General features: G+C 51.5%; 4 protein-coding genes across 7 annotated transcripts in view; all 4 read left to right on the forward strand.

The window, feature by feature from the left end:
- The window catches only part of LOC112545284 (DELTA-actitoxin-Aas1a-like), a 9,516-nt gene extending 1,946 nt beyond the window's left edge, over positions 1-7,570 (forward strand). The window contains exon 2 of the mRNA XM_025183097.2: positions 3,656-7,570. Coding sequence (XP_025038882.2) covers positions 3,656-4,121 — 466 coding nt within the window. The 3' untranslated portion in view covers positions 4,122-7,570. The remainder of the gene's footprint in view (positions 1-3,655) is intronic.
- Positions 7,571-13,172: 5,602 nt separating this feature from the next.
- LOC106731774 (cytolysin tenebrosin-B-like) lies at positions 13,173-46,935 on the forward strand. 3 transcript variants are annotated; one of them, XM_075914241.1, is made up of 4 exons: positions 13,173-18,460; positions 38,586-38,775; positions 39,780-39,925; positions 45,026-46,935. In XM_075914241.1, the coding sequence occupies exons 3-4, from the start codon at positions 39,825-39,827 to the stop codon at positions 45,447-45,449; spliced, it is 525 nt and encodes a 174-aa protein (XP_075770356.1). In that variant the 5' UTR covers positions 13,173-18,460; positions 38,586-38,775; positions 39,780-39,824; the 3' UTR covers positions 45,450-46,935. The 3 variants fall into 3 exon arrangements, with proteins under 3 accessions (XP_075770356.1, XP_075770354.1, XP_075770355.1); XM_075914240.1 differs by lacking the exon at positions 13,173-18,460 and adding an exon at positions 35,881-37,548; XM_075914239.1 differs by lacking the exons at positions 38,586-38,775; positions 39,780-39,925; positions 45,026-46,935 and adding exons at positions 19,570-19,715; positions 31,115-33,155 and having other exon boundaries at positions 16,228-18,460.
- An 8,486-nt stretch (positions 46,936-55,421) lies between these two features.
- On the forward strand, positions 55,422-58,936 carry LOC142823320 (DELTA-thalatoxin-Avl1a-like). Its single transcript, XM_075914242.1, has 2 exons — positions 55,422-55,741; positions 56,929-58,936. Exons 1-2 carry the CDS (start codon positions 55,641-55,643, stop codon positions 57,365-57,367), a joined length of 540 nt encoding a protein of 179 aa, XP_075770357.1. The 5' UTR covers positions 55,422-55,640; the 3' UTR covers positions 57,368-58,936.
- A 4,884-nt stretch (positions 58,937-63,820) lies between these two features.
- The window catches only part of LOC102443812 (DELTA-thalatoxin-Avl1a-like), a 13,154-nt gene continuing 6,774 nt past the window's right edge, over positions 63,821-70,200 (forward strand). For both annotated transcript variants that reach the window (XM_006120076.4, XM_075914238.1), the window contains exon 1: positions 63,821-64,357. Coding sequence is in view for 1 of the 2 variants with exons in the window: in XM_075914238.1 (XP_075770353.1) it covers positions 64,338-64,357 (20 nt within the window). In the remaining variant the exon portion in view is untranslated. The remainder of the gene's footprint in view (positions 64,358-70,200) is intronic.

Here is a 70,200-nt window from a genome sequence, read left to right on the forward strand (position 1 = left end):
AAGACCCTGAACCCTGAGCTTCCCCATCCCCTTCTTCCCCTGGCTTCCCCCTTCCAGCTCCCTCCTCCCAGGTTTCTCCCTCCCCTCTTCCACCCTCTCTCTTCCCCTCTCCCACCTCCTTTTCCCAGTCTCCCCAGAGGTTCATCCCCTCCCCAGTTTTGTTCTATAAACCCTGTTTTTATTTTTGAACATACGTGTCTTTTATTTGACAACAGGAAGAGTAAGTGGAAGGATGTGAGGGAGGAATGGGGCACAAGCCCCCGGTGGGGAGGACCAGGGAGGCTCCTAGGGGTGGACGGTCTCCCTCAGGGCCTCCTGGATCCTGACAGCCCCCCGATGGACCCCTGGATGGAAGCCTGCAGCAAGTGCAGCTGGTCTGATGGCAACGACCCCCGAGATGCACCGGTGTGCCCAGGGGCAGCTCTGGCTCCATGTGGCTTAGTGCTGTGGTGTCCCGAGTGCGGGCACTCAGGGCACTCCAAGACAGGACTGCTTTGCTGTCCCTCATCGAGGTAGACAAGCAAGCGGGGAACCCTGAGAACTGTCTGTCCGGGGTGGGGGTAGGATCCCTTTAAGCACGGAGTTCAGTTAGCCTCAGGCAGCAGCCCCACACACTATGTCCTAACCTGATGCCCTGCCGGCACTGGTTCCGGCCAGCCTTATCTTCAGTTCAGGGTCCACTCAGTGTGGATGCACTATTTCGAAATAGCACAACGCTATTTTGAAATAGTTTTTGTGTATAGATACGTTATTTCGAATTAGTTTAATCCGAATTAACTATTTTGTTAATTCGAAATAGTGCTGTAGTGTAGACATACCCTTAAACAGGAGACAAATATACCAGAACAGGGTAAAACACTAATTTTAGGTTCACCGGTTCCCAGCAACTGTAAGATTAGTGTCCCAGTGGTACGTGTATTTGTGGGGGCCGTTGATGACTTATGACCACAAAATTCTTCTCTGCAGCGGTTTAGCAGTGGGGCTGTCTGGGTCCAGTACAGCCCAAAGGACTCACAAGCGGGAGAAGGTGATAAATCCCTCCACAGGTTTAATATGCAGCAGGTTATAAAATCCCCAAACAAATTCCCTGCCTGACTAACTAAAAATTGGTGCACTCTCACACTCCATGAATAAGCCTCAGGTTCAGAGATGACTCAGTCACTGCAGAGGGGCTGGTCTCTGCTGGCAGGGATCCTCCTCAGGCAGGAATCAGGCTGCTTTGGTCCCAGAATTTCCCCTCACCACAAAGGGGTGCAGGGCTCAAGGTGCAGGCCACACAACTGCACTAACATTCAAACTGTAATCTCCTAGCCCAGCATTCGGACACACACACAGCTGGCAGCAGCCCTGAACTCTCAGGCTATGTCTATATTGGCAAGATTTTGCACAAATACTCTTTAACGCAAGAGTTTTTGCATTAGAGTATTTGAGTAAGAGAGCGTCTACACTGGCATGTGCTTTTGCGCAAGAGCATCCGTGCCAGTGTAGATGCTCTCTTGTGCAAGAAAGCTCGGATGGTCATTTTAACCATCGGGCTTTCTTGCGCAAGACATTCATGTTGCTTGTCTACACTGGCCTCTTGCACAAGAACAGTTGCACAAGAGGGCTTATCCCTGAGCGGGAGCGTCAGAGTATTTGCGCAAGAAGCACTGATTTCACACATTAGAACATCAGTGTTCTTGTGCAAGTACTCGCAGCCAGTGTAGACAGGTGGCAAGATTTTGCGCAAAAGCTTGCCAATGTAGACATAGCCTCAGACAGAGCAGAGCTGATCGTGTGGTGACTGGTCTCACCTAGGGAGCTGGAGAGCCAACTCAGCCTGGCTGGGGAAGTTTCCCAGCAAACTCTACAACCTGGGACTCAACAGTGGAGAAATAAAACCCAGCGGAGGGATCCTGCCTTCAGGTCCCTAGAGGCCAGTTCTCAGGGGGAACCCTGCATGCAGGCCTGGGGCTTACTAGCTCCCCCACAGCCAGTCCTCCCCTTGCCCTGGCTGGCACCAGACTTCCTCAAACAATGGCTCTCCCCCCTCCTGAACTCCCTGGGAGGGGCCTCTCACTCCCTATGGGTTGCCTGGCAGACTCTGCCCCTGGTAGGGAGGGGGAGCTAAGGCATACTCAGAGCCTTTCCCTGAGCTGCCAGCAGACAGAGCCCCAGGAATCTAGGGAAACTCCTTGGGGGTTACATAATGTTGCCAGATTTCTCCTGAATTAACAGCCCAAAGTCACTTAAATGGTAGCTCTGATCTATTTACTGAAAGTAAGAGGTTTATTTATTACCCCATCGGGGTGTATAACAAACAACAAATGACGCTTTAGGTACCTAGCTCAATTTGGCTTTGTTTGTTTAAAGCTATAAGCCCTTGTTAAAGCTCCACATTAACAACAAGGCAGAGAAAGATCGAATTCAAATCAGCCCCCTTGGGGGAATGTTGACAGGAAAGTGTCACTCCACCAACCTCCCCCCAGCCATATTACATTCCCCTCGCTGGGTAGATCACTACACATCCAGCCCGGCCCTAAAGAACCTGTGATCCCCCCCCCCACTAAAATCCTTCCCCCCCAGGGTCCCTACGCTCTAGGGAAACCAGCACCCCAATGTAAGCTCTGCCACCCTGATACCCCCTTTCTATCCTCCCAAATAAACATCCTGCAGCCGAGACTCCCCTGCCGCCCCTTGGACCACCTAGAGATCCCCCTTGTGCAGCCCTGTCAGGTGCAGCCTCAGCAGGGCAGATGTGCCTGCTCCCTGCCTTAGATCCAGCCTGGCTGCTGCTGCTTCACAGGCCGAGGTCTCCTCCTTGCCCATCATGGAACCTACTGGGCTCCACCCTCTTAGCCCAGGCTCTGCAGCCAGCACCCCGCCCCGAGCAGGCTGGTGCTGTGTGAGCGGGGGCAGTGGGGCAGGCAGAGCCCAGCCTGGGCCCTGCCCCGCTAACCTTCCCTTGTGCCTTGGTCATGGAGGAGAGACCCCTGGCCTAGGGGCTGGCCCAGGTAGAGCAGTGCTCCCTTGTCCAGTGACTGTCCCCTCTGCAGTGACCCCCCCCCAACCCCCAGGTCAGGTTTCTGCCGTTATCAGGACGCTGTTTTACATTATTGCCAGGTGTAAATTATTTACCCAGATGTAGAATTTGTATCCAGAAATTTGGGGCACCCCTGGGTCTTACTGTCCACCCTCCCGTCTCTTCCTCTCCCTGCTCTGCGGCCCTGCTTCCTCCGGAGAGGATCCAGCTCACTGAACTGTGACAAAGCCTGCCAGGCCTGTTAGCAGAGCTGGAGAGAGAGCCATGCGAGCGGTAATGAAGCCATGTCACAGGGGTTTGCCAAGCCCCGCTCTGGACTGTCAGTCAAAGTGGGCCGTGCCCACGCAAGCTCATGATCCCATCTACATGTTTTGTTCGTCTATAAAGTGCTACCAGAACATTTGTTCTTTTTAAAGTTTATTCTGAATTTACTGTCAGTCAACAGGACCTGGCTTTAAAACTATTTCATTAGCGCGTGGCTGAAGATTATAAAATCACAATTCTGAAAATCCCCTCTCCCCGCTGCCATTGGGGGACCAGTTTACAGCACTGCATAGGGCCCCATAACCCCTAAGGATGCCCTGTTGTCAGGGATGCCGTATAATAAAGGAATCCTGTGTGGTTTTCCTCCAGGACACACTGTTTCAGTGGCCATGATCTGGTTAAGCCAGAGAACTCCATCCCCCCTGGCAAATCGGGGAGCTGCGTGTTTGTGAAAACGAGCTACTCGGCCCGCGGGAGCGTGGGGGTGCTGAGCTACGAGTCCGATGCCTTCACTCTGGCCATCATGTTCTCCAACCCCTTCGACCGCGTCCTCTACAACTCGGAGTTTGCCATCGAGCTCTTCGCGGGCAGGAAGCACTTTGAGAGCATGGAGCGTCTCTACCAGTATATGTACAACCATGGCCCACCCTATAAGTGCGAGTCCTTTGAGAGAGTGGAGCTTGAGATGCTGGATGGCGAGCTAGTGGTGACCAACCAGGGGATCCAGGCAACAGCCACCGTGTCCAACAAGGATAAGGCCACCATTAAAGTGGAGATTAAGGGAAAAGATGATCACACAGACAGCCCAAGCAACCCAGGGAAATGGCCCATGTGACAGACCAGCGTGGCAACTAGTGACTCCCAGCCTGAGCAGACAGTGATGTGCTAACTCTGCTCAAGTGAGTGCACTAAAAACAGCCAGAGCCATGTGGGTGCACATGCCACGGTGCTGTTTGTAGTGCACTGGTGCATGTCTGTCTACCCATGTTCCCTCTATTTTTTAACATCCATGTGAGGAATAAAAGTGGTTGGTATGCACCGAGGCATGTGCACATGTGCACCCTCAGTAGAAATGGAAGCCAAGCTGTGGGTGCTCTGCTAATCAGCTGGGTGGCTCCTGAATCTCTCCGGGGCAACCCCTCAGTGCACAGCTTCCAGGAATCTGCTGTCTACCCAGGCTGGGAAGTCTCCAGGCATCCAGAGGTTGCCATCATTTTATAAAGGAGGTTTTTTTCTTGCTTTTGCTATAACTTCAGATATAATAGGCATATGGAAACCCGAAGCTTCAGCATTGGTCATGGCTATAAGGCCCTGTAAAGCTTTGCAAAAAGGAATGTGATGAACAGTTCCATTGAATTATTTGCAAATGGGAGCTGAGCTGCTTGCTAAGTGCAAACACGTCTAAGAGTGTGACCTTGTGGTATGGCCGCGTAGGTTGTTTTAGTTACATACATGCTTGCCTAAGGAACGTAAATAGCCGGTTACAGATTGCAATGGAAATTACCAGAAAGGCTAAGTACATGAGATCAGATCCTAAGAATGAAAGAATGACCCTACTAGGTTGGCCCAATGGTCTGCCTAGTGCAGTGCCACATGCGTGAGAGGGAATGAACCGAACAGGCAGCTTCGAGTGAGCCGTCTCCTGTTGTCTAGTCCAGCGCTGGTCAATAATTTTTGATGGGGACCCACTCCAAGAATTTGGTCAGTGGTGGAGGGTATAATATTCTTCCATGGTATTAGTGGAGGAGGTGCAGGGTCTGGGATGGAGGCTGGGTGCGTAAGGGAGCTTAGGGGAAGGGATTGGCGTGCAGGAGGGGATGTGGGATCTGGGAGGGAGTTTGGGTGAAGGAGGTGGTTGTGATCGGGGCAGGGGAGGAGATGCAGGGGTTTGTGTTATGACCTTGGGCAGGAGGGGCCTGTGTCCTGGGGCCAGGGGATTGGGGTGCAGGGTCTGGGAAGGGGGTATGAGTGCAGGAGGGAGGCACAGGATTTGGCTTATGTGGGGTTGGGAGACAGGAGTGGTGGGTCAGAGGGGAAGAGGGAGGGGCTTGGGTGCCAGAGTCCAGCACTGGCTGGGAGAATTCCCTGGGCGATTCCTGGCCAACAGCCCAGCAGGTTCCCTGCCCTCCATGTCCCGGCAGGCTGCTCAGAGCCTGAGGGGAGATGGGGAGGGGCACTTTGTGCACTGCCTGTTCTTCAAATAGGCAGCTCCCACAGGAGCTGCAAGATTGTTTTGGGGGTGGGGCAGTGTGCAAAACCTCTCCCACCCCTCCTCCGGGCTTGCAGCTGTTCACAGACAAACCAGCCTGCAGTCAACTTTTCTGAGCAGCCTTTGGGGGTCAGGCAGGCAAGGAGCCTGGCTGAAGCTCCCTCTGCTACACCCATGGGCTGCATCCAGCAGTGTGGCAGTCTGGATCTAGCCCACAGGCCTTATTTTGCCGGACCCTGGTCTAGTTCCACCTTCTAGCAGTCAGAGGCTTAGGGACACCAGGAGAATGGGATGTCCCTGATGATCTTGGCTAGTAGCCATTGATGGAGCTGTCCTTCAAGATCTTATCTGAGTCTTTCTTGAACCCAATTGTAATTTTGGCCTTGACAACATCCCCGGCAAAGAGTTTTACAGGTTGACTGCATATTGCGTGAAGAAGAGCTTCCTTTTGTTTGTTTTAAGCCTGCTGCCAATTCATTTCATTGGGTGACTGCGTGTTCTTGTGTCAGGAAAAGTTAACACTTCCCTATTTGCATTCTCTGCACCATTCAAGATTGTACAGACCTCTGTCATACTCTGATGGTGCTCTGTACCCCTCCAGTCATCCCTTTCATGCTTTTGTAATAATTTATGTCAAATTTGAAAACTTACAACTCTCTGAAGAATATTCTCCTGAGAAAATAATAAAATAATAAAATCCTAGGGGTGGAAGAGACTTCAGGAGGTCATCAAGTCTGAACCCCTTCCCAAAGCAGGACCAACCCCAACTAAATCATCCCAGCTTAGGCTTTGTCAAGCTGGGACTGAAAAACCTCTAGGGATGGAGATTCCACCAACTCCCTAGGGAACCCATCCCAGTGCTTCCCCACCTACCTAGGGAAACCGTTTTTCCTAATATCCAATCTAGACCTCCCCCACTGTAACTTGAGATCATTGCTCCTTGTTCTGCCATCTGACGCCTCTCCCATCCTCTTTGGAACCCCCTTCAGGTAGTTAAAGGCTGCTATCAAATCCCCCCTCACTCTTCTCTTTTGCAGACTAAATAAGACCAAATCCCTCAGCCTTTCCTCGTAGGTCATGTTGTCCTCTTCTGGATGCTCTCCAATGTGTCCACATCCTTTCTGAAATGGGAGGCCCAGAACTGGACACAATACTCCAGAAATATGTGTAGCAACACTGGAGTCCTTTGCAGGGTGTTCATAAGACATACATGAAGTCTGGGAAGTGACCACAAAAATCTACATCTGACAAAGGCTGGCATTCCCACTCCCACTGACTTTTTGTTTCCTGAACCTCCCCTGAGATGGTTCTCAAAGAAGGGAAAGGACAATAAGAAGGAAGGGCAGATGCCGCAAATAATTTCTCCCCTTCTCTCTGCCAATGGCACCCACAACACCCGGAGAACATAGAAGGCACCATTGGACCAGGGAGGGATCCTGGCTGCGATAAGAGAGGCCTTGCTTTGATTTCATCAGCTTGTGATAAGTTTGCTGTTAGCTGCATTTTACTTTTATTTTTCTTGTAACCAATTCTGATTTGTATGTCTCATTATTTGTACTCGCTTTAAGTCCATTCTTTTGTAGTTAATAAACTTGTTTTATTGTTTTATCTAAATCAGTGGATTTGAATGTTTGGGGGAAACTCCGTTTGGGGTGCCAGGATTCTATGCCTGCCATTTTCTATTAATAAATGCTGGAATTCATCGGAGCTTGTCTTGTCCGGGAGAGAGCTTGGCAGAACAAGAACCTCCTCTCAGGGGAAAGTCTGGTGTCCCTCTGCAGTGTAATTCAAGAGTGGCTGTTGGCAGCACTCATACGTGGGCAGTGTAATAGGACCCCCAGATTAGAGAGCCGAGGGGACACGGCTGTTCATCTGTCCAGATCCTGGATGTGTCACAATCTCCCCTTAATTGTATCTTTTCTAAGACGAACGGCCACATCTCCTTCATGTTTCCTACTAGGAAACTGTTCCATAAGCCTGATCATGTTCATTGCCTTTCTTTGCCCCTTTCCCAATTCTAATGTATCTTTTTTGAGATGGGGCTACCAGAGCGGCCCACAGTATTCGGTGGGGGGGGGGGGCGTACCATGGGAATACACAGTGGCATTATGATATTTTTCTGTTTTCTGAGCTATCCTTTTCTGTTAGCTTTATTCTGCTGCACGTTGAGCAGAGATTTTCAGAGAACTATCCAAGAAGTCTCCAAGATCTCTTTGCTGAGTGGCAGAAGGTAATTCAGACTCCTCTATTTTATACAGATAGATGGGGTTATGCTTTGCAATGTGCATTACTTTGCATTTACCAACACAGAATTAGTTTGCCATGTTTTGCGAGATTCCCTTGTATCTCTTCGTAGTCCACTTTGGACTTAACTGCCTTGAGTCATTAGTATCATCTGCAAACGTTACCATCTCCTTACTACCTCTTTGCCTGGATCAGGGGTTCTCATACTTCTTTGCACCATGACCTCCTGCTGCCAACAAATATGACTGCATGACCCCCAGGTGGGGGACTGTAGCCTGGACCCATTCCGAGTGGGTTGGGGCAAAGTCTAAGCCTCACTGTGAAAAGTGGAAGGGACCCAAGGTCTGAGCCCATTGTCTCATGTCTAGGTAGTTGAACTCAGGCTTGAGCATCGGTCCCAAGTTCCTAGTGACTCCATAGAAACAGGGACGTGATCCACTTTGTGGTCCCGGCCTGCACTTTGAGAATCACTGTTCTAGACAGTTTATGAATATATTGAACATCAGTGGTACTGACCCTGGGTATTTAACTCGCTTCTACATGAAAGCTGACCATTTATTCCTGCCCGTTGTTTTGTATCTTTTAACCAGTTACTGACCCACAAGAGGGCATGTCCAGTGCTTTGCTTAAGAGCTCCTTTTGAGGGACCTTGTCCAAGGCTTTCTGAGAGGCCAAGTGCAGTATGTCCATTGCATTGCCCTGGTCTACATGTCTCTTGGCCCCCTCAATAAATTCTAACTGAGTGGTGAGGTATGATTGCTCTTCAGAAAGTTGTGTTGATTCGCTCCCTCATATTGGCTGTGTCTAGACTGGCCACTTTTTCGGGAAAAGCAGTTGCTTTTCCGGAAAAACTTGCCAGCTGTCCACACTGGCCGCTTGAATTTCTGGAAAAGCACTGACGATCTCATGTAAGATTGTCAGTGCTTTTGCAGAAATACTATGCTGCTCCTGTTCGGGCAAAAGTCTTTTTCCGAAAAACTTTTGCGCAAAAGGGCCAGTGTAGACAGCAGAGATTTGTTTTCTGCAAAAAAGCCCCGATCATGAAAATGGCGATCGGGGCTTTTTTGCGGAAAAGCGTGTCTAGATTGGCCACGGACACTTTTCTGCAAAAAGTGCTTTTGCGGAAAAGCGTCCTGTCAATCTAGATGTGCTTTTCCGAAAATGCTTTTCACGGAAAACTTTTCCGTTAAAAGCATTTCCGGAAAATCACGCCAGTGTAGACGTAGCCATTGTGTTTGTCTCTGTGTCTGACACTTTTGCTCTTTACTGTACTTTCCCAACCACACTGCCTGGCAGTCACGTTAGGCTTACTGACCTGCAAGTGCCAGGATCACCCCAGCACCATCTTAAGAGACAGGTGTTACACTAGTTCCCCTCGAGTCAGCTGGCCAGAGGCTGATTTAAGTGATAGATTACCTCACAAGAACATAAGAGCAGCCAGACTGGGTCAGACCAAAGGTCTGCCGACAGTGCAGGGGAAACTGAGGCAGTCCATGGTATTTTACTAAGACCCTCTATTCAATCTATCTATCCTTAATTTGAAACAGAGTTGGGAGCAGCACAGCACAGGCCGTAGTATGACCCTGGTTACCTTGGCAAGCACATTCCAAGGGGCCGTAGTTATATAAGGCACTGGCCGGTATCACAATAAATTTGTTTAAGTTAATGAGTGGAAGTTGAACTTACTGTCTTCCCTTTGATCCTAGACCCCAGATGGGAACACGCCAATACGAGGCATATCATCCCGTAGTGGACACATCATACTTTTAATTGTTAAAGCTACCATTAAATGTCCAATGTTTATGTTGGCTTATTTAGCTTGTTAGTGATGTTTAATTGGCAATGGGCAGAGATGCTATGTAATCTCTTGTAGTTTATTGGCTTATGCGCTTATTTCCATCTTGCTGCTAGACCTATCAAATCACTTCCCCTCCGTCCATCTGCCACCTATATAATCTATTGTAATGATTTGACTAACGAGTGTTCACCAGGTTAACTGCTGGTTGGCACTCCGCCAGCGCTGGTGTACAATAAATCCTCTACTTGTTTTCATCTGCACCCAGAGTGTCCGGAATTATTCCCTACAGACAGTGGCCAATGATAGGTGCCCCAGAGGGAGTGAACAAAACAGGAAATCATCAAGCGATCCTTCCCCTGTTGCTCATTCCCAGCTTTTAGCAAACAGTTGCCGGGGACACCATCCCTGCCCGTCCTAGCTAGTAGCACAGTTAGTATTTCTGGAATTTCACATCTGAATTCCTTCAGCAGTCTGGGTAACTTCCTGAGATCTGTCACAAAAACAACCAGCCAACCAACCTACCCCCCCCCTCCGCCCCCCAAAAAAACCCCAGATAAAAAAGCAAAACAGCACAGAATCCTGAGAGCCGGGCCTAGTGGCTGTAAACAACATTTATGGGACCACAGAAAACTTGGCGCCACCCATGATAAGTGGACATCCAGCTAACTAAAATCATGCTGGACCACGGCTGTTGCTGCACCAGAGAATGCCAGACTGTAGAGAGACTCAACCTGTACAAACACGTATCATATTTGTCCATATTTAGCTGTCTGCTCTCATGGGAAGTGACTGGACGATGCTCTTTTCATTTGATTGCTTTTCCTCAGTTTCTATCTGGACTTTAACAACTTCCATTTTCTTCCCTTTAATAAATCCCCCCAAGAGAGGTTTCTGTCCAAACCATGTGCTGCTCTGCTGCTGTTGGCTTTCCCTGGGGCTACATCTACACTGGCACGTGCATTTGTGCAAGAGATGTGCTTTTGCGCAAGAGCATCCATGCCAGTGTAGACGCTCTGTTGCTCAAGAAAGCTCTAATGGCCATTTTAGCCATAGGGCTTTCTTGCGCAAGAAATTCATGTTGCCTGTCTACACTGGCCTCTTGCGCAAGAACAGTTGCGCAAAAGGGCTAATTCTTGAGTGGGAGCATCCTAGTTCTTGCGCAAGAAGCCCTGATTTCATACATTAGAGCGTCAGTGTTCTTGTGCAGAACTCGCAGCCAGTGTAGACAGGCAGCAAGATCGCGCCGATGTAGACACAGCCTTAGTGTAAAAGCTGTTTCCTTTAGTGTAAAAGGTCCTTTTAAATCTTACATGTCGAGAGTTTGCTCCATTTCAGTTTAGGCTTAGGTGGAGCCCAGCCTTCCTGTAGAGGCTCTTCCTCTTCTGAAAGGCTCCCTAGTTCCTGATAAAGCTGAATTGCTCCTTCCTGTGCCATTGTCTCATCCACGCCTGGTGACCCTGCAGATTTGCCTGTCTAAGGGTATGTCTACACTACAGCACTAATTCAAACTAACTTAATTCAAATTAGTCAATTCGAACTAAGCTAATTTGAATTAGCGCATCTTGACCCAAAAACTAATTTGAATTAGTGTTTTGCTAATTCGAACTAGCGCGTCCACACTGATTGGATGCTGGGTCACATTTAAGGGCAGCTGAAACTGGTTCCAGCAGGGCATCAGGTCAGTAGTTGCTTTGTGTGGCTGCTGTCTGAGGCTATCTGAGGCTCGTGCTTAAAGGGACCCCCCTGGACAGCTGGTTCTCAGCTTTTCCGCTTGCTTGCCAACCTCGCCGAGGGACAGCAAAGCGTCGGTCTCTGTGCCCGTCTGTGTCAGTGGTTCCCTTTGGGGACACCGCCACAGTTGGCACCATGGAGGCAGAGCTCGCCCTGGACATGCTGCTCCAGTTTTTGGACTTGCTGCTGCAAGCCAGCCAGCAATGGCTCGAGGCTGCCTTGCACCACCTGGTGCACGTCAGCCCCCTGCCTCGCCCCCTGGCCTCCCTGGGCATTGTGGAGGAGCCGCAGCAGTGCCCGGATGCTAGCATGCCCCGCCGCATCTGGCGTCTGGACACCAGCAGCGACTGGTGGGACCGCATCGTCCTGGAGCGCTGGGGAGACAGACAGTGGACTCAGAACTTCAGGATGAAGAGGGACCCTTCTTGGAGCTCTGCGAGTGGCTCGCCCCTGCTCTGCGGCAACGGGACACTTGCATGAGGCCCGCCATCCCCCTCCAGAAGCGTGTGTCCATCGCCCTGTGGGAGCTCTCCACGCCGGACAGCTAACGATCTGTTGGGAACCAGTTCGGCATGCGAAGATCTACCGGCGGAGCGGTGCTCATGCAGGTACGGCACCCACTGGCCATTGGGCCGAGTGGGAGGGGAGCTGCAAGGAGGGAATGGGCCGCCCCAGGGAAAATGGGGGTGGGGGAGGAGGCGACAGTGCCCCGCACGGGAGGGTTCAGTCTGTCCCAGCCGTACTGCATGCTGCCCGCAGCGGCCAGGATCACAGCAGGGGCTGCTTCTGGGAGTGGAGCCCGGGCCAGTTCTAAGGAACGAACACTCCCAGCCACCTGGGCGCCCCAGTGATTCGTGGTTTGCTGTGTCTCTCTGCAGGTGGTCAAGGCCATCAACCGGGTGCTGCTCCGCAGGGTGGTCCACCTCGCCAACCCGGACGCCATCATCCAGGGGTTCGGCTCCCTCGGCTTCCCCAACTGTGGGGGGGCCATCGACGGGACGCACATCTCCATCCGTGCCCTGGAACATCAGGCCTCCCTGTCCATCAACCGCAAGGTGTACTTCTCCATGCTCCTGCAGGCCGTGTGTCACCAACAGGTCCAGTTCACGGACATTAATGTGGGCTGGTCTGGCAAGGCACATGATGCAGGGGTGTTCCTCAACTCCTCCACGTGCCAGAGGGTTCATGTCGGGACCTTCTTCCCCGACCGCCACATCAGGGTCGGGGACGTGGACATGCCCGTGTGCCTGGTGGAGGATGCGGCCTACCCCCTGCAACTCTGGTTCATGAAGCCCTACACGGGGCACCTCAACCCCTCCCGCCAGGCCTTCAATGCCAGGCTCACCAGGGTCCGCATTGTGGTCGAGGGGGCCTTCGGGCGACTGAAAGCCAGATTTAGGTGCCTCCTCACCCGCCTCGACCTTGCTGAGCACAACATCCCTCCCGTGGTATCATGTTGAGAGAGCAGAAGGGGGAGGCTTTCCTGCCAGCCTGAATGGCTGAGGCTGAGCGCATGGCTGGCCAGTAGGTGCAGCCCTGCAGAGCAGCCATCCGGGAAGCCCAGCGGGGGGCCGTCTGGATCCGGGAGGAAGCCCTGCGGGAGAGCTTCCAGGTGGAGGAGGAGGACTGAACTCTCCCTGCATGCCCCACTGGGGCCTTCTTCCACCCTCCCTCCCTTCCCCTTTTCCCTTCCTAACTCCCCTTCCTAATGTCAAATAAAGACACCTGTTTTGCCAACAAAAATCTCTTTTTATTTTACATAACTGGGATGTGGGGAGGAAGGAGTGAAGGTGGGAGAGGGGAGGGGGAAACCTGGGAGGAGGGATCTGGAAGGGGGTGGAAGGGAGGAAGGGAAGGGAAAGCTCAGGGTTGGGGGTCCTGCTGGCTCTCCCGTCTCACAGCTGTGCGGGTGCCGGGGCGTTGGTGGGGAGTGAGTGTGGAGGGTGGGGCAGGAGGGAGGGGGGTGCGGAGGAAGTGGGAGGGGGAGCAGGGGTGGGAGGGGGAGCAAGAGCTGGGGCGGCCGCAGGGGCTGGAGCAGGAGGAGGCAGGAACCTGTCCACCAGGGTCTGGAGGTGGCCTCTGAGGGCACGGCCCTGCTTCTCCAGCGCCTCCAAGCTCCACTGCCGCAGCTGCAGGTCCTCCCGGACCCAGTGCTCCTGGATGCGGATCTGGTGCTCCAGTAGCCACAGACGCCACCGGTGGTAGTCCTCCAGGTTCCTGGTGCGCCTGCTGGCCCGGGTGCGGGTGGCTGTTGCAGGCGGGGTGGTGCGCCCGGCAGTCCCAGGCGCTGCGGCTGTGGTGAAACAAGAGCAGTGGTCAGTTCTCCTTGGGGACACAGTGGGTGAAACCCAGCCCCCCTCTGCAAGGCCAGGGCCCCTGCATGACACCCAGCTGCTGCTCCATGGTGGGCAAGGCCCAGGCGCATGGTCCCTGGGCTCCCTCTCCCCCCACCCTTCCGTACACATAAGGGGACTATGATGGCACTCACATGTGGAGCCCTCCCCGGCCTCGGATGACACAGGTGATGTGCTCTGTGGGGTGACTCGGGGGTCCTGGGTCTCCTCCGGTGGCCAGGCTGTCAGCCATGCGGCTGTAGACAGCTGCGTTCCTGTGGTTAGTGCGGAGATCGTGGACGTTGGAGGCCTCCCCCCAAACCTCGATGAGGTCCACGATCTCCTCACTAGACCAGGTGGGCGCCCACCTCTTACAGCCCAGGGCAGGCTCCTGGGAGCCGCCAGCCTGGTCCTGGGAAGAGGCAGAGGGCTGGGTGGCAGCGGGTGGCTGGCTCATCCCATGCTAGGTGGAGGGTCTGTTGGCTGGGTGCTGGCAGGCTTGCAACTGGCACAAGAACTGTAGCCAGACCGTGCCCCTTTAAGGGCTCCGGGGCCGGGAGGGGGGCAGAAGAGTTTCCCTGGTTGTGCCCAGAGTGGCCACCAGGGCAAGCTGGGGAGGGCTAGCCTCCCACTAGTTCGAATTAAGGGGCTACACAGCCCTTATTTCAAACTACTTAAATTGAACTAGGTGTTAGTCCTCGTGGAATGAGGTTTACCTAGTTCGAATTAAGTGCTCCACTAGTTTGAATTAAGTTCAAACTAGCGGTTTGTATGTGTAGCGCCTATTGAAGTTAATTAGAACTAACAGCTGTTAGTTCAAATTCACTTTGTAGTGTAGACATACCCTGACTGTGTATGGAGTTGGAAGGGTCCTAGACCCGGGGTGGACAAATTCCAGCCGAGAGACCGTGTCCAATTTTTCCTGGTTAGCCCCGGGTGGAGCCCCACTTCCAGATTTCCCTGCACCTCTGCAGATACAGGAGGTCACAGCCCCATTGGGCTGCAGACACCCAATGATGCAGATGTTTGCTTAGGGGTTGGGAAGAGGGGCAGACAGTATCCCAATGCAAGGGCACAGATGTTAGAGGGGAGGGCAGGGCAGGAAGGATCACAGTGCAAGGGCACAGATGTTAGAGAGGAGCTCAGGGCAAGTAGGCTCACAGTACAGGGGTGCAGATCTTAGCAGGGGGAGAATCCCAGCACGAAGATATTGGGGGTGTCAGGGTGAGGACTCAGTTTCATGTCTTTTGTAGGCTGTATCTAGGCTCCAGTTTGCATGTACTATATCGCCAACCCCCAGTGTTCAGAACTGGTGAGTCAGCCCCTCTCTCCTCCCTGCCCCACAGAGCCTGGCTTCTTGGAATCCCAGATACAAATACACTGCGGGATCTTTTCATCTGGCAGCTGGTGGTCGAGGTCTTTGGCTGAACTCGGGGTGTGTTTTCTAGCTGATCTCCACAAACCATGGGACCTAAAAAAAAAGGTGTCCGGGATTCTCTTCTAACCAAGCAAGCCCGATTGACTCAGCCAGCGCGATCCCAGTTGCTAGTCGTCATGCGGCATCAGGCAGTGAAATTCCCAGATCTGGCGTCATTCTAATAATGGGGCAGGGGCTTTCCAGGGGGGAAACGTCCCCAGTTGTCAGGAGCCTACTGAGCAAATCAGGGGAGTTGGCATCACTGAGATCTAGCCAGTGTCACAAAACGAGTGAACAGTTTTGCAGCTTGCACCATGGGTGATGGTGAACGGTGCAGTGCCCGGCTGTGGGGCTCTGCTCAAAGACTGGCTGGAGAGGGGCTGGCTCTGGATGTTGCTGGCACTTTGGGCTGAGCAGCCATAGAGCACCCAGGCTCCAGCTCTGGTGCTTGGGCAGCTGCGCGGTGCAGTGTGGAAAACCCCTGGGATCTGGACGCTGGGCAAGTGCAGCCCCCACCATGTCAGCCAATCAGCTCTTTGTTTGGGTGTGGCCAGGAGCCCGGAGCTGCTGGCCCAGGCCTTCCAGCTGGGTGCAAGTCACTCAACCTGAGCCAGATAGAACCTTTCCTGCTGTCACAGTGCTTGATCCATCAGCCCAGGGTCCTGCTGAGTCGGTCTAGCAGCATCTCCACAGTGACATGACCCTGCAAGGGCCCTGTAGGACCAGGCGTCGCCTCCCCAGCTCAGGCCCAGTGACTCTGAGCCTGGCCATGGAGGAGCTACTGATCCACTGCATGCCCCACTGCATGCCTACTGAGCCACTGCATGCCTCCACTACCCTACTGATCCACTGCATATCTCCACTACCCTACTGAGCCACTGCATGCCCCACTGAACCCCTAATGAGCCACTGCATATCTCCACTACCCTACTGAGCCACTGCATGCCCCACTGAACCCCTAATGAGCCACTGCATGTCTCCACTACCCTATTGAGCCACTCCATGCCCCACTGCCCTCTGCTTAGCCACTGCATGTCCCCCCAGTGCCCCCCTACAAGACTTGGGAGAAGGTGCTGACTTTGGCTGTGCTCTGCAGAGGGAGCAAGGCTCTCTGCTCCATGCTGAAAACCAGCTCTGCTACCTCTTCCAGGACCTTTTCCAGCACCTGGGTTGGCTGGAGGGCCGGATTCACTTCCTAGTGGAGCTAAGGGTGACCTGATGGTGGCGCTGGCAATGTGGCATACAGAGAGGCTGCATGACAGGGCGAGATGGGGATTCAATGGTTGGGCCATGCGGCTGCCCTCCCAGCCCAGTGATTCCCCCCTAACCCCAAATCCTTGCCCTGATCCCCCCACCCGAACCCTCTGCACTGAGCCTCCTGTCCCCCACAACCTTCTGCCCTGACTCCTGTACCTGCCCCTACACTCCTGTCCTGGCTTCTGTACCCCCTCAATCCAACCTGCAGCCCCACACCTTCTGCTCCGATCCTAACCCCACTCCCAAGCTCTGACTCCGGCACCCCCCCCACACACAATCCCTTGCCCTGTGATGCTTACACACTCCTGTCCCAACTCCTGCACCTCCAACCCTAACCCTCTGCTCAGAGCCCCCCCACCACTCCAACCCACACTTAAATTTCTCACTGTCGTATTGCATCCCTCATCCTCCGTTCTGAGCCTCCCTTCGCCTGCACCCCCTCTTCCCCCGCACGAGGGCCATGTTGTGACAGGGCAGTACCTGTCAGAAATGTAAGTTGCTTTCACCCTGCTTACACCTATGGGACGGCCTTATACACCCCTCCCCCGGGCCACAGGGACATGCTGTGCTGTACAGCAAGCAACCAGAAGCTGTTCTAGCCCTGCTGTGTGGCTGGTGATAGCGGTGGGCACTCCCAGCTGATGGGAGCAGCAGGAGGGGCTACGGGGGACAGGGAGAGAGCGAGTGAGCCAGCAAGTGGAGCTGGGAGGCAAGGGTGGTGGAGGGGATTCGTGGAGACCCCTGGCCCCTCCTGGAGCCCTGCCTAGGAGGCTCTGGGGACTGACACAGGCCGTAAGCTAAACTGAGTTTGAGGCCCCTGGGTAGATTATCAGCAAGGTCCCTTCTGATTGTGAAATCTCTTTAGATTCCCTTTTCTCACATACCAGCTCTAGATGGGGCTCCCTAGATGAGACGACGATGAGGTGGATGCGTAACTGGCTGGAGAACCCTTCTCACAGAGTCGTTATTAACGGTTCACAGTCCTACTGGAAGGGCAGAACAAGTGGGGTTCTGCAGGGGTCTGTTTGGGGACCGGTGCTGTTCAATAAATTCATCAATAATTTACATATTGGCCTAGAGAGGATGCTTATTAACTTTGCAGAAGGTACCAAGCTGGGAGGGGTTGCAAGTGCTTGGAGGACAGGATGATAATTCACAATGATCTGGACAAACTAGAGAAGTGGTCTGAGGTAAATGTGGTGAAGTTTAATAAGGACAAATGCAAAGTGCTCCACTCAGAGAGAGACAATCAGTGTCCCACACACAGCATGGGAAGCGACTATCGAGGAAGGAGCACTGCAGAACGGGATCTAGGGGTCAGAGTGGAACACAAGCTAAATCTGAGTCTGAGAGACACAGTTGCAAAAAAAAGAAACATGACAAGAGTGTTGTGAGCAGGACACGAGAAGTCAATCATCTTCTCCACTCTGCAATGGTTCGGCCTCAGTTGGAGTATTGTGCCCAGTTTTGGGGAACATATTTCGAGAAAGATGTGGAGAAATTGGAGAGAGTTCAGAGAAGAGCAACAAAAATGATTAAAGGTCTAGAGAACATGAGCTATGATGAGGGAAGACTGAAAGAAATGGGCTTATTTAGTTCAGAAAAGAGAAGACTGAGGGTATGTCTAGAGACTACAGAGCTTTCCTGGGATACCGGTGGTATCTGCTGCATCTGTGTTGGCTCCTTCCCCACTCTGGCATGATAAATGCAGAAGTGCGGGCCTGCAAAAGTCCCCCAAAACCTTATTTACCAGGTTTTGGTATAAAACTTTCTCCCAAAATCTTAACCTAGATTTGGGGAATAAAATGTCCATTGCCAGCAGCCAAATATGCTAAAGCAATCAGGGAGAGACTACTGAGAAATCTCACCCCTAAAGTACAAACCAGGACACAAAAAGCCCTGACTCCTGTAATTAAACAGTTCAACTACAACGTCTTGTTACACTGACAGTGCTTCCTTCCGCCACCTGTGGCCCATGCGACTGGCGCTTTCCTGTGGTTGATCAGCACAGTCACCACCCAGTTTCCCGTAAATGCTCTGAGAGGTTTGCAGTCCTTAGACCCGGGGGCTGGGCTCTGCCTTCCTACAAAACCGGCAAGGGCCTCTACCTCTGGGGCACAGAGAGACTCTGGAAGCGCCCAAGGGAGCTCACCAGCAGGAGGCTGTTGATCTGCTACAGTCCCAGGTACGTCGGTTCCCATTGCCCCTCAGTGGGGCTGTCCGAGTGCGTCCACAGCTGCTGTCTTGCTCTCGGCTCGGAGGGGTGAGATTTTAATCAGGCAATGGCAGCAAACGTCGATTTCACGGTGGGAACACACAAACCAACAACACGATTCCCTGGAGAACAACCCACCTTTGCTGCCAGGAGGAGCGAGAACCACGCTGCTGTAAAACTAGTGGAGCCGGATTAGAGGCCATTTGTGGATTTGAAATCTAATGGTGGTGATTTGTGGCAGAGGGGCTGCGACGCTTTAACTTTTTGAATCTCAGTGTCCACTCTGGTTCAATTATTGTCGCCCGACGCCTCCGTTATCTCCACCAATGGGAAGCCGAGTCACCTCTTCAGGGGAAACCTCAAAGAGCTGCTGGAGACAAACCCTGCCCCTCCCACTGCCGGGGTCCCTACAACGGGCCCTTCTCAGCTTGGGCTTTGCTCCTGGCCCCGGCCACTCCCTGGAGGCTGGTGCCCGGCCAAGCGGAGGAGCAGGCTGGGCGTGTGAGCACAGCGATTGCTGCCCATGGAGCGGCTTCTCCCAGCTGGGCTGGATTCCTGGCCGGACGCAGCCAATGACCAAACTGCAGAGGGGCCAGGAGTACACCGCGGGCTGTGATGTATTGGAGAGTATAAAATGGCACCCCCACCGGATCCTCCTCTCCCAGCCCCCCCCATACCCATTCATCCCTCTCCCACTATTCCTGGCCCGCTCCCTAGCACTCACCCACACACTTCCCTCCACATTCCTGCCCCTCCCTAGGGCCCAGAGTGCCCACTGAGCTACGGCAGACGTGCCTGGGCCCCCTTCCTCCACTGTTGCAGGTTGTGTAGATCCCTGTAAGGAGCAGGCCAGCCCGAGAGCCAGCAAGTAACCCACAGGGGCAGCAGTGAGCGTCCCCCATTGTTGTGCTGGCTCTGCCCCATCTTCAATAGCCAGGGTTCCTTTGTAGCCCTTCCACCCCCTACACCCTGCCCGTGCACAGCCCTGCCCTGCAGACCAAGGGCGCTGTGTGACCTGGCTGGCAGAAGGCCCACGCAGCCAGGGCTGGCAGGGGAGTGAGTTGGCTCTTCTTCCACAGGGGCACTGCAGAGGCTGCTGCTGAACAGTCCTTCCGCACTGCACAATGACAACCGTTGAAAAGGTGGTGGGGGATCTGAACGTCGGCAGGTGTGTGGGCATCGAGATATTTAACAACACTGAAAATATGACTCTCGAGAACCCCAGGTGAGCAAGTTCCCATGCCCCCCCCCCCGCCGCACACCTCTATGGACTGGCCAGGATGTGGGGTACATGCCTGATATTGAGTGTCTGTCTGCCATTCCCATACACCTCCTCCATCCATCCCCCCACTCCCATACACCTCCACGCTCTCCCCACCCCTTCCAGACTGGGTGTCGGGGGCTCCCTGGAAACGGGCTTGGAAGCCCTGGGGACTATCCAATAGCTGTGTAACTGCCAAGATTTCATGCAGTTACATACATGACTGTTCAGTGACATGGCAGATAATGCACCGAGTCTGGAATGGAACTTCACCATTTAAAGGTCGCTACTGAGGCTCGGGGATGCGCATGTGGGGGATTCCCTCCCCCTCCACGTGGTGTCTGCAGGGCTGGGAGTGTCTTACCAGAAACCAGCGCAGCCCCTTGGGGGAAGCTTGGTGCTTCCTCCTGTGCAGCATCTACAGGGGTGAGAGGGACTTCGCTCCCTCCTCACGCTGACTCCCATGTGCAGCAGCCAGGCTGCCTGCAGCTTTTCCTTCCACCCTCTAGAATTTCAACAATTTTTAAAAACATGGACAGGACACCCACACTGCTAACCCTAACTGAAACACTCACCCAAAACCCTAACCCTAAACCTAACCCTTACCGAAACCCTCACCCTCACCCTCACCGAAACCCTCACCCAAACCCTAACCCTAACTCTAACCCTAACCCTCACCCTAACTCCAACGCGAACCATAACACTTGCCAAATGCTATCCCAAACTCTAAACCTAACCTAACTGAATCCAAACCCTAACCATAAATCTAACCCTTTACCAATCCCTAACACAAACCCAAACTCTAACCCTAAATCTTTTCTAATCCTAACCCTAACTCTAACCCATTCCTTATCCAAACCTTTAATCCAAACCTTTCCCTAACCCTAACCCTATCTCTCTCTGTTTTACTGTTCCTAATCCTATCTTTAACCCTATCCCTTACCCAAATCCTAAACCTAGCTCGAACCCTTACCCTAACCCTAACTATAACCAAACGCTATCCTAACCCTAATCCTTACCCTCACACTAAACGCTACCCCAACCCTAACACTAACCATAACCTTAATGCAAGCCCTAACCCAAACCCTAATCCTATTTTTTATTTGAACCTAATCTCTAACCCTAACCCTAATCCAATTCCTAACCCTAACCATAAATGCTAACCCTAACCCTACATCTATCCCTAACCCTATTCCTAACCTTAACCATAACCCTCTTCCTATCTCTAACCCTAAGCATAACCCTACACCTAATGCTAACCCTAAGCCAAATCCTAACACTAACATTAATTCTAACCCTAACCCTAACCATACTCCTAACCCTAACCCTATCCCTAACACTAACCTTACCATGAACCCCATCCCTACTCCTAATCTGAGCCCTGACCTTAACTGATAACCCTAAACATGTCATAAAGCAAAAAGTTAACCCAAACCCTAACTCGAACCCTTTCCCTAACCCTATGCCAACTCTATCCCTATATCTAACCCTAACCGTGTCCCGATTCCTAACCATAATCAAAATGTATCTCCAATCTTATCCTTAACCCAAACTCTAACCCTAACACTAACCCTAACCCAAATCCTAACCAAATGCTATTACCGGGAAGAAATGCAGAGGGGAACGAGCAAGAAAGGAGGACCCCTGTTTCGAATGGAGAAGATAGGGAGATCGACTGGTTATCTGAGGTGTTTGTACACTAATGCGAGAAGCCTGGGGAACAAACAGGAAGAACTGGAGGCCCTGGCCCAGACCAAGAAATATGATTTAATTGGGATAACAGAGACTTGGTGGGATGACTCGCATGACTGGAGCGCTGTCATGGAAGGGTATAGACTGTTCAGGAACAACAGGCAGGGGAGAAAAGGAGGAGGAGTTGCACTATATGTTAAGAGAGCACTATGATTGCTCCGAACACCAGTATAAAAAGGGAGAAAAACTTGTTGAGAGTCTATGGGTTAAATTTAAAGGAGCAAACAACAGCAGTGATGTTGTGGTTGGTGTCTACTACAGGACACCAAATCAGGTGGATGAGGTAGATGAGGCTTTCTTCGGACAATTGAGAGAAGCTTCCAGATCACAGGCCCTGGTTCTCGTGGGGGACTTTAATCACCCTGACATCTGTTGGGAAACTAATACGGCAGTACACAGGCAATTCAGGAAGATTTTTGGAGAATGTTGGGGATAATTTCTTGACACAAGAGCTGAAGGGTCCGACCAGGGGCCATTTACAGCTTGACCTTCTGCTCACAAACAGGGAGGAACTAATAGGGGAAGTAGAGGTGGGTGACAACCTGGGAAGCAGTGATCATGAGATGGTAGATTTCAGGATCCTGACCAAAAGAAGAAAAGAGACTAGTAAAATACACTCCTTTGACTTCAAAAAAGCAGATTTTGACTCCCTCAGAGATCTGATATGCAGAATCCCCTGGGTTGCTAACATGAAGGGGAAATGAGTCCAGGACAGCTGGCAGTATTTTAAAGAAGCCTTATTGAAGGCACAGAAAGAAACCATCCCGACGTGTAGCAAGAGAGGCAAACATGGTAGGAGACCGGATTGGCTTACAGGGGAAATCCTTGGTGAACTTAAGCACAAGAAGGAAGCTTACAAAGAGTGGAAACTTGGACAAATGACCAGGGAGGGGTTTAAATGTCTAGCTCGAGAATGCCGGAGGGTTATTAGGAAGGTGAAAGTGCAAATGGAATTGCTACTGGCTAAGGACGTGAAGCATAACAAAAAAGATTTCTACAGGCATGTTAACAAGAAGGTGATCAGAGAGGGTGTGCAGCCCCTAATGGAGGAAGGAGGTAACCTAGTGACAGATGATGTGGGGAAAGCTGAAGTACTCAATGCTTTCTTTGCCTCTGTATTCACGGACAAGGTTGGCTCCTGGACTTCTGCGCTAAGTGACGCAAGATGTGATGAAGATGGACAGCCCTTGGTGGGTAAAGAACAGGGTATGTCTACACTACAAAGTTAGTTTGAACTAACAGACGTTAGTTCGAACTAACTTTCATAGGCGCTACACTAGCGCTCCGTTAGTTCGAACTAGGTAATCCTCATTCCACGAGGATTAAGCCTAGTTCGAATTTACTAGTTTGAATTAACGGGTGTGTAGCCCCTTAATTCGAACTACTGGGAGGCTAGCCCTCCCCAGGTTTCCCTGGTGGCCACTCCGGCCAACACCAGGGAAACTTGTCTGCCCCCCTCCCAGCCCCGGACCCCTAAAGGGGCACAGGCTGGCTACGGTGCCCATGCCAGTTGCAAGCCTGCCAGCACCCAGCCAGCAGACCCTGCACCTGGCACGGATCGAGCCAGCCACCCGATGCCCCCCAGCCCTCCCCCTCTTCCCGGGACCAGGCTGGCGGCTCCTGGGAGCTTGCCCGGGACCGCGAGAGGTGGGCACCCGCCTGGGCTAGTGCAGACATCGTGGACCTCGTCCACGATCTCAGCACTAGGCACAGGAAAGTGGCAGGCTTGGGCAGGAGAGCTGCCAGCCTGGCCACCCAGGAGCAGGTTTGCATGAAAATCAAGGGGGTCCACTGAGACACCCAACCCTGAGCCCTGAGCTTACAATGGCCGTCCTGGGTCAGTCCAAAGGTCCATCTAGCCCAGTAGCCTGTCTGCCGACAGTGGCCAACCCTAGGGACCCTGGAGGGGATGGACTGAAGACAGTGACCAAGCCATTTGTCTCGTGCCATCCCTCTCCAGCCTTCCACAAACCTTGGGCAGGGATACCACTCCTACCCCTTGGCTAATAGCACTCCATGGACCCAACCTCCATGACTTGATCTCACTTCCCTTTAAACTCTGTTCTAGTTCTAGCCTTCATAGCCTCCTGCAGCAAGGAATTCCACAGGTTGACTCTTTGCTTTGTGAAGAACAACTTTCTCTTACTAGTTTGAAGCCTGCTCCCCATTCCTTTCCTTTGGTGTCCTCTAGTCCTTCTTTATGGGAACTAATGAAGAACTTTTCTGTATGTACCCTCTCCATCTGATATGCAGAATCCCCTGGGTTGCTAACATGAAGGGGAAATGAGTCCAGGACAGCTGGCAGTATTTTAAAGAAGCCTTATTGAAGGCACAGAAAGAAACCATCCCGAGGCGTAGCAAGAGAGGCAAACATGGTAGGAGACCGGATTGGCTTACAGGGGAAATCCTTGGTGAACTTAAGCACAAGAAGGAAGCTGCTTTTAGAGACCTCTATCCTGTCCCCCCTCCATCTCCTCTTGTCTAAGCTGAAAAGTCCCAGTCTCTTTAGCCTCTCTTCATATGGGGCCTGTTCCCAACCCCTGATCATTTTAGTTGCCCTCCCCTCTCCCAGACTCTCTCTTCCCCTCTCCCACCTCCTTTTCCCAGTCTCCCCCAGTTTTGTTCAATAAAGACAGATTTCATTTTTGAACACAATTGTCCTTTATTTTGTACATCAAGAAAAGGGGCTAGGGAAGGGTAAGTGGAAGTAGGTGAGGGAGGAATGGGGCATGAGCCCCCGATGGGGAGGACGGGGCTGGCTCTGCGGGCTTTTGGGGGTGGAAGCTCTCCTGCAGCCCCCCGATTGCCTCCTCTCCCCAGATGGCAGCCTGCGGCAAGTGCAGCCGGTCTGATGGCCGAGTGCTGTGATGTGCCCAGTGTGGGTACTCCAGGAACTCCAAGCCAGGACTGCTTTGCAAGCGGGGCACCCCTGAGAACTGTCTGTCCGGGGTGGGTCGGGACCCTTTAAACGCAGCCCTCGGCTAGCCTGAGACAGCAACTCCACGCTCTAAGTCCTCCTCTGATGTCCTGCTGGCACTACTTCCGGCCATCCTTAAGCCTGGTTCAGGGTCCACTTAATGTGGACATGCTAGTTCGAATTAGCAAAACGCTAATTCGAACTAGTTTTTTAGTCTAGATCCGTTAGTTCGAATTAGCTTAGTTCGAATTAACTTATTCGAACTAAGTTAGTTCGAATTAACGTTGTAGTGTAGACATACCCCAGGTTAGGAACTTTTTAGAAAAGCTAAACGTACACAATTCCATGGGTCCAGACTTAATGCACCCGAGGGTACTGAGGGAGTTGGTAAATGTCATTAAGGAGACTTTGGCCTTTATCTTTGAAAAGTTGTGGAGTTCGGGAGAAATCCTGGATGACTGGAAAAAAGCAAATGTAGTGCTCATCTTCCAAAAAGGGAAGATGGACTATCCAGGGAACTATAAGCCGGTCAGTCTTACCTCAGTTCCTGGAAAAATCATGGAAGGGATCCTTAAGGAATCCATTTTGAGGCACTTGGAATAGAGGAAAGTGATTAGGAATAGTCAGCATGGAATAATTGGCTCTGTGGACGTGGGAAAGTCAGTGGATGTGATATACCTTGACTTTAGCAATATTCTTGCCAGCAAGTTAAGGGAATGTGGATTGGATAAATGGATGGTAAGATGGATACAAAGATGGCTAGAAGGCTGGGCCCACCAGGTCAACGGCTCGATGTCAGGATGGCGGTTGGTTTCTAGCGGAGTGCCCCAAGGTTCGGTTCTAGGACCGGTTTTGTTCCATATCTTTATTTATGACCTGGATGAGGGGATGGATTGCACCCTCAGCAAGTTTGCAGATGACACTAAGCTACGGGGAGAGGTAGATATGCTTGAGGGCAGAGATAGGGTCCAGAGTGACTTAGTCAAATTGGAGGATTGGGCCACAAGAAATCTGATGAAGTTCAACAAGGACAGGTTCAGAGACCTGCACTTGGGATGGAAGAATCCTAAGCATAGATACAAGCTGGGGACCAACCAGTTACGTAGTAGTTCTGCAGAAAAGGACCTGGGGGTTACAGTGGATGAGAAGCTGGATATGAGTCAACAGTGTGCCCTTGTAGCCAAGAAGGCTAATGGCATATTAGGTTGCATTAAGAGGAGCATTGCCAGCAGATCCAGAGATGTCATTATTCCCCTTTATTCGGCTCTGGTGAGGCCACATCTGGAGTATTGTGTCCAGTTCTGGGCCCCTTGCTACAAAAAGGATGTGGACGCATTGGAGAGGGTCCAGCGGAGGGCAACCAAAATGATAAGTGGGCTGGAGCATATGACTTATGAAGAGAGGCTGAGGGATTTGGGTCTGTTTAGTCTGCAGAAGCGAAGAGTGAGGGGGGATTTGATAGCAGCCTTCAACTTCCTGAAGGGAGCTTCCAAAGAGGATGGAGAAAGGTACTAACAGATGGCAGAACAAGGAGCAATGGTCTCAAGTTGTGGTTGGATATTAGGAATAACTATTTCACTAGTAGGGTGGGGAAGCAGTGGAATGGGTTCCCTAGGGAAATAGTGGAATCTCCATCCCTAGAGGTGTTTAAGTCTCAGCTTGACCAAGCCCTGGCTGGGTTGATTTAGTTGTGATTGGTCCTGCCTAGAGCAGGGGGCTGGGCTTGATGTCCTTCTGGGTTCTCTTCCAGCTCTATGGTTCTATGATTCTATCCCTACCCCTAATGCTATCCTAAAACTACACACTAACCCTAAGACTAAATCTAATGATAACCAAATCCAATCTCTAAACCTAACCCTAATCCTAAATGCTAACCCTAACTGTAACTTTAACCCTATTCCTAAAAGTAGCCCTAATTCTAATCGTAACCTTAACCGTAACCCTAACACCAGGGCTGGATTAAGGGGTGGCCTAGCTGGGCAGCTGTCCGGGGCGCCAACCTATTGGTGGTGCCTGATGGCAGCTGCAAGGGGTGCACCTAGTTCCCGGATCGCGGGCTGCAGCAGCTCCCAGCCACCACCCTGCAGTGGCCGCCTGGGACGGAGCCCGTGTTAACCCCTGCAGTGCCGGCCAGCACCGCCCTGCCACACGTGTCCTGCCAACGCTAGCTCCGCATGCCACCCCTTACATCTGCCATCGGGCAGCACATTGAGGGGGAGGGCACACATGCACAGTGCGCCCGGGGCAGAGCCGCGCATGCATCACGCGCCTGCTGCCTGGGGCACCAGAATTGCTCGAGCCGGCACTGCCTAACACTATCACTAACCCTAACTCTAATCCTAAACCAAACAATTACACTATCCCTAACACTAAAAGAACCCACCCTTGACTTTGTCCCTAACCCTAACTCTAACCCTCACCCTAACACTTACCCTAACCAAATGCTATCATTAACCCTAACCCTATACTAACCCTACATGCAAATGGTAACCCCAACCCAAAACCTAACTCTACATGCTAACGCTATCCCTAACCCTAACACTAACCCTAACCCTAAATGTTAACCCTCACTCTAGCACTAATCCTCTTCCTAACCCTATCTGTAACTGTAACCCTAACCTGAGCCCTAGCCCTAACCTCAACCATACACCTAACTCTAACCCTAAAACACTAAGGCCGTGTCTACATTGGCAAGGTTTTGTGCAAAAGCGATTGCTTTTGCGCAAAATCTTGCCTCCTGTCTACACTGGCTGTGAGTATTTGCGCAAGAACACTGACTTGTAATGTACAAAATCAGTGCTTCTTGCACAAATATTCTGATGCTCCCGCTCAGGGATAAGCCGTCTTGCGCAAGTATTCTTGCGCAAGAGGCCAGTGTAGATAGGCAATGTCAATTTCTTGCGCAAGAAAGCCCGATGGCAAAAATGGCCATAGGAGCTTTCTTGCACAAGAGAGTGTCTACACTGACATGGATGCTTTTGTGCAAAAGCACATCTTTTGCGCAAAAGCACATGCCAGTGTAGACGCTCTCTTGTGCAAATACTTTTAACGGAAAAACTCTTCCGTTAAAAGTATTTGCACAAAATCTTGCTAGTATAGACTTAGCCTAACAGAATCCCAGCAATATTTACCCTAACTCTAACCCATAACCTAAACCCTAGCCCCAACTCTAACTCTAACCCTATGCCCGACCCTAACCCTAATCTTAACCCTAATCCTAAAACAAATCCTAACCCTAACGCTAAACCTACATTAAATGTAATCCTAAACATAACCTTTACCCTAATGTTGAATTTAGCCTTATCCTTATCCCTAAGCATAATCTTAACGTTAACCCTATTCCTAGCCATGTAACTATCTGTAACCCTAACACTAACACCAGCCCTAATCCTAATCACAAATCTAACTCTAACCCTCACGAAATGTTATCCCCAACCCTAAAACAAATCCTAACCCTAACGCTAAACAGAACTTAATCCTAACTCTAACCTTAACCCTAATCCTATCCCTATTCCTAACCCTAACTTTAACCCTAACCCTAACCAAACACTAAACCACACCCTATCCCCATCCCGATTCCTAATCCTAAAACATAACCCTAAACTTAACTCTACCCCATCCATATCCCTAACTGTAACTCTAACCCTAACTCTAACCCTGAACCTAACCCTAACCAAATGCGATCCCTAACCCTAATCCTAACCTAACCCTATACACTAACCCTAACCCTAAATCTAACAATAACCAAACACCATCCCTAAGCCTAACACTAACCATAATCCTAAATGCTAACCCTAACCCTATTTCTAACCCTAACCCTAACCCCTAAAACAAACCCTAACTCTAACCCAAATCCAAATGCAAATCCGAACTAAATGGTATCCCTAACCCTATCCCTAACACTATCGCTAATCCTAATAGTAACCGTGATAGAAATGTAGCCGTGTTAATCTGGGGTAGCTGAAGCAAAATGCAGGACAATGTAGCACTTTAAAGACTAACAAGATGGTTTATTAGATGATGAGCTTTCGTGGGCCAGACCCACTTCCTCAGATCAAATAGTGGAAGAAAATAGTCACAACCATATATACCAAAGGATACAATTTAAAAAAATGAACACATATGAAAAGGACAAATCACATTGCAGAGCAGGAGAGGGATGCAGGGGGGGGAGGGGGGAAGGAAGGAAGGTAAGTGTCTGTGAATTGATGATATTAGATGTAGGGAGAGTGGGATGTTTGTGAGTTAATGGTATTATAGGTGATAATTGAGGAAGCTATCTTGGTAATGGGTAAGATAGTTCAAGTGTTTGTTCATTCCTTTTTGGAGAGGATCACTATTTGATCTGAGGAAGTGGGTCTGGCCCATGAAAGCTCATCATCTAATAAACCATCTTGTTAGTCTTTAAAGTGCTACATTGTCCTGCATTTTGCTTCACCTAATAGTAACCCTCACTGTAAACAATAGCTCTAATCTTAACCCTAGCCCTTTCGCTAACCCTAACCCCAATCCTATCTGTATCTTTAACCCTGACCCTAATCTTGACCCGGTTCTTATACATAACCCTAACCCTAACTCTAATCCTATCACTAACACTAACCATAACGCTAACCCTAACTGAGTCTGTATTGCTATCCTTAACCCTGTCTTTAACCCTATCCCTAACACTCATCCTAACACTATCACTAACCCTAACCCTGTCTTCTCCTGGTCCTCGGCTCATAGGATAAAGGAAGCAAATGGAACTGTAGTCCCTTAACAATGGCCTGTATGCCGTAAGCACTCACAATCTAGCTGGGAAGGGAAGAGACATTCTGGTTAGCTAGACTTCAGCCAAATCAGTGGAAATATTTTAAACTTTCATTCTAATTGGCTGGATCCAGAGGTGGGTGGACTCCAGGAGCCAATCGAAACCTGAGAAGCAATAGCCACTATAAAACTCCTCCTGAACAGGAAAACAATCAAATCAAACCAAAACAACACACCAACAAACTCGCCAACATAGTAACAGGAGCCAAGTCAACTAAAACAATTGAATTTCGGACTATTTCTGGCTGAACAGGTGCTACACTCCTACACATAGTCATCCAAACATTACACACCTATACCTGTGCACTCAAATCCTCCTACACTGCCATATGACGTGTGTGCTCCTGCCTACGTATGGTGCTGAACATTGTTGTTAATGACATTATGTTGACAGATGTCTACTGAATTAACAGCTCAAAGACACTTAATTGGTAACCTAATCTGTTTGCTCTATAAACAAAGGGCTTTTGTTATTAACCTGATGGTCTGTACATTAAATAAGAAATGAAGATTTCACGAGATGCCTCGTACTGACTTAACAAAGAAAAGCTACTAGCCCTGGAAGGAATTGGCGCAGCAGAGCTCTATGAAGTTGAAAGTTTGACAGGACAGTCACTCATCCAACCCCCCATCCTCCCACCATAGTACATTCCCCTTGCCAGTCAGATCTCTACAGATGCAGCCCAGCTATATAAAACCAGCGTCAGCCAGTGACACCCCCACTGCAATCCTTCTACCTGGGGTCCCCTATAGTCTGGGGGGGACCTTGGAATTGGGGGCTGGATGTGGTCCCCAGCTTGTTTGGATCCAATTCCCTAAATTCAGGCCCTCCCAATGCATTGGGAAGCCCACACTGGCACTCCTCCCCCCGCCCACCCCACTGCTTTTCCTTGGGGCTGGAGCACACAAAATCGGCAAGCCTGGACCTCTGTATTCTCTGGTGTGTGAGGGGAATATGGGGAGTTGTTAAGCAAACGTTGCAGCACTCCCTGCAGTTTGGGAACAAACACTAAACACCAATGCACCCACCCCTCTCCCTGAGCCAGGCCCCCCAGTCCTCCCATCCCAATACACTCATCCCTGCCTCAGAGCCAGGCTCCCCTAGCATCCCCCCTTCCCAGTGCATTCCCCCCTTCCCGTGAGGCAGGCATCCCCAGCGTCGGGAGCCCCCACTCCAATGAAATGTCCCCCTCCCGCTGAGCCAGGAACAGAGGAACAATCTGACTTTTCAAGTGGCTGCTCCTGCTGCCTGGCCCAGCTGCCTCGGCTCACATTGTGTAGAGGGAAACATCACGTGGCCAGCTCCCGGTCTCTGCTGATCACGTGCGCTCTGCTCCCACCCCAGTCTGGTGCCCCCTTAGTGTGGCACTCGAAAAGTGCCCCCTCCTGCCTCCCTATGCTAGACTCTGCCACGCTTCTCACCCATCCGCCCCTGCCAAATGCAGCAGGGGAAAATTGTCCCCACCAGGCTTCCATTCCAGGGAAACAGGACGGTATTTCACATATCCGGTATTTCCTGGTTTTTTTTTTACTGGACGGAGCCCGCAGATGTCCAAGTGAATATCGGACACCTGACAACCCGAAGGAGGAGGCAGAGCCCAGCCAGGGTTGGGTGGGAGGGAAGGAACTGGCCCTGTCCCCACTTACCTCATCTCCACTCCCTTATGCTTTGGTCGTGCAGGAAAGGCGTCTCTGCCCTGGGTTTGGCCCACGTTGGGCCGTGCTCCCTTGTCCAGCGACGTGCTGTGTGTCTCCTCTATAGAAGAGCTGAGACGCTGTGACCCACCCCAGCCCCAGGGTCAGGGCTCTCCTGCTGTGGAGATGCACTTATTAATTATTATCAGGGACGCTGTGTGCTGAGGTGCCCTGTTGTCTGTTCCTCCAGGACTTACTGTGAGAGTGGCAACGTATGGATGGAGCCTACACCTGAAATCCCCCCCGGTGGCTCGGGGAGCAGCGTGTTTGTGAAAAAAGGCGGCACAGCCTGTGGGAGCGTGGGGGTGCTGAGCTACGAGTCCGACGCCTTCACCCTGGCCATCATGTTCTCCAACCCCTTCAACTACAACTTGTACAACATCACGTTTGCTCTTCAACTCTGCAGTGGCAGGCAGCACTTTGACAGCATGAAGAGCCTCCACACCTATATGTACGGCGGGGGCCCGCCCTATCAGTGCCACTCCTTCAGGAAGGCGGTGCTCCGGGGGTGGAATCCTGGGGAACTGAGGGTGCGCAACCAGGAAATAGAGGTGAAAGCCACCATGACCAGCAACTATAAGTCCTACATTAGAGTGCAGATCGAGCAAACCAATCCTAGCCCGCCCTAGCTATGCACTCAGCCCAGGGAAATGCCCCCATGTGACAGACCAGGATGCAGGGGAACTAGGGACTTTCTCCCGGCCTTCGTAGACAGTCATGCGCTAGCTCTGCTCATGCGAGGCCACTAAAAATGGCCAGAGCAGTGTGGGTGGTGGGAAGATCTAGCCAGCCAAGCAGGGCCAGCCCACAACACAAATGATACCCCCATACCTCCTCACTTGGACCAAAACTTTGAAAGGTCTCTTGTGCCCTCCTTCCTCCAGCACAGCACAGCACAGCACAGCACAGCACAGCACAGCACAGCACTCCACCATCTCTGTGCATGTACAGCAGAGAGAATACATATGCACCAGCAGCAGACACAATTTTCTGCACTCTGGGCCCCCCCTCTCCAATCTGCCACCTGAGGCGGCCAACTCAGTTCACCTCCTGGCGAGAGCAGCCCTGCACCAAGTACCATCTTCCCGATCTCTTGGGTTTGCACTGCTGCCCACACTGCTCTCTTTAGTGCACTAGTACCTGTCTGTCTCCTCAGTCTGGTGGTATCTGGGCATGCAAAATTATATAAAGAAGGGTTTTTTTCTGTGTATTTCCTAATCTCAGAGATAGTAGGTGTTGGCATATGAAAGCCTGAAGCTTCAGCTTTTATCTTGGTGATAAAACTCCTATAAAGCTTTGCAAAAAGTCATGCTAAAAAGGTAACAATTTTTAGAAAATAAAGGCTAAAATTCTTGTAAGGAGCTAAGCAACTTGAATGGCAAGTTATAAAGACACAAGAAAAGGGTAGGTGCAGAAGATCATAACACAAGAGTGTGAGAATGGCCCTACTGGGGCTGCCCAATTGTCCACCCAGCCCAGTGAGAAGTGCTGCAAATGGAATGAACAGAGCAAGACAACTTCAAGTGATCAATCCCCTGTGGTCCACTCCCAGCCTCTGGCAGTGAGAGGTTTAGGGACACCTGGAGCATGGGGTTTGGCCCCTGCCCACCTTGTCTTGTAGCCATTGATGGAGCCATTCTTAATGAACATATCTAAGTTGTTCTTAAGCCCCATTGTAATATTGGCCTTTACAAAACTCCCAGCAACATGTTCCACAGGCGGACTGTGAGCTTTGTGAAGAAATACGTCCTTTGGTCTGGTATAAACCTGCGCCTTTGAATGTCATTTGGTGACCCCTAGTTCTTGTGTTAGGAAAAAGTAGCAACCTCCTTATTCCCTAAATACACTTCCCTATTTGCTGTCTCTGCATCATTCAAAATTTTATAATCCTCTGTCATACCCCAGCAGGTCTATGCGCCTGTATTCGCCCTTTTCATCACACGGCTGTAATCATTTGTGTACAAATTTTGAAAAGTACTAACTCACTAAACAATATAGCTGTGTCTACACTGACCAGTTATTCTGGAAAATCAGCCGCTTTTCTGGAATAACTTGCCAGCTGTCTACACTGGCCACTTCAATTTCTGGAAAAGCACTGACGATCTAATGTAAAATCATCAGTGCTTTTCCGGAAAAACTATGCTGCTCCCATTCGGGCAAAAGTCTTTTTCCGGAAAACTGTTCCTGAAAGGGGCCAGTGTAGACAGCAGAGATTTATTTTCCGCAAAAAAAGCCCCAATCGCGAAAATGACGATCGGGGCTTTTTTGCGGAAAAGCGCGTCTAGATTGGCACGGACGCTTTTCTGCAAAAAGTGCTTTTCCAGAAAAGCATCCTGCCAATCTAGACGCGCTTTTTCCAAAAATACTTTTAACGGAAAACTTTTCCATGATAAGCATTTCCGGAAAATCATGCCAGTGTAGACGTAGCCTATTGTTCTAAAAAAAATGTGTAGCAACATTGTATGTAACATTAATACACTTGTTTTCTCAAAACCAATGTGCCTGGATTTAAGGCTATGTCTAGATTGGCCAGTTTTTCCCAAAAATCAGCCGCTTTTCTGGAAAAACTTGCCAGCTGTCTACATTGGCTGCTTGAATTTCCACAAAAGCACTGGCTTCCTACTGTAAGAAATCAGTGCTTTTTGCGGAAATACTATGCTGCTCCCGTTCGGGCAAAATTCCCTTTTGCGCAAAAGTTTTGCGCAAAAGGGCCAGCGTAGACAGCTCAGATTTGTTTCATGCAAAAAAAGCCCCGATCGCAAAAATAGCAATCAGGGCTTTTTTGCATAAAAGCACATATAGATTGGCCACAGACACTTTTCTGCAAAAAGTGCTTTTGCGGAAAAGTGTCCGTGCCAATCTAGACGCTCCTTTCCGAAAATGCTTTTAACGGAAAACTTTTCCGTTAAAAGCATTTCCGGAAAATCATGCCAGTCTAGACGTAGCCTAAGTGTCTGGGGAAAACTCCCTTTAGGAGAACAGAATTTGTGCATGTCATCCGATGTCACTGGCTGCATGTCCTAAGTGGTATCTTCCTCTGTTAAATGCCAATAACCATTTGGCTGTGTGCATGTGCTCCCTCTGTGCAGGTAGCCAGGCCAGCAGGTCACAAGAGAACCCCCAGTGACCACAAATCAGATAAGGGACAAAGGCACAAGGCAGAGTCCTTGTAAATGAAATACAGTAACAGCACCTGGTAGAGTCTATGAGGATACTAAGAATGTTTGCCCATGACAATGGATACCGCTCAGCCGGGGGTGGGACTTTCCACTGCCCTCTAGGCTGGACAAGGACAGCCCCCATAGAATCCTAGGTCTGGAAGAGACCTCCAGAGGTCTTTGAGTCCATCCCCCTGCCCAAAGCAGGGCCAGAGCCAACTAAATCCTCCCAGCCAGGGCTTTGTCAAGCTGAGACTTAAAACCCTTCAGGGATGGAGAGTCCACCACCTCCCTAGGGAACCCAAGTGCTTGGCCTCCCTCTGACATACCTGGGTGACAGACCTTGTACATGGTAGTTTGACCAAAACATCACTCTCCATCTGGCTGTCCTTCTGAACCCTGTCCTGAACTTGGGCTGGTATGTCCCTGGTATCTGTGGGGAGTGTGTTGGTACCAAGATGTTTCCTAGGGGCGTGTCTGGTACCACCCTTCTGGGACAGCTGTGTGCTTGGCATGTCCCCCACCTCCCACTTCATCTACCTGACTCAGCGGGATTCTCAGGTGGAAACGCACCCAGGAGGAGCTATTGAGAGAGCAGATGGTGGTGCCTGCAGTCCCTCCTCCAGGGACTTGAGGAAGGGCAGCAGGAGTGGGTCACCAACCAGGAGGAGTGCTGGGTGAACTGGGAAGAGCTGACTGGGAGCAGAGAAAGGGTGCCTGGGAAGAGAAGAGGTGCCACTCCAAGAATGCCAGTGGACTTGATGACCTTCTGAGATCTCTTCCAGCTCTATGATTCTATGATTCTATGAAACTCCATGCGCCTGGAATTTGAAACTCCATGTAACTAGAACTTAGTTACAAAGGAAAGCCAAAATATCAGATCCCATTTCCCAAACCATAAAATAATAAAACCGAATGGATTTATCTGAACTGTACCCTACTTACAGAAAGTGCAGAATTGTTTCCTGGAGCGAGAGAGAGATGTTTGTCTCCCTCAGTAGCTGGAGGGAACTACCAGGACCAAGGTGGGAAACCCAAAAATTCCTTTGTCCTACTTTGAGATTCCTACCTACATTCCTATTGTCCACTCCACCTGGCTAGGTTGAGTTAAGCCGTTAGTCTCTAGACTGCCGGCTAACCTTCATGATCATGACAGCATTTAAGGAAAGCGTCTGCTTTTCTGAAAAAATATTTGGAAAAGCAGATCTGTTTTTTTTTTGGCATCCCTGAAAACCTCATTTTACAAGGAGGAAGGGATGTTCTGAAAGAGGGTTTTTTTTCTGACATTTGGCTCAGTGTAGACGGGCCAAATGTCAGAAAAGCCTCTTTCAGAAGAAAAGCAGAAAAAGATGCACAAATTGCGGTTCACAATTTGCTTATCTTTTTCCAACTTTTCTTTGTAGTCTGGACACAGCCTAAGAGGGACCATGATAACAGTTTTCAAGTAACTAAAAGGATGTTACAAGGAGGGGGAGAAAATTGTTCTCCTTGGCAGGAGAATTGTTCTCTCTGATGACAGGACAAGAAGAAATGGCTACGTCTACACTGGCATGATTTTCCGAAAATGCTTTTAACGGAAAAGTTTTCTGTTAAAAGCATTTTCGGAAAAATCGCTTCCAGATTGGCAGGGTACTTTTCTGCAAAAGCGCTTTTTTGTGGAAAACTGCGTCTCGATTGGTCATGGATGCTTTTCCGCAAAAAAGCCCCGATGGCCATTTTTGCGATCGGGGCTTTTTTGCGGAAAACAGTACTATACTGTCTACACTGGCCCTTTTGCACAAAAGTCTTTTGGAAAAAGCACTGATGATTTTACTTTAGATCGTCAGTGCTTTTCCGGAAATTCAAGCGGCCAGTGTAGACAGCTGGCAAGTTTTTCTGCAAAATCATGTGATTTTGCGGAAAAACTTGCCAGTCTAGACACAGCCAGTGGGCTTAAACTGCATCACGGGAGGTTTAGGTTGGTTGGTTTAGGTCCTGTCAGGATGGTTAAACAACAGAATAAATTGCCCAGGGAGGTTGTGGAGTCTCCATCGCTGGAGATATTTAAGAGGTTAGATAAACATCTATCTGGGATTATCTAGAGATGGTGCTTGGTCCTCCCGTAAGCACTGGATTCCATGACCTCTCAAGGTCCCTTCCCGTTCTAGAGTTCCTTGATTCCATACTGGCCCTTCCTGAAGTTCTCAGGAGGTGAATAAAGCTCCCAATGATCCTAATAGAATCTAGAAAGTTCTCAGAAGACTTGGAAGAGTCTAGAAAGACTCCTGGCTCTAGACTCATGATTCTGCATGGCGCTCTGTCTGCGTGTCACCCCAGAGGTGGCTGCAGTCCTGGCTGGGTGTCCTATTGTCTATTCCCATTTGTTACAGCACTGGCTTCCTTTGACCTGAAGAGCCTGACTGAACTCTCCAGCCTTCATTCTTCGTCCTGAGCTCGTTGTCACCGTCACCATTGTCAGGGTGTTGTCCCATGGTGCCCAGGCTCCAGGAATATTCCTGGCCTGGGGAGCCAGCCCCACCAGACTTGGGCCTGGGTCTCTCCCTCGGCCCCACGTGGTTCTCCTGTGTGCTTACCTTGGTGCATCCCCCAGCCCTGCCTGCTACCACAAGATGATTGTAAAGGGCTCCATGGCTCCTGCCACAACCACCAGCAGCCCAGAGGTGCTAAAGCTGCTTCCAGCCCCACCACTGCATGTGCAGATGCAGACACATCCCTGAAGACTTTGGGTGGGAGGTGTGTGTGTCTCCATGTGTAGCCCCCCCTCCAGTGCTCTTGTGAGGGTGGTGCCAGTGGGCAGTAGTGCATGGAGAATCCTAGCCACTCTGTCTAAGAGCCACTGCCAGAGGAGGGTGCCCCAGGTAAGCGCTGCACCCCCTCTTCCTCCCTGTAACCCCCTTCTACTCCTAAAATCCCTCCCAGAGCCTGATTCCCTCACCCCTTCCTGCACCTCCTCCCACTCAAACTCCCTCCCAGAGCCTGACCCCTCAGTTCTTGTGCACCCAAACTCCCTCCCTGCACCCCATCCCCTCCCCCAGCCTAGAGCCTGCACCAGGCCACCAAACTCCCTCCCAGAGGCTGCATCCCAGACCACGCCCACCCAAACTCTCTCCCGGAGCCCCAGGCAAGTGGGGGGGAGAGGGGGCAGGAGGGATGTGGACCCAGTCTGGGAACCACCACAATGTCTGCAAACCTACTGCCCTGACGGCTGTAATTAAACAGCTCAACTACACCGGCTTCCTTCCGCCGCCCGAGCCCCATGCGACTGGCGCTTTCCTGTGGTTGATCAGCACAGTCACCACCCAGTTTCCCGTAAATGCTCTGAGAGGCTTGCGGTCCTTAGACCCGGGGGCTGGGCTCTGCCTTCCTACAAAACCAGCAAGAGCCGCTACCTCTGGGGCACAGAGAGACTCTGGAAGCGCCCGAGGGAGCTCGCCAGCAGGAGGCTGTTGATCTGCGACAGTCCCAGGTACGTCGGTTCCCATTGCCCCTCAGTGGGGCTGTCCGAGTGCGTCCACAGCTGCTGTCTTGCTCTCGGCTCGGAGGGGTGAGATTTTAATCAGGCAATGGCAGCAAACGTCGATTTCACGGCGGGAACACACAAACCGACAACACGATTCCCTGGAGAACAACCCACCTTTGCTGCCAGGAGGAGCGAGAACCACGCTGCTGTAAAACTAGTGGAGCCGGAGTAGAGGCCATTTGTGGATTTGAAATCTAATGGTGGTGATTTGTGGCAGAGGGGCTGCGACGCTTTAACTTTTTGAATCTCAGTGTCCACTGTGGTTCAATTATTGTCGCCCGACGCCTCCGTTATCTCCACCAATGGGAAGCCGAGTCACCTCTTCAGGGGAAACCTCAAAGAGCTGCTGGAGACAAACCCTGCCCCTCCCATTGCCGGGGTCCCTACAACGGGCCCTTCTCAGCTTGGGCTTTGCACCTGGCCCCGGCCACTCCCTGGAGGCTGGTGCCCGGCCAAGCGGAGGAGCTGGCTGGGCGTGTGAGCACAGCGATTGCTGCCCATGGAGCGGCTTCTCCCAGCTGGGCTGGATTCCTGACGCAGCCAGTGGCTAAACCGCAGAGGGGCCAGGAGTACACCGCGGGCTGTGATGTATTGGAGAGTATAAAATGGCACCTCCCCTCCCAGACCTGCCCCTAATACCAATTCATCCTTTTCCCCTTATTCCTAGGCCCGCTCCCTAGCACCCACCCACCCACTGCCCTCCACATTCCTGCCCCTCCCCCATCACCCACTCGCCCCTCACCCCACATTCCTGCCCATCTTTCTAGCATCCACTCACCCCTTGCCCCCCTGGTATCCATGGCCACACCCCTAACAGCCCCTGACTCCTGCTCCCCACATCCCCAGTCCTGTGTCTGGGTCACACGGTTCACTATGATACAGCTCCAGCAAGGGCCACTTCCGTCTCTCCGAGCTCTCCTTGCACATTAGGTTTTCAGCTTCCCAGATCTCCCACGTTGTTCTTTTCTGCCCATGATGCCCAGGTGTAGCCGCCCTACTGGCTTCAACAGCAGCACGAACACGTTTGCCACCCACTCCTTGTGTCCGGCCTGCATCGGGTTTGCTTTGCGCCTGCAGCTGCCCATGAATCAGGGATGCCGGAGCCCCCGTCCTGCACTGATGCAGGAATGCAGGGCCCTGCGAGGAGCAGCAGCCGTGTGTTTCCAGCAAAGGGTTTGTGTTTCTCCCCTGTGAGCTCCCTCCCCCTCCTCAGGTAGCCCTGACTCTAGACCTTCGCATCCCGCCACTGACATTGAGAGACCCTGCCTGTGGGTGAGCTGTGGCTGCTCCTCAGTTAGAAGGAAACATCTGAAGCAACTGGCTCTTCTTGTCATTTTGTGCACACAGGGCCCTGGGGCGTCCCCCCTATTCCCTGTGTCCCCAGCACCAGGTTTGGTTCCTGGGCCTGGCATGGTTGTGAACAAACGTTCATTGTTGTAAACATGCTGAACTTTGCCGTGCTTCCTTGTTTACATGCGGGGGGAGGGGTAGGCGGGAGCTGACAGAGGCAGCAGCATGTGGGGAGGTGGCTCCATGGGAACTGCTACACGCAGGGAGTCGGCTTCCCATGTGTCCCGTGGGAGGCAGGGTGGGGGAGAGGTGGCTCTGCAGTAGCTGGCAGCCACAGAGAGCTGGCTCCCTGCGCATACTGGCTCCTGCCTGCCCTTCCCGCACTGCTGCCCGTGGTACCAGCAGGGGAGGGAGCATCTCCACTGGAGCCGGCATGTGTGGGGACAGCAGCTTCCACTCCCTCTCCCCTGCTCTCTCTCATACAGAGGCAGCAAGGGGGGATACATGTAGGATTAACCAATGAGCCCAGGTTTACTGGTTAATTGTATAAACGCGATAACGTCCCTAGGGCCCGGGGTACCCATTGAGCTACGGCAGAGGTGTCTGGGCCCCCTTCCTCCACCAATACAGGTTGTGTAGATCCCTGTAAAGAGCAGGCCAGCCCGAGAGCCAGCAAGTAACCCACAGGGGCAGCAGTGAGCTTCCCCCGTCGTTGTGCTGGCTCTGCCCCTCCTTCCTTAGCCAGGGTTCCTTTGTAGCCCTTCCACCCCCTACATCCTGCCTGTGCGCAGCCCTGCCCTGCAGACCAAGGGCGCTGTGTGACCCGGCTGGCAGGAGGCCCACGCAGCCAGGGCTGGCAGGGGAGTGAGTTGGCTCTTCTCCCACAGGGGCTCTGCAGAGGCTGCTGCTGAACAGTCCCTCTGCTCTGCACGATGACAACCGTTGAAAGGGTGGTGGGGAATCTGAACTTCGGCAGGTGTGTGGGCATCGAGATATTCAACAACACTGAAAATGTGACTCTCGAGAACCCCAGGTGAGCAAGTTCCCACGGCCCCCTATACACACCTCTATGGACTGGCCAGGGTGTGGGGTACATGCCTGCTACCGAGTGTCTGTCTGCCATTCCCATACACCTCCTCCATCCATCCCCCCACTCCCATACACCTCCCCCACCACCCCTTCCAGACTGGGTGTCGGGGGCTCCCTGGAAACGGGCTTGGAAGCCCTGGGGACTATCCAATAGCTGTGTAACTGCCAAGATTTCATGCAGTTACATTCATGACTGTTCAGTGACATGGCAGATAATGCACCGAGTGTAGAATGGAACTTCACCATTTAAATGTCGCTACTGAGGCTCGGGGATGCACATGTGGGGGATTCCCTCCCCCTCCACGTGGTGTCTGCAGGGCTGGGAGTGTCTCACCCGAAACCAGTGCAGCCCCTTGGGGGAAGCTTAGTGCTTCCTCCTGTGCAGCATCTACAGGGGTGAGAGGGACTTCGCTCCCTCCTCACGCTGACTCCCATGTGCAGCAGCTGGGCTGCCTGCAGCTTTTCCTTCCACCCTCTAGAATTTCAACAATTTTTAAAAACATGGACACGACACCCACACTGCTAACCCTTACCCTAACTCTAAAGCAAACCATAAAACTTGCCAAATGCTATCCCGAACCCTAAAGCTAACCTAAACAAATCTAACCCTAACCCTAAAGCTAACCCTTTAGCAAGCCCTAACCCAAACCCAAACTCTAACCCTAAACCTTTCCCTAACCCTACCTCTAATCCAAACCTTTCCCTTACCCTAACCTTAACCCTATCTCTACGTGTCTTCCTGTTCCTAACCCTATCTTTAACCCTATCCCTTACCCTAATCCTAAACATCACCCGAACCGTTACCCTAACCCTAACTATAACGCTATCCTAACCCTAATCCTTACCCTCACACTACATGCCACCCCAACCCTAACCCTAACCCTGTTTTTAATTTGAACCTTAACCCTTACCCTAACCAAATTCCTAACCCTAACCATAAACGCTAAACCTAACCCTAACCCTACCTCTATCCCTATCCCTAGCCTTAACCATAACCCTCTCCCTATCACTAACCCTAAGCGTAACCCTAAACCTAATGCTAACCCTAACCCAAATCCTAACACTAACATTAATTCTAACCCTAACCCTAACCCTATTCCTAACACTAATCATAACCTGAACCCTAACCCTACTCCTAACCCAAATCCTGACCTTAACTGTAATGGTAACCCTAAACCTGTCATTAACCAAAACAGTAACACAAACCTTAACTCTAACCCTATCCCTAACAGTAACCCTATGCCAACCTTATCTAACCCTAACCAAGTCCCGATTCCTAACCCTAATCAAAATATATCTCCAATCTTATCCTTAACCCAAACTCTAACGCTCACACTAACTCTAATCCTAATCCTATCCCTATCCCAATCCTAACCTAAACCTACACATTAACCCTAACAATTAATCTAACCATAACCAAATCCTATCTTCAAACCTAACCGTATTCCTAAACCTACCCTAATGCTAATTGTAACCCTAACGGTAGCCCTAACACTATCACTAACCATAACCATAACCTAAACCCTAACCCTATCCCTATTCCTATCCCTAACCCAAACCATTACGCTATCCCTAACCCTAAAAGAACCCAACCTTGTCTTTGTCCCTAATCCTAACTCTAACCCTCACCCTAAAACTCACACTAACCAAATGCTATCATTAATCCTAAACTAACCCTACATGCAAATGCTAACCCTAACCCTAACCCTAATCCAAAACCTAACCCTACATGCTAACACTATCCCTAACCCTAACACTAACCCTAACTATAATCCTAAATGCTAACCCTCACTCTAGCACTAATCCTATTCCTAACCCTAACTGTAACCGTAACCCTGACTGTGAGCCCTAGCCCTAACCTCAACCGTACACCTAACTCTAACCCTAAAACACGAGGGCTACATCTACATTGGCATCCCTTTCCGGAAAAGGGATGCTAATGAGACGAGTCGGAATTGCAAATCCGCGGGGGATTTGAATATCCCCCGCGGCATTTGCATTTACATGGCTGCCGCTTTTTTCCAGTTTGGGGATAAGCCAGAGAAAAGCGCCAGTCTAGACGCAATTCTCTGGAAAATAAGCCCTTTTCCAGAGGATTTCTTATTCCTAACCTAATAATAAACCTCACTGTAAACAATAGCTCTAAGCCTAACCCTGGGCCCTTTCACTAACCGTAACCCCAACCCTATTTGTATCCCTAACTCTAATCCTGACCCCGTTCTTATACATAACGCTAACCCTAACTCTAATCCTATCACTAACCCGAACGCTAACCCTAACTCAGTCTATATTGCTACCCCTAACCCTATTTTCTGCTGGTCCTAGGCTCATAGGATAAAGGAAGCAAATGGAACTGTAGTCCCTTAACAATGGCCTGTATGCCGTAAGCACGCACAATCTGGCTGGGAAGGGAAGAGACATTCTGGTTAGCTAGACTTCAGCCAAATCAGTGGAAATATTTTAAACTTTCATTCTAATTGGCTGGATCCAGAGGTGGGTGGACTCCAGGAGCCAATCGAAACCTGAGAAGCAATAGCCACTATAAAACTCCTCCTGAACAGGAAAACAATCAAATCAAACCAAAACAACACACCAACAAACTCGCCAACATAGTAACAGGAGCCAAGTCAACTAAAACAACTGAATTTCGGACTATTTCTGGCTGAACAGGTGCTACACACCTACACATAATCATCCAAACATTACACACCTATACCTGTGCACTCAAATCCTCCTACACTGCCATATGACGTGTGTGCTCCTGCCTACGTATGGTGCTGAACATTGTTGTTAATGACATTATGCTGACAGATGTCTACTGAATTAACAGCTCAAAGACACTTAATTGGTAACCCAATCTGTTTACTCTAAAAACAAAGGGCTTTTGTTATTAACCTGATGGTCTGTACATTAAATAAGAAATGAAGATTTCACAAGATGCCTCGTACTGACTTGACTTAACAAAGAAAAGCTACTAGCCCTGGAAGGAATTGGCGCAGCAGAGCTCTATGAAGTTGAAAGTTTGACAGGACAGTCACTCATACAACCCCCCATCCTCCCGCCATAGTACATTCCCCTTGCCAGTCAGATCTCTACAGACGCAGCCCAGCTCTACAAAACCAGCGTCAGCCAGTGACACCCCCACTGCAATCCTTCCACCTGGGGTCCCCTATAGTCTGGGGGGGACCTTGGAATTGGGGGCTGGATGTGGTCCCCAGCTTGTTTGGATCAAGCTCCTGAAGCTCAGGGGCCCCCCATACTTAGTGGAGCCCGCACTGGCACTCCAGCCCACCGTCCCGCTCTTCCTTGGGGCTGGAGCACACAAAATCGGCACGCCTGGGCTTCTGTATACTCTGGTGTGTGAGGGGAATGAGGGGAGTGTCTTTCTCCTTCTCAGTCAAGGGTCACGGCAGTGAGGGATTTTTTTCCCCATTTCCATGTGGCCCGTGACTGATTTTTCTGTGGATCAGCAGCTCCCGACCCAAGAAAGGTTCCCCACCCCTGCCCCAGGGCAAACCAGAACCCCAATGTAAGCTCTGGCACCCTGACACCCCCTTTCTATTCTCCCAAGTAAAAACCCTGTTGCCTAGAGCCTCCTGTCACCCCAGTAACAACCCAGAGCCTCCAAGACACACCCTGCCACCTAGAGCTCCCCCACAAGAGTTTCCTCTACGCTGAGTGGCAGCACGGCCCTGCGGCTGCTTAATCAGCTCTGCTCAGCCAGGCAGCGCCATACAGAGCCCTGAGCATCTGGGCGGGGCTGATTAAGCAGCTATGGGGCTGTGCTGCCACGCAGCTTAGAGGGACACTGTCCCCTGCCCCAGCCCCATCATGTGCAGCCCCAGCGGGGCAGTTGTGCCTGCTCCACTTCTTAGATACAGCCTGGATGATGCTGCCTCCCAGGCCACAGGTCTCCTCCTTGTCCATCCTGGAAACTGCTGGGCTCCACCTCCTCAGCCGAGGCTCTGCAGCCAGAGCTCCCCGCAGGCAGGCTGGTGCTGTGTGAGCGCGGTCCTGAGGGTAGGGTTGTCAGGTGGATTAACAAAAAAATACCAAAGACCCCCTCCCCTCACACACACACACAAAAAACACCGGGAAAAATTCTGTCGAGGAAAAAAAAGGGGAGACCAAAGTTGTTAAGCAAAAATAAAATAAAAATGGGGAGGAAGTTGAAGTTGTTAAGCAAACGTTGCAGCACTCCCTCCAGCTTGGGACCACACACTAACCACCGGTGAAACCACTTCTCCCCCGGGGCAGGCCCCCCAGTCCTCCCATCCCAGTGCACTCCCCCCTTCCCGTGAGGCAGGCATCCCCAGCGTCGGGAGCCCCCACTCCAATGAAATGTCCCCCTCCCGCTGAGCCAGGCACAGAGGAACAATCTGACTTTTCAAGTGGCTGCTCCTGCCGCCCGGCCCGGCTGCCTCGGCTCACATTGTGTAGAGGGAGGCATCACGTGGCCAGCTACTGGTCTCTGCTGATCACGTGCGCTCTGCTCCCACCCCAGCCTGGTGCCCCCTTAGTGTGGCACTCCAAAAGTGCCCCCTCCTGCCTCCCTATGCTAGACTCTGCCACGCTTCTCACCCCTCCGCCCCTGCCAAATGCAGCAGGGGAAAATTGTCCCCACCAGGCTTCCGTTCCAGGGAAACAGGACGGTATTTCACATATCCGGTATTTCCTGTTTTTTTTTTTACTGGACAGAGCCCGCAGATGTCCAAGTGAATATCGGACACCTGACAACCCAAAGGAGGAGGCAGAGCCCAGCCCGGGTTGGGTGGGAGGGAAGGGACTGGCCCTGTCCCCACTTACCTCATCTCCACTCCCTTATGCTTTGGTTGTGCAGGAAAGGCCCCTCTGCCCTGGGTTTGGCCCAAGTTGGGTCGTGCTCCTTTGCCCAGCGACGTGCTGTGTGTCTCCTCTATAGAAGAGCTGAGATGCTGTGACCCACCCCAGCCCCAGGGTCAGGGATCTCCTGCTGCGGAGATGCACTTATTAATTATTGTCAGGGATGCTGTGTGCTGAGGTGCCCTGTTGTCTGTTCCTCCAGGACTTACTGTGAGAGTGGCAACGTATGGATGGAGCCTACAACAGAAATCCCCCCCGGTGGCTCGGGGAGCAGCATGTTTGTGAAAAAAGGCAGCACGGCCTGCGGGAGTGTGGGGGTGCTGAGCTACGAGTCCAATAACTTCACCCTGGCCATCATGTTCTCCAATCCCTTCAACTACAACTTCTACAGCATCACGTTTGCTCTTCAACTCTGCAGTGGGAGGACGCACTTTGACAGCATGAAGAACCTCTACCGCTATATGTACGGCGGGGGCCCGCCCTATCAGTGCCACTCCTTCAGGAAGGCGGTGCTCCGGGGGTGGAATCCTGGGGAACTGAGGGTGCGCAACCACGAGATAGAGGTGAAAGCCACAATGACCAGCAACTATAAGTCCTACATTAAAGTGCAGATTGAGCAAAAATAATCCAAGCCCGCCCTAGCTATGCACTCAGCCCAGGGAAATGCCCCCATGTGACAGACCAGGATGCAGGGGAAGTAAGGACTTTCTTTCTCCCAACCTGCATAGACAGTGATGTGCTAGCTCTGCTCACATGAGGCCACTAAAAAAAGGCCAGAGTGGTGTGGGCGGTGGGAAGAGCTAGCCAGCCAAGCAGGGCCAGCCCACAACATTTTGGACCTGAGGCAGGGAGCTCAAATGATGCCCCCATGGCCCCTCACTTGGGCCAAAACTTTGAAAGGTCTCTTGTGCCCTCCTTCCTCCAGCACAGCACAGCACAGCACAGCACAGCACAGCACTCCAGCATCTCTGTGCATGTACAGCAGAAAGAATACATATGCACCAGCAGCGGACACAATTTTCCACACTCTGGGTCCTAGTGGCATCCTCTCTTGGCCCCGCCCCCCTCAAATCTGGCACCTCAGGTGGCCACCTCAGTTCATCTCCTGGCGAGGCCAGCCCTGCACCAAGTACCATCTTCCCGATCTCTTGGGTTTGCACTCGGTGGCTAGCCTGAACTGCTGCCCACACTGCTCTTTTTAGTGCACTAGTCTCCTCAGTCTGGTGGTATCTGGGTATTCAAGATTATATAAAGAAGGGTTTTTTTCTGTTTATTTCCTAATCTCAGAAATAGTAGGTGTTGGCATAGGAAGGCCTGACGCTTCAGTATTTATCTTGGTGATAAAACTCCTATAAAGCTTTGCAAAAACTAATGCTAAAAAGGTAACCGAATTTTTAGAAAATAAAGGCTAAAATTCTTGTAAGGGGAATATATTGAAGAGCTTGACCTTTTGGTGTATCTGTGTAAGGTTGCTATTGATTGCATGTGTGCTTACTGGGTAAACTAGAACTGGCTAAGCAACTTGAATGGCAAGTTATAAACACACAAGGAAAGGGTAGGTGCAGAAGATCATAACACAAGAGTGTGAGAATGGCCCTACTGGGGCTGCCCAATTGCCCACCCAGCCCAGTGAAAGGTGCTGCAAATGGAGTGAACAGAGCAGGACAACATGGGGTTCGGTCCCTGCCCACCTTGGCTAGTGGCCATTGATGGAGCCATCCTCCATGAACGTATCTAAGTCGTTCTTGAGCCCTATTGGAACTTTGGCCTTTACAATATGCCCAGTAATATGTTTCACAGGTGGACTATGCGCTGTGTGAAGAAATACGTCCTTTGGTCTGGTATAAACCTGCTCCTTTGAATGTCATTTGGTGACCCCTAGTTCTTTTGTTAGGAAAACGTAGCAACCTCCTTATTCCCTAAATACACTTCCCTATTTGCTGTCTCCGCACCATTCAAGATTTTATAGCCTTCTGTCATACCCCAGCAGGTCTGTGCGCCTGTATTTGCCCCTTTCATCACACGGCTATAATCATTTGTGTACAAAATTTGAAAAGTCCTAACTCACTAAACAATATTGTTCTGAAAAAACATGTGTAGCAACATTAAAACATGTGTAGCAACATTAAAACATGTGCAGCGCACTGAGCTTACTGCGGTTTGGCAGCCCTGCTCAGTCAGTGGCTCCACACCTGGGTCTCCGAGCAGCCTCCTCCACCCCAGATCTCCTCTGCTGCCAGTCCTGGCTCTGGTGTTGCAGGCTGCTACCCTGCAGGCAGCCCCTGAGCTGAGGTTTGGGGAATAGACAGCGTGTGAGACTAGGGGAGGAAGGGCCCCAGGTAACCTTAATCTACCTCTGGCTGTAGAGTAGGGATGGGGCACAAGGGTAGAGTGACCAGATTCCCCAAAGGGAAAATGGGGAAAGCTCTGTGGGCTTGTCGGAGGCTATGGATGTCCGGCTGCGAGCCCAGCAGCAGAGCATTTAAGACACCCGGAGTTACAGGGCAGGCGATGACACAACACCTCACTCCCAGAACATGCATCTCAGCCTGGTCCATCCTGCCAGGCCGGAGCCATTCCCTCCCATAGGCTGTGTGAACCACGGCAGCCAGCCACTCCCGGCAACTCAGCCCCAGTTCCTTGTGGTCTCCTGGCTGATTTATTCCCACTGTTCAATCCCAGGGCGGATCCCAGGGGAACGCCCCCAGGAGGCCTCCCATGCGGTCCCGGTAGATCCCGTCGAAGGCCTTGCTCTGCACTGCTGTGAAATGGTTCTTCCAGTCCCCACAGATGCCTGTGGAAGGCGAGTGGCGCTGCTCAGGATTCGCACCATGGCCATCGAGGGGACTGGGACTCGCCTCCCACCCTGCAGATCACGGGGCGCTTGCTGCTGCAAGGGGGGTGGAGCCCACCCTGCTCCCAGTGCGCAATCCTGGCTCTGGCCCCGGCTCATCCCCCATGAGGGCTGCAATGGGGTCTGCAACGCTCCACAATGATGAGGCTGGCTCACAGCAGCCCCCTCACTGTCACTGCAGGGGAGGCAGACACTCCCCCAGCAGCTTCCTCAGGAAGGTGCCCTTCTCCTGATCCATGATTTCCGCGGGGAGCAGTGTCGAGTTGCACATCTGGTTCTCCCGCATGGCCCTGAAGGAGGCGTTCTCCACCACCGCCGTGAGGGCTCCCTCATCCAGCGCCTGCCCCAGGACCTGGCAGAATCGCTGCACGCTGCCCCGCAGATCCTAGGGGAAATAACGCCCTCAGCAACCAGGGTATGTCTACACTACAGCACTAATTCGAACTAACTTAATTCGAACTAAGCTAATTGGAACTAGTGCATCTAGACCTAAAAACTAGTTCGAATTAGCGTTTTGCTATTTCGAACTAGCATGTCCACATTAAGTGGACCCTGAACCGAGGTTAAGGCTGGCCGGAAGCAGTGCTGGCAGGGCATCAGAGGAGGACTTAGAGTATGGAGCTGCTGTCTCAGGCTAGCCGATGGCTGTGCTTAAAGGGACCCGACCCCCACCCCGGACAGACAGTTCTCAGGGTTCCCCACTCGCTTGTCTAACTCGATGAGGGCCGCAGGCTGCCATCCAGGAGGACGGGGAGGGGGTAAATCGGGGGGCTGCAGGAGAGCTTCCACCACAAGGAGCCCACAGAACCACCCCAGTCCTCCCCATCGGGGGCGCGTACCCCATTCCTCCCTCACCTCCTTCCACTTACCCCTCCCTAGCCCCCCTTCCTGATGTACAAAATAAAGGACACGTGTGTTCAAAAATAGAAACTCTCTTTATTGAACAAAACTTGGGGAGACTGGGAAAAGGAGGTGGGAGAGGGGAAGAGAGAGGGTGGGAGAGGGGAGGGCAACTAAAATGATCAGGGGTTTGGAACAGGTCCCATATGAAGAGAGGCTAAAGAGATTGGGACTTTTCAGCTTAGAAAAGAGGAGACTGAGGGGGCATATGATAGAGGTCTATAAAAGCATGAGTGGTGTGGAGAGGGTGCATAAAGAAAAGTTCTTCATTAGTTCCCATAATACAAGGGCTAGAGGACACCAAATGAAATGAATGCGTAGCAGGCTTAAAACTAATAACAGAAAGTTCTTCTTCACAAAGCAAATAGTCAACCTGTGGAACTCCTTGCTGCAGGAGGCTGTGAAGGCTAGAACTATAACAGAGTTTAAAGAGAAGTTAGATAAAGTCATGGAGGTTGGGTCCATGGAGTGTGTGGCGGGTCTCGCCCGCCTGCCCTCGTAAGTCCAAGGCCCCTGACCCGAGTCCACAATGCAGTTTATAGCTGGCCCTTTAAGCAAGGCCAAGGCCCTCTGGCCTGAGTCCACAATGTAGTTCAGGGTTGTAGCGGGGCACTCCCCTAGGCAGGGGGACACAGGCCCACTCTACTCCACCGGGTCCCAGCCCAGGGCCCTGTGAGCGACCGGGTAACGGGTTACTCCTTCGGCAGGGCAATCCGGCCGAAATGCGCCGAGGTTCTCTGGGCAGGAGAGGCGGCTCCCGCTCCTGCCCTGAGCCACTTGCTACCTGGTCCCCTGGGGTTCTTTCCCCTGCATTTGCCCAGCTTGCTGCAAGCTCCGTGCTGGCGTCCCCTCAGTAGGCAGTCCCTGGGTTACACCAACTCACCTCCGCATCTTTTTCGGCCTCTCCTGGAGTCCCCGGCAACAGCTGAGTGGGAGCTCCCTGCCCCGGTCCTTCTTCTCCAGCTGTCTCCCCCGACTGAGTCCTTCCCCAGGCTTTTATAGCCCAGCTGCAGCCCGGGCATGCTCGGTAGGGCTACACAGCCCTTAATTCGAACTACTTAATTCGAACTAGGCGTTAGTCCTCGTGGAATGAGGTTTACCTCGTTCGAATTAAGCGCTCCGCTAGTTCGATTTAAATTCGAACTACCAGTTTGCATGTTTAGCCCCGATTAAAGTTAATTCGATCTAACGGCTGTTAGTTTGAATTAACTTTGTAGTGTAGATATACCCTAAGAGTATGTCTACACTAGCTCGTTAGTTCGAACTAGGTAGGCAAATGAGGGCAACTGGGGTTGCAAATGAAGCCCGGGATTTAAATATCACGGGCTTCATTTGCATGTTCCCGGGCGCCGCCATTTTTAAATCGCCCTTAGTCCGAACTCCGTGCCCGCGGCTACACGCGGCACAGAGTAGGTAGTTCAAATTAGGATCTCTAATTCGAACTACTGTTACTCCTCATGCGGGGCACTTTCACCTCCTTCCCCCCCCCCCCCCCCGTTTTCCCTGGGGAGGCCCATTCCCTCCTTGCATCCCCCCTCCCTCTCCGGCCCAGTGGCCGGTGAGTGCTGTACCTGCATGAGCACTTCTCCGACGGTGGATTTCCCCACGCCAAACTGGTTCCCAACGGATTGGTTGCTGTCCAGCGTGGAGAGCTTCCACAGGGCAATGGCCACACACTTCTGGAGGGGGATGGTGGGCCTCAAGTGAGTATCCCGTTGCCACAGAGCAGGGGCGAGCCACTCGCAGAGCTCCAGGAAGGTGTCCTTCTTCATCCTGAAGTTCTGGGTCCACTGTTTGTCTCCCCAGTGCTCTAGGACGATGCGGTCCCACCAGTCGCTGCTGGTGTCCAGACGCCAGATGCGGCGGGGCACGCTGGCGTCAGGGCGCTGCTGTGGCTCCTCCACAGTCCCCAGGGCGGCCAGGCGGAGAGGCAGGGGGCTGACGTGCACCAGATGGTGCCAGGCAGCCTCGAGCCATTGCTGGCAGGCTTGCAACAGCAAGTCCAAAACTGGAGCAGCATGCCCAGGGTGAGCTCTGGCTATATGGTGCCAACTGCAGCGGCATCCCCAATGGGAACCACCTACACAGGCAGGCAGAGAGGAAAACGCTTTGCTGTCCCTCGGCGAGGTTGGCAAGCAAGCGGAAAAGCTGAGAACCGGCTGTCCAGGCAGGTCCCTTTAAGCACGAGCCTCAGTTAGCCTCAGACAGCGGCCACACAAAGCAACTACTGACCTGATGCCCTGCCAGAACCGGTTTTAGCTGCCCTTAAATGCGACCCAGTGTCCAATCAGTGTGGACGCGCTAGTTCGAATTAGCAAAACACTAATTCGAATTAGTTTTGTGGTCTAGATGTGTTATTTCAAATTAGCTTATTTCGAATTAACTAATTTAAAATAATGTAGTTCGAATTAGCGCTGTAGTGTAGACATACCCTTAGTCTCCAACAGGGGTCAGCAAAAATTTTTGCCCGGGGGCCACTTCAAAAATTTTCGACGTAGCCCCTGGCCACCCAAGAAGGGGTGGGGCCTAAATGGGAAGGGGCGGAGCCGAAACGGGAAGGAGAGAGGCTACCCCACTGCAGATCATGATTGGTCTGGGGTTGAGGGAGCCCCTTTGCCTCCTCTTCCCACTGGGCACCCATGCCCTAGAAGAGGCTTGGCATGCTCCCCCACTCCCAGGCAAATCAGGGCCTCGGGGCAGGGCAGCACAGGAAGCCTCCTCCTGCCCTGTGAGGAGCACATGGCACTTTGAAGTGCTGCAGGCTCCTCGCATGGCCAGGGCAGGGAGAAGGAAGCTTAACGCAGCTCTGCTGCTCCCAGGCCTCAATTGGCTTGGGGGCGGGGCAGTAGCAGGCCTCCACGGGCTGGATCCACCTGCTTTGCAAGCCAGATTTGGCCTGTTGAGGCCCTTTGGCCTACCCTGGTCTATAAGGCTGTGTCTAGACTACATGCCTCTGTCGGCAGAGGCATGTAGATTGGACACATAGGCAAAGGCAAATGAAGCCGCGATTTAAATGACATTTTCATGGCTGCCGTGCTGAGCCGACAAACAGCTGATACTCAAGGAGCTGATAGAGGAGGTATCTGAGCCTTTAGCTATGATCTTTGAAAAATCATGGCAGACAGGGGAGATTCCAGAAGACTGGAAAAGGGCAAATATTGTGCCCATCTATAAAAAGGGGAATAAGAACAACCCAGGAAACTATAGACCGGTCAGTTTAACGTCTGTCCCAGGGAAGATAATGGAGCAGGTAATTAAGGAAATCCTATGCAAACACTTGGAAGGTAATAAAGTGATAGGGAATAGCCAGCATGGGTTTGTGAAGAACAAGTCATGCCAAACTAATCTGATAGCTTTCTTTGACAAGATAACGAGCCTTGTGGATAAGGCAGAAGTGGTGGATGTCATATACCTAGACTTTAGTAAGGCATTTGATACGGTCTCGCATGATATTCTTATTGATAAACTAGGCAAAAATAACTTAGATAGGGCCACGATAAGGTGGGTGCATAATTGGCTGGATAACCGTAGTCAGAGAGTTGTTGTTAACGGTTCTAAATCCTGCTGGAAAGGGATAACAAGTGGAGTTCCTCAAGGGTCTGTTTTGGGACCCGTACTGTTCAATATCTTCATCAATGATGTAGATATTGGGATAGAGAGTACGCTTATTAAGTTTGCAGATGATACCAAACTGGGTGGGGTTGCAACTTCTTTGGAGGATAGGGACATAATTCAAAATGACCTTAGCAAGTTAGAGAAATGGACAGAGGTAAACAGGATGAGGTTTAATAAAGAGAAATGCAAAGTGCTCCACTTAGGAAGGAACAATCAGTTCCATACATACAAGATGGGAAGCGACTGTCTAGGAAGGAGCATGGCGGAAAGGGATCTAGGGGTCATAGTGGACCACAAGTTGAATATGAGTCAACAGTGTGATGCTGTTGCAAAAAAAGCAAATATGATTCTAGGTTGTATCAACAGGTGTGTTGTAAGCAAAACTCGTGAAGTCATTCTGCCGCTCTACTCTGCACTAGTTAGGCCTCAGCTGGAGTACTGTGTCCAGTTCTGGGCGCCACATTTCAAGAAAGATGTGGAGAAATTGGAAAGGGTACAGAGAAGAGCGACAAGAATGATTAAAGGTCTAGAGAACATGACCTATGAAGCCAGGCTTCATGAACTGGGCTTGTTTAGTTTGGAAAAAAGAAGATTAAGGGGGGACATGATAGCGGTTTTCAAATATCTAAAAGGGTGTCACAAGGAGGAAGGAGAAAATTTGTTCCTCTTGGTTTCTGAGGACAGGACAAGGAGTAATGGGCTTAAAGTGCAGCAGGGGAGGTTTAGATTGGACATTAGGAAAAAATTCCTAACTGTCAGGGTGGTCAAATATTGGAATAAATTGCCAAGGGAGGTGGTGGAATCTCCCTCTCTGGAGATATTTAAGAACAGGTTAGATAGACATCTGTCAGGGATGGTGTAGACGGAGCTTGGTCCTGCCTTGAGGGCGGGGGGCTGGACTCGATGACCTCTTGAGGTCCCTTCCAGTCCTATTATTCTATGATTCTATGATTGTCTTGGGTCCACCCGCTCTGGGGCACCTGGTGTTGGCCACTGTCGGTAGACAGGATACTGGGCTAGATGGACCTTTGGTCTGACCCAGTACGGCCGTTCTTATGTTCACCTCAAAAGTTGTTTCATGTTGTTATAGGTTTCCTTCATATAGACTGCATGACCAACTGGAATTGATGGCAAAACATTGCCATTATGCAGCAAAACATCCATGACTTCTAGGAATAACATGATGCAATTCATATCATGTATGACGCAATACCAGCTTCAGATTGCATCATTCATTGTTTTGCCTAAAAAGCAAGTACTGTCCAAACCCAATCATAGATTTATTCATAGATCCAGTCAAAGATGTATTTTGGTCATTTCTGGTTTAAATTGAGATCCCTTCCCTTTATAACTCACTTATCCTCCGCCATTCGCAAGTCAAGGGTCGTATATACTGACCCAATAGCATATCTTGAAAACTAGAGCCAATCAACAATTTTAAGCATCATTTTCTTTCTCAGTGACCCAGAATTAGTAAAGTTTGACTACATTTATTTCAGAAGCATTTTGGCTGTAGAGCAGTGTTACCACCGTATTGTTATTTCTGAGCGGTACTGGGTGGAGTTCTGGGAACCACCACAATGTCTACAAACCTATTGCCCTGACTGCTGTAATTAAGTAACTAAACTACAACGTCTTGTTACACTGACAGTGCTTCCTTCCCCCGCCCATGCCCCATTCGACTAGGGTGCATTCCTGTGGTTGATCAGCACAGTCACCACCTGGTTTCCCATAAATACTGTGGGAGGCTTGCAGTCTTTAGACCCGGGGGCTGGGCTCTGCCTTCCTACAAAACCGGCAAGAGCCGCTACCTCTGGGGCACAGAGAGAATCTGGAAACGCCCAAGGGAGCTCGCCAGCAGGAGGCTGTTGATCTGCGACAGTCCCAGGTACGTCGGTTCCCATTGCCCCTCAGCAGGGCTGTCTGAGGGTGTCCACAGCTGGGCTGTGTCTAGACTGGCCAATTTTTCCGGAAAATCAGCCACTTTTCTGGAAAAACTTGCCAGCTGTCTACACTGGCCGCTTGAATTTTCTTATTTTAAGAGGGATAAGGGATCTTTTGGAAAAGGCTTTATTTTCCGAAAGATCTGTGTCTAGACTGGCGCTTTTTTCCAGCAAAGCTCCGAGCCGAAAAAAAGCGGCAGCCATTTTTATGCTAATGAAGTGGGGGGAGATTTAAATCCCCGCTTCATTAGCAATTGCGATACGTCTAATTTGCATCCCTTTTACGAAAAAGGGATGCAATCTAGACGTAGCCCCTGTGTCTATCCTGCGCTGGGTTTGCTTTGCACCTGCAGCTGCCCATGGAGCAAGAATGCCGGAGCCCCCATCCTGCACTGACACAGGGGTGCAGGGCCCTGTGAGGAGCAGCAGCTGTGGGTTGCCAGCAAAGGGTTTGTGTTTCTCCCCGTGAGCTCCTTCCCCCACCTCGGGTAGCCCTGACTTGAGACCTTTGCATCCCGCCACTGACAGTGAGAGACCCTGCCCGTGGGTGAGCTGTGGGCTGCTCCTCAGCTAGAAGGAAGCAAATGAAGCAACTAGATCTTATTGTCATTCTGTGCACACAGGGCCCTGGGGCGTCCCCCCTATTCCTTCTGTCTCCCAGCACCAGGTTTGGTTCCTGGGCCTGGCATGGTTGTGAACAAACGTTCATTGTTGTAAACATGCTGAACTTTGCCGTGCTTCCATGTTTACGTGCGGGGGGAGGGGTAGGCGGGAGCTGACAGAGGCAGCAGCATGTGGGGAGGTGGATCCATGGGAACTGCTACACGCAGGGAGTCGGCTTCCCATGTGTCCCAGCTCTGTGGGAGGCAGGGTGGGGGACAGGTGGCTCTGCAGTAGCTGGCAGCCGCAGAGAGCTGGCTCCCTGCGCATACCAGCTCCTGCCTGCCCTTCCCACACAGCTGCCCGTGATACCAGCAGGGGAGGGAGCATCTCCACTGGAGCCGGCATGTGTGGGGACAGCAGCTTCCACTCCCTCTCCCCTGCTCTCTCTCATACAGAGGCAGCAAGGGGGGATACATGTAGGATTAACCAATGAGCCCAGGTTTACTGGTTAATTGTATAAACGCGATAACGTCCCTAGGGCCCGGGGTACCCATTGAGCTACGGCAGAGGTGTCTGGGCCCCCTTCCTCCACCAATACAGGTTGTGTAGATCCCTGTAAAGAGCAGGCCAGCCCGAGAGCCAGCAAGTAACCCACAGGGGCGGCAGTGAGCGTCCCCCGTCGTTGTGCTGGCTCTGCCCCTCCTTCCTTAGCCAGGGTTCCTTTGTAGCCCTTCCACCCCCTACATCCTGCCTGTGCGCAGCCCTGCCCTGCAGACCAAGGGCGCTGTGTGCCCCAGCTGGCAGGAGGCCCACGCAGCCAGGGCTGGCAGGGGAGTGAGTTGGCTCTTCTCCCACAGGGGCTCTGCAGAGGCTGCTGCTGAACAGTCCCTCTGCTCTGCACGATGACAACCGTTGAAAGGGTGGTGGGGAATCTGGACGTCGGCAGGTGTGTGGGCATCGAGATATTTAACAACACTGAAAATGTGACTCTCGAGAACCCCAGGTGAGCAGGTTCCCATGCCCCCTCTACACGCCTCTATGGACTGGCCAGGGTGAGGGGTACATGCCTGCTACCGAGTGTCTGTCTGCCATTCCCATACACCTCCTCCATCCCTCCACCCACTCCCATACACCTCCCCCGCTCTGCCCCTTCCAGACTGTATGCCGGGAAAAAATTGTGTCAAGGAAAAAAAGGGGAGACCAAAGTTGTTGAGCAAAAATAAAATAAAATAAAATAAAAATGGGGAGGAAGTTGAAGTTGTTAAGCAAACGTTGCAGCACTCCCTCCAGCTTGGGACCACACACTAAACACCAATGCACCCACCCTTCCTCCTGAGCCAGGCCCTACAGTCCTCCCATCCCAATACACTCATCCCTGCCTCAGAGCCAGGCTCCCCTAGCATCCCCCCTTCCCAGTGCACTCCCCCCTTCCCGTGAGGCAGGCATCCCCAGCATCGGGAGCCCCCACTCCAATGAAATGTCCCCCTCCCGCTGAGCCAGGCACAGAGGAACAATCTGAATTTTCAAGTGGTTGCTCCTGCCGCCCGGCCCGGCTGCCTCGGCTCACATTGTGTAGAGGGAGGCATCACGTGGCCAGCTCCCGGTCTCTGCTGATCACGTGCGCTCTGCTCCCACCCCAGCCTGGTGCCCCCTTAGTGTGGCACTCAAAAAGTGCCCCCTCATGCCTCCCTATTCTAGATTCTGCCACGCTTCTCACTCGCCCGCCCCTGCCAGATGTGGCATGGGATAATTGTCCCCACCAGGCTTCCGTCCCAGGGAAACAGGACGGTATTTCACATATCCAGTATTTCCTGTTGTTTTTCTTTTACCAGATGGAGCCCACAAATATCAAACTGTCCAGGTGAATATCAGACACCTGGCAACCCTAAGGAGGAGGCAGAGCCCAGCCCGGGGTGGGTGGGAAGATGGGGATTGGCCCTGTCCCCACTTACCTTATCTCCACTCCCTTACGCTTTGGTGATGCAGGAAAGGCCTCTCAGCCCTGGGTTTGGCCCACGTTGGGCCGTGCTCCCTTGTCCAGCGACGTGCTGTGTGTCTCCTCTATAGAAGAGCTGAGATGCTGTGACCCACCCCAGCCCCAGGGTCAGGCGTCTCCTGCTGCGGAGATGCACTTATTAATTATTGTCAGGGATGCTGTGTGCTGAGGTGCCCTGTTGTCTGTTCCTCCAGGACTTACTGTAAGAGTGGCAACGTATGGATGGAGCCTACACCTGTAATCCCCCCTGGTGGCTTGGGGAGCAGCGTGTTTGTGAAAAAAGGCAGGACGGCTTGCGGGAGTGTGGGGGTGCTGAGCTACGAGTCCAATATCTTCACCCTGGCCATCATGTTCTCCAACCCCTTCAACTACAACTTGTACAACATTGAGTTTGCTCTTCAACTCTGCAGTGGCAGGCAGCAGTTTGACAGCATGGAGCGCCTCTATAGCTATATGCATGGTGGGGGCCCGCCCTATCAGTGCCACTCCTTCAGGAAGGCGGTGCTCCGGGGGTGGAATCCTGGGGAACTGAGGGTGCGCAACCAGGAAATAGAGGTGAAAGCCACCATGACCAGCAACTATAAGTCCTACATTAGAGTGCAGATCGAGCAAACCAATCCTAGCCCGCCCTAGCTATGCACTCAGCCCAGGGAAATGCCCCCATGTGACAGACCAGGATGCAGGGGAACTAGGGACTTTCTTTCTCACAGCCTGCATAGACAGTGATGTGCTAGCTCTGCTCATGCGAGGATTTTTAGAAATGGCCAGAGCAGTGTGGGCGGTGGGAAGAGCTAGCCAGCCAAGCAGGGCTGGCCCACAACACAAATGACACCCCATACCTCCTCACTTGGACCAAAACTTTGAAAGGTCTCTTGTGCCCTCCTTCCTCCAGCACAGCACAGCACAGCACAGCACAGCACAGCACAGCACTCCACCAGCAGACACAATTTTCTACACTCTGGATCCTAGTGGCGTCCCCCCTCCCTAATCTGGCACCTGAGGTGGCCACCTCAGTTCACCACCTGGCGAGGCCAGCCCTGCACCAAGTACCATCTTCCTGATCTCTTGGGTTTGCACTCGGTGACTAGCCTGAACTGCTGCCCACACTGCTCTTTTTAGTGCACGAGTACTTGTCTGTCTCCTCAGTGTGGTGGTATCTGGGCATGCAAGATTATGTAAAGAAGGGTTTTTTTCTGTTTATTTCCTAATCTCAGAAATAATAGGTGTTGGCATAGGAAAGCCTGAAGCTTCAGCATTTATCTTGGTGATAAAACTCCTATAAAGCTTTGCAAAAAGTCATGCTAAAAAGGTAACAGAATTTTTAGAAAATAAAGGCTAAAATTCTTGTAAGTGGAATATGTTGAAGAGCTTGACCTTTTGGTAGCCGTGTAAGGTTGCTATTGATTGCACGTGTGCTTACTGGGTAAATTAGAACTGGCTAAGCAACTTGAATGGCAAGTTATAAAGACACAAGGAAAGGGTAGGTGCAGAAGATCATAACACAAGAGTGTGAGAATGGCCCTACTGGGGCTGCCCAATTGCCCACCCAGCCCAGTGACAGGTGCTGCAAATGGAATGAACAGAGCAGGACAACTTCAAGTGATCCATCCCCTGTGGTCCACTCCCAGCCTCTGGCAGTGAGAGGTTTAGGGACACCTAGAGAATGGGCTTCGGCCCCTGCCCACCTTGGCTAGTAGCCATTGATGGAGCCGTCCTTCATGAACGTATCTAAGTCATTCTTAAGCCCCATTGTAATTTTGGCCTTTACAACACACCCAGCAACATGTTCCACAGGCGGACTGTGAGCTTTGTGAAGAAATACGTCCTTTGGTCTGGTATAAACCTGCTCCTTTGAATGTCATTTGGTGACCCCTAGTTCTTGTGTTAGGAAAAAGTAGCAACCTCCTTATTCCCTAAATACACTTCCCTATTTGCTGTCTCTGCATCATTCAAAATTTTATAGTCCTTTGTCATACCCCAGCAGGTCTATTTGTCTGTATTCGCCCCTTTCATCACACGGCTGTAATCATTTGTGTACAAATTTTGAAATGTCCTAACTCACTAAACAATATTGTTCTAAAACAACATGTGTAGCAGCTTTGTATGTAAAGTTAATACACTTGTGTTCTCAAAACCAATGTGTTGGATTTCAGTGTCTGGGGAAAACTCCCTTTAGGAGAAAAGGAATTGTTCATGTCATCCGATGTCGCTGGCTGCGTGTCCTGAGTGGTATCTTCCTCTGTTGAATGCCAATAACCATTTGGCTGTGTGCATGTGCTCCCTCTGTGCAGGTAGCCAACCCAGCAGGTCACAAGAGAACCTCCAATGACCACAAATCAGATAAGGGACAAAGGCACAAGGCAGAGTCCTTGTAAATGAAATACAGTAACAGCACCTGGTAGACTCTACGAGGATACTAAGAATGTTTGCCCATGACAATGGATTCAGCTCAGCCCGGGGTGGGGCTTTCCACTGCCCTCTAGGCTGGACAAGGACAGCCCCCATAGAATCCTAGGTCTGGAAGAGACCTCCAGAGGTCTTTGAGTCCATCCCCCTGCCCAAAGCAGGGCCAGAGCCAGCTAAATCCTCCCAGCCAGGGCTTTGTCAAGCTGAGACTTAAAACCCTTCAGGGATGGAGAGTCCACCACCTCCGTAGGGAACCCAAGTGCTTGGCCTCCCTCTGACATACCTGGGTGACAGACCTTGTACATGGTAGTTTGACCAAAACATCACTCTCCATCTGGCTGTCCTTCTGAACCCTGTCCTGAACTTGGGCTGGTATGTCCCTGGTATCTGTGGGGAGTGTGTTGGTACCAAGATGTTTCCTAGGGGCGTGTCTGGTACCACCCTTCTGGCACAGCTGTGAGCTTGGCATGTCCCCCACCTCCCACTTCATCTACCCGACTCAGCGGGATTCTCAGGTGGAAACGCATGCAGGAGGAGCTGATGAGGGAGCAGATGGTGGTGCCTGCAGTCCCTCCTCCAGGGACTTGAGGAAGGGCAGCAGGAGTGGGCCACCAACCAGGAGGAGTGCCGGGCGAACTGGGAAGAGCTGACTGGGAGCAGAGAAAGGGTGCCTGGGAAGAGAAGAGGTGCCAGCATGAAGTCACGTTCCCCACCCTCAGTGATGAAGCGCATGGCTTCACTCATGGAACAGGCCATGAGACATGATCCAGCCACCTCCCCACCCTCCCCATGACTTCCCCTCCAAGGTTTCCCAGGGGCCACCTGAGAACACAGGGTAGTGGGATCTCAGGGCAGCCAGAGCCTTCAGACCACCCAGAGGCAGGCACCGCTCTCAGCCCCATCCATGACCCCCCCCAATTCCCAGTCCCTTCCCTGTTGTATGCCCCCCAAATAAAGGGTCCTGTCTTTTCAAAAACAATGTCTTTGTTGTTTGCTCTGCAGGGAGGGGGGAAGGTGGGAAGGGAGGGCAGGGAAAGGGAGTGGTGAAAAGCACACACAGGGAATGCAGGGGCCCCTTGTGGAGAGCCCCAGGGAAGAGTCTCAGAACTGGCCTTGCATGAAACTCTCCATCAAGACCTCTCAGATGAGCACAGCCCCTTGCACACAGCAGGTCGCCATCATGAAGGGGATGTTGCGCTCGCTGAGGTCCAAATGGGTGGGGAGCCTCCTGAACCTCCCTTTTAAATGGCTGAGTGCACATTCCACCACCATGCAGCACCTGCTCAGCCGGGTATTGAACTCCTTCTTGCTGGGCTCCAAGTTGCCCATGTAGGGCTTCATGAGCCAGGGGAACGAGCGGTAGGCATCTCTGTGGGCATGTTCTCCTCTCCCGCTCTGGTGGTACAGTCTGGGGGAAAAGTGCAACATTTGGAAGAGGCAGGAGTTCTAGAAAATGCGGGTGTCATGCGCCTTTCCCAACCATCCAACTCTGATGTCGGTGAAGCGTCTTTTGTGATCCACGAGGGCGTGAAGCACCACGGAGACATTCCCCTTTTGGTTCATGAACTCCGAAGCTTGGTGGTTGTGGGCCAGGATGGGGACGTGCCATTTTACAGACTCATAGACTTTAAGGTCAGAAGGGACCATTATGTTCATCTATCTGACCCTCTGCACAGTGCAGGCCACAGAATCTCACCCACCCACTCCTGGAATTTTCCTTTCACCTATATCTCAGATATTGAAACCTTCAAATAGTTTGAAGACGCCAAGATGCAGAGAATCCTCCAGCTGTGATCTGTGCCCCATGCTACAGAGGAAGGCGAAAAATCTCCAGGCCCTCCCCTAGTATTTGGGCTAGCCTATGGTGGCAAAGCCATCTATGATGTTGTCCACGTAACCCAGAGTGACGACCCTCTGTAGCAGCACGGTGTTGATGGTCATGGCTACCTGCAGGCTACATGCCCTGAAACACAGTTTAAGAAACACTGCTGCAGAGGCTTCTGCTTGAAAATGCCCCAAAGTCACAGATTCCCTGCCCTTGGGGGGTAGCTGCCACCACCCAAGTGCAAAACCTCTTTCTTTTTGAACCCAGGAACCACCCACTTGGGAACTTCTTCAGAGGGGTACCCCAAGCTCTGTTGCCATAAGAGAGCTTGAAAAAAACAAACTATAATCTCTGATAGTTGATCTCTCAGACTTAGTCAAGCACTCACAGACCTTCTTGTGTCCTATTACTTTCCAGGACACAAGAATCAGATCACAATCTTTAAAAGGGTGTTCTTATTAACAAAGCAAAAAGATATACTTGATAAAGCATACTTTGTTGCTAGGTGTTATAGAGCAGCTGAGAAAATAACAGATTAAAACACAGAGAATTGCTTCCCTGGGATTCAGTTTTAGTTACAGTGTAAGGGGAGTTTAACCAAACAACAAAACAAAGAAAATAACCTGATTGTGTCTAACTAAAAACATTCTCTATCTACTCACATGTTTGTACTTCCAAGGTCTAGTCCATTTCTAGGCATGGGTATTTATCTCCCTTCCCCCTCCCAATTCTTGGTTTGAACGTCCAAAACAAAAGCAGCAGGCAGATTCCCTTGGTGCAGAGGGAGAACAATTGATCCCTGTCCTCTTTATAGCAACTTTCCCCATATTTGCAGACTGGTCTCCAGTCCCCGCTCAGCTCCCTCCTCCCCCATGACCCAAGGTGGCTGAGGTCCTGGAGCCTCACTCACCGTCCCTGCTCAGAAAGTCCCCCAGGAACTGCTCGAAGGACTCGGGGTCCTCGTACGAGCTGCACATCTTGGAGAAATAGAATTAGGAGACCAGGACGTCCTTGGGATTGCAGAGCGTGTAGATCACCTGGAGAGGAGCACAGGCAGGGGTAGGGCCAGAGATGTGGGCTCGGGCGAGGAGAAGGACATGCTGCTCTACTATTACCCCTGTGGGTCAGGGAGCCCCTGAAGTGCCCAGCTGGCTTGTCTATGGGCATCCAGCCAAAGTGAGCCAGGGAAACCCCTGAGGATCTATGGGGCAGGGTCAAGGAACTCAGAATTCAGGCACATGTTTAAGGTTGCCCATTGTTGCATGTGCCTTCCTATGGGTCTGCACCTTAGCCCCTGCATCTTCCCCCCAACCCCCGGATATGCACCTTAGCCCCCGCATCGCTACTCCCTCCCAGATATGCACCTTAGCCCCCATACCTTCTAGCTATGCATCCTAACCCTGCCCCTCTTGGGTCTGCACCACAGTCCTGCCCCCCTGCTCCGCACCATTGCCTTGTTCCCCCACACCACCCAGTCTGCAGCTTAGGCCCAGAACCACTGAGCTATGCATCTTAGCCCTACCCCCTGCTCTGCACCATAACCCTGCCCCCTTGCTCTGCACCATAACCCTGCCACCTTGCTCCACACCACAGCCCCGCCCCCTTGCTCTGCACCGTAACCCTGCCCCCTTGCTCCACACCACAGCCCCGCCCCCTTGCTCTGCTTCATAACCCTGCCTCCCTGCTCCACACCATAACCCTGCCCACTCCCAGTTCTGCACCATAGCACATGCCCCACCAGCTCTTCACTTAGCTGTGGGCTTTGGTCACCTGCCCCCAGCCCATTCCCCTCTCTCCTGGGCACCCCTCCGCCAGATACTGCCCCCCCACCGCTCTGCTCCATAGTCCTGCCCCCTCTTACCCTCAGGGTTGCAGTTTCGCTTGGAAATATTTGTGGAGGTTTCATCACAGGACACAATCTTTAATGAAAGATTCACCAGTAATTCCTGGATAACCCTGGGGTCAGCATAGCCTGTCAGGCTCACCTTGGCCCTGGAGCTGAAGAAAGAGGTGGGGAAGAGCTGGATGGGGAGGTAGCAGGTCAGCAGGCGGGGTGGGGGGTAGTTTAGCATGGCTTCCAGCCCCAGGTGGGTGGTGAACCAGGGCATGCGGGTGGAGTTGAGGGTGGTTCGGTTCCAGGCTGGGTCCCCGCCGCTGCAGATCAGACTCAAGATCTCAGTCATCCACACAGTGCCTGTGAGGAATTGGGGGTGGGGGAGAGACTCCGTCACGAGCTGTCTCACGGACCCACGGCACCAACCACACTCCGCTCTCTCCACCCTTCTGCAAGGGCTACCCTGGCCATGCCCAGCCCACCCCGGGGTTCCAGGTTAATGTGTGCCCCTCCCCTTCCTCCTTCCAGAGCCCTCTCCTGCTCCCACCTCCATGTCCGCAGCCCCACACCTGATTTGGACGTCATCATCCCACACCTGGAACTCCCAGTGGGCAAAGTGCAGGATCTGCTTGGAGTTGTACTCGGAGTCTTATACTTCTATAGCCCTCCAGCTTAACTCTGTTTAGCATACAGTGATTATATGTGACCTAACATGCCAATTCGTCATAACCACACAATAAATGAACCAGCTACTAAAATAATTGGCTACATGGTCCTATAAAACGCTGAGTTGAATAGTGGGGCTCTTCCAGCCATGGGCATGTCATCTGGACCGACTAGAGAGTTTCAGCTCAGAGGGGGATATTGGACCACGAGCGAATGAAGATTTGACTTCAACTTCTTTTTTATCGTGGTTGAAACCCATCTTGGTGCTACGTTTCCTGGGCTGGAAGCTGTCAGGTTTCATCTCTTGTTACTCCCAGCCACAACCACAGTAGCTGAGTACTGTGAAAGAAAGGTATTGAGGCCTACCCAGAATATGTCAAATGAGCACCAGTTTAATTGTAAGTGGAAAGGAAAGGCAGCACTCTCAGATACAGGAGATAAAAATAAAAACAAAATTTGATTGGTTGACCAACAATAACCCCGCTTTTAGGGAAGTAAGTAACTCAGACAGCAGTATGCAACAAAGTGCTGAGTACCCCAAATGGAGCAGACGAAAGTTTTTTGTAAGAGCAGAATGAGACAACAAAAATCTAACGTCAGCAATTGTCAGGCGAGTGGAGGAGTACCAAAATACCGAAACAGGGTATATAAGGTGGGCTGAAACAGACCACGAGCGGACGGGTTGCGAATCCGAAAAGCCAGGTCTGATCAACCAGGGCTCCCTCCCCGGCGCTGAATCTCGCTGCCGTACATAAGCTCCGAAAGGGGAACAAATAAGCTCCGAAAGGGGAACGAATACCGGTCGTAAGTTGCAACGAAAAATCCAAAGAAAGGAAAAACATAAAGAAAAGAATATCTCCTGAATCTAAGCAATGCTTCTATCTTTCTTAACGTGAGTATTATATAACTGTTAACTCCATAAATTTCTTAAAGGTAACTCAGGAGGGTATATCAGTAGGAGAAGTTATTATTTCTTGTTATTTTTAACTGTACTGTTTTTTTACTTTTTCTTTGTATATTATATTGTCTTAAAAGAATCAAAAATAATGAATTGATTTAAATAGAAAATTAATTATAAAGTAAATAGAAAAAATAAATAATCTTTGTTTAACCCTAAAAAGAAGTATTCCTCTCTCTGTGGTTTCAAATCCTTTAAAGAACCAAACCCGGTTACCGAAAAGTACGACTTCTTCTCGGGTTTCCTGTGCTCTTCATTCATCAGAAAAGACCAACTAGCTGGTGCCATCTACCCTGCCAGGGCATGAGATCTTCAGCCCTGTCCCCAGACATGAGTGTCTTTAGACCCCCTTCCTTACCTTTCCTCCTTTGCTTCCGTCTCCTCCCCGGTTTTCTCAGTGTGCTCCCCAAGCACCTGCCCCTCCGCCCCACCTCTAATAATCACAACAGCAGCAACCTGCGGAGGGAAGTGCCAGGGCCAGATTTCTTGCAGAGGCTCCTGCTCAACCACCCTGATAGTCCCAACCCTGCACTTTACACCAGCCGGTAACTGTGGCTACAACCAGTGTGGAGGGGTGTAATCTCATGCTCCCGGGTGGGGGGCAGTGGTGGATTTGGGGCCCTGGAAAAATATTCTCCCACCACCATGGCCCTGGATGGGGGGAGTGGCCCTGGAGCTGCATCGGGGCACAGAGCTTTGCTGGAGACCTGGGGGGAGAGTTTCCAGTTGTCCAGTTTTCCACTAGAATATCCATTCGAAAAGGGAACCTGGCAACGTCAGGTCATCCGGTGAGTCCAGGGAGAGGTGGGAGTGAGCAGGCCGAGGGAGGGTGGAGAGCAAGAGATGCAGGGAGAGGAGTAAATATGGGGCGGGGCTTCAGAGGAAGATGCGGAGTAGGAGGCGGGGCAAAGTTGTTCGGTTTTCAGCAATGAGAAAGTTGGCAACCTGCAGAGGGTGAATGGAGTGAGCAGGGAGTGGGGCAGCGGGGGACAGGGCAGAAAGGCTGTGAGTGGGGTTGCAGGTGATGGGGCAGAATGAGGGAGGGGCTCTGGCCAAGGCCAAGAGCTTGAGAGTTTGACCCTGGCCAGCAAGGGAGAAATGAGTGAGGGGAAGAGCTGTGAGGGAAGTGGAGGCAGCTGGCGCCGACGTGGACTGGGTGCGGGGGAGGTGGGAGGCTGTGAAAGTTATGCCTTGGCTCACCTGACACATGATTAATTCAGCGTAGCTCTCGGGCACAATGGCGTAGCCAGAGCTCTGGTTTGTCTGGTTTCAGCACTCTACAGCCACGTGCCCACAGAAGCACGTCAGGTGCTTCAATGAATTATTCTGGCTGCTGCTTAAGCAGATGTAAGGTCACAATAAGGCAGGGGTGGGCAATAAACCAGTGGCGCTTCACCAGGGTTAGCTCCTGGTGGGTCACTGCTGCTATATTTACCCATGTCTCCGCCGATATGGGCAATCACAGCTCCCATTGGCCAGGAACAGTGATCTGCGGAGGTGCAGGTAAATACGGTGGTTTGGGGGCCCACCGGGGGCTAACCCTGGCAGATTGGATCCAGTCGGCAGGCCGGTATTCGTCCACCCCTGCTAGACGGTGACTAATTCCTTTGTGGTTGCTACTTCATCTGCATCCATGGAGGTATTGGACACTGCGCTGTGAGATCGGTGCCGGTGCTCTAGAGGGGCCTGCAAATGGAAACTTCACTTTGATTGTTTAAAAGATGTTGCCAGAGACTAATTGCCTGGCTGTGAACAAGTAATTTCTACAGTGAGCTCAGAATTGTGACCCTTTCACTGCCTCCGACAGTGCGTCCTCCCTGACTGGACACGGAGGCTATTGCCAGTCAGCACGGAGGTACTTCGACAGGGGTATGTGGAAAGCCCTTAGTTCCCCATAGCCAGAGCCATTTACATTTCACTTCCAGTCTCTGCCTGCTGCGCTGTGTCTTCCCACCAGGGGGCAGCATCTCTAAATCTTTTTTTCTAAAGAGTCCAGATGTAGGTGCCTGGCCCCAGAGGTGCTCAAGTGGCCTTCCTCTAGAGAGCTACGTATTATTGTCCCTCCCGTCCACACTACCCCCACGGGGACGCCTCCTCTGATCTGGTTCTGAATCAAGCTCAGTTCCTGGCCCAAGACTTCCTGCAGCCATGCACCCTGGTGCAGCTACCCTGAAACACGTGTGCTCACGACAATGGTCCCAGCTCGGGCCCCTGGACCATCCTAGTCTGACCCCTGCACATTGCAGGCCACAGAACCTCCCTCCCCACTCCTGTACGCACCCCCAGCCTCTGGCCGAGTGCCCCATTGTCTCAAATCAGGGTGTAGAAAAGGCCTGGGATAGAGACTCACCTCTACTGGTTCCAACCTGCACGTGCCCCATTCCCCCGGAAATGCCCCAGGACACTGCCAGAGAGGTCCCTCCTCTGACTTCTCCCATTTTACATCGACACAAACGTTACCTGTTCCACGCCAGGTGTGGGTGGTGACCAGCCCGACCCCTTGTACCCGTGAGTGTGAACAAAACCATCCATTCCTCTGTCAGTTCTTACCACCAGTCCCTGCGTTCCTGGCCCAGCTCTTAAGGAAGGGTTTACACAGGTGGAGAGTTATATGTTCCCTTGGTACCTGGGCTTCAGGAATATTCCTAGCCCAGGGGTCCAGCTCCAGCAAAATTCATAGCCAGGACTCTCCTGTGGCCATGCCTGCCACCCCCCAGGTGCTCCCCATGTGCTTCTCCTGGCCCCACCCTCTGACCCCACGTGAAATACAAGGCAGAGGAGCCTTGAGTTGTATGGGGAAGGTTCAGCAATCAGCTAGTTATCTACGGTGTCTGCACAGGAATGCAAGAAGCCTGGGAAACAAGCAGGAAGATTAGAAGTCCTGGCACAATCAAAGAACTGTGAGGTGACTAGAATAGCGGAGACTCGGTGGGATGACTCCCATGACTGGAGCATTGTCATGGAAGGGTGTAAACTGTTCAGGAGGATCAGGTGGGAGACAAGGAGGAGGAGTTGCACTGTATGTAAGAGAGAAGGATGATTGCTCAGAGCTTCAGTACATAGAGGGAGAAAAACCTGTTGAGAGTTTTTGGGTTAAGTTAGAGCAACAGGGGTGATGTTGTGGTTGGTGTCTGCTATAGACCAGATCAGATGGATGAGGTAGATGAGGCTTTCTTCAGACAACTAAGAGAAGCTTCCAGATCACAGACCCTGATTCTCATGGGGGACTTTAACCACCTTGACATTTATTGGGAGACTAATACAACAATACACGGACAATCCAGGAAGTGTTTGGAGACTGCTGAGGATACCTTCCTGGTACAAGTGCTGAAGGAACCAACCACAAACAGGGAGGAACTAGTAGGGGAAATAGATGTGGGTGGCAACCTGGGAAGCAGTGATCATGAGATGGTCTATTTCAAGATCCTGACCAAAGGAAGAAAGGAGAGTAGCAAAATACACACCTTGGACTTCAGAAAAGCAGACTTTGACTCCCTCAGAGAACTGATGGGCAGGATTCCCTGGGATGCTAACATGAAGGGAAAGGAGTCCAGGAGAACTGGCAGTATTTTAAAGAAGGCTTATTGAAGGCCCAGGAACAAACTGTCCCGATGGGCAGTAAGAAAAACAAATATGGTAGGCGACCGGCTTGACTTACCAGGGAAATCCTTGGTGAGCTTCAACGCAAAAAGGAAGCTTACAAGAAGTGGAAATGTGGACAGATGACTAGGGGCTACGTCTACATTGGCATGATTTTCCAGAAATGCTTTTAATGGAAAAGTTTTCCGTTAAAAGCATTTTCGGAAAAGCGTGTCTAGATTGGCAGGATGCTTTTCCACAAAATCACTTTTTGCCGAAAAGCGTCTGTGGCCAATCTAGATGACCTTTTCCGCAAAAAAGCCCCGAAAGCCATTTTCGCGATCGGGGCTTTTTTGCGGAAAACAAATCTCTGCTGTCTACACTGGCCCTTTTGCGCAAAAGTTTTTCGGAAAAAGACTTTTGCCCGAACGGGAGCAGTGTAGTATTTCTGCAAAAGCACTGACAATCTTACATGAGATCGTCAGTGCTTTTGCGGAAATTCAAACAGCCAGTGTAGACAGCTGGCAAGTTTTTCCGCAAAAGCAGATGATTTTGCGGAAAAACTTGCTAGTCTAGACACAGCCGGGAGGTATAGAAATATATTTCTTGAGCATGGAGAGAAGTTATGAGCAAGGCAAAAGCGCAATTGGAATTGCAGCTAGCAAGGGCTGTGAAGGGTAACAAGCAAGGTTTCTACAGGCATGTTAGCAATAAGAGGGTGATCAGAGAGGCTGTGGGGCCCTTATGGGATGAGGGAGGTGACTTAGTGATAGATGATGTGGGAAAAGCTGAAGTTCGCAATGTTCTTTTTCCTCTCTCTTCACAGACTACTATACTAGGCAATTCAGTGCAGTGAAAGTAGGAATAAGAGATCCTCCGGAAAAGAACTTATTTTCCGGAGGATCGCGTCCAGACTGGCGCTTTTCTCCGGCTTATCTACAAGCCGGGAAAAAGCAGCAGCCATGTTAATGCAAATGCCGCGGGGGATATTTAAATCCCCCGCGGATTTGCCTATTCCAAAGTTCTACATTTGCATCCCTATTAAGGAATAGGGGCTAATGTAGACACAGCCAATGACTCCTGAGGTCTCTTCCAGTCCTGGGATTCTATGATTCTATGATTTAAAAAGCTTCCTGCTGTCTGTCGTGTGGTTCAGCTTTTGGATACGAGAGGAGCCAGTAAAAACACCTCAGATAAACTCTTCTTAACTTTATTATGCACAGAATGGTAAAGGAAAGCAGTGCAAGGTTACACAGATCTGTTCAATACACAGGATAGATAGCACAGACAATAATAGAACACCTACACCTGGCACAATACCCCAGATACTTGATTTTAAGGATGGGGATATACATGTACTTATGTCTATGTAACACACAGTTCCACCACTAAGACCTTACAATTGTCAGATGATTGTCAGATGGGAGGTCGTGGCCTCATTGTTTCCCCATGTGCAGAGGTGTCCACAATGTATCAGTCGGTAGGAACAGGCACAGCTTCTAGTTGCAGCGAGTAAGGTCATGGTGACCTCTTATCCAATCCCTCCCACTGATTGCCTTTTCTATTCGTACCTTTACAGCCATAGCAAGACTTGCTCGTTCTAGTAAAATTTACCAATTAATCATGTTTTGTTTATGCCCCTCTTTTGGACACGTCCTGCTACTCAAACTACTCGATACTTAATGGATAATTCTATGGCTGCATGGGTGATTTTTGCTCATTAGAATTGTTATGTACCAGTACCGGGTTACTCCCAGTGATCTTGGCACGGTATCTCTAGACCAACACTCCCAGTGCACTATTTAATGCACTCCTGATGCTCAAAGCTCACCCCTCCTCGGCCTGGCCCATGTGCTTTCATGCACTAGGTTCAAATCAGGCCTGGTTTGCTCTGTTAGAAGCCGCACTTTGGTCAAGGCAGCCATCGTTAGCCCAGTCCCTGCAGGGTGGGACAACACAGACATTATTATTCTGGTCAAGACGGAGTTGTCCAGGCTGCCCTACACTGTCACCCCCTGCAGCAACGGGGCTAACGCGGCTCCCTGCCTGCTCTCGCTCTGTGATGGCTCCCGGCACGTCTCTGCAGCCCCTGGGCAGGGTGTGTGTGTGTTTGTCCCTGCACATCCCCCACCAGCCCAAGTGCTCCTGTGGCCAGTGGGAGCTGCAGAGAAGGTGCATGCAGGCAGCAGGGTACAGAA

This window comes from Pelodiscus sinensis, chromosome 33 (assembly GCF_049634645.1).
Source record: "Pelodiscus sinensis isolate JC-2024 chromosome 33, ASM4963464v1, whole genome shotgun sequence".
Classification (NCBI taxonomy): Eukaryota; Metazoa; Chordata; order Testudines; family Trionychidae; genus Pelodiscus; species Pelodiscus sinensis.

Coding starts and splice junctions, on each gene's coding strand:
- LOC106731774 (XM_075914239.1), top strand. CDS start 19,615: ATGACAACCGTTGAAAAGGTGGTGGGGGATCTGAACGTCGGCAGGTGT. Junction 19,716..31,114: donor ATGACTCTCGAGAACCCCAG/GTGAGCAAGTTC, acceptor CTGTTCCTCCAG/GACTTACTGTGAGAGTGGCA.
- LOC142823320 (XM_075914242.1), top strand. CDS start 55,641: ATGACAACCGTTGAAAGGGTGGTGGGGAATCTGGACGTCGGCAGGTGT. Junction 55,742..56,928: donor GTGACTCTCGAGAACCCCAG/GTGAGCAGGTTC, acceptor CTGTTCCTCCAG/GACTTACTGTAAGAGTGGCA.